This window comes from Polypterus senegalus, chromosome 3 (assembly GCF_016835505.1).
Source record: "Polypterus senegalus isolate Bchr_013 chromosome 3, ASM1683550v1, whole genome shotgun sequence".
NCBI classification, from domain to species: domain Eukaryota; kingdom Metazoa; phylum Chordata; class Cladistia; order Polypteriformes; family Polypteridae; genus Polypterus; species Polypterus senegalus.
This window is the reverse complement of record NC_053156.1, coordinates 41640215-41701162: the sequence shown is the minus strand read 5'-3', so window position 1 is coordinate 41701162 and position 60948 is coordinate 41640215. Positions and strand designations below refer to the sequence as shown.

The 60948-nt window shown below is 37.9% G+C and overlaps 1 protein-coding gene across 1 annotated transcript; it reads left to right on the top strand.

The window, feature by feature from the left end:
• The first annotated feature begins 23128 nt into the window (after window positions 1-23128).
• On the top strand, window positions 23129-30232 carry LOC120526465 (vomeronasal type-2 receptor 26-like). The gene is made up of 3 exons (XM_039749631.1): window positions 23129-23380; window positions 24727-24850; window positions 29157-30232. The coding sequence occupies exons 1-3, from the start codon at window positions 23129-23131 to the stop codon at window positions 30077-30079; spliced, it is 1299 nt and encodes a 432-aa protein (XP_039605565.1). The 3' UTR covers window positions 30080-30232.
• Window positions 30233-60948: the final 30716 nt, after the last annotated feature.

Genomic DNA, 60948 nt, shown 5'->3' with positions numbered 1-60948 from the left:
AAATGTCTCCCTCGCCGAGACATCACTCACCGCGGTCGGAGCATACACTGAGACAACAGACAAGGCACCCAGGGAGTGCCATAATCTGAGTCCCATAATACGCTAGTTGAAAGGAGTGACATCGGACACCATCGGAAGGCAATCCGCTACAGCAACAGCTACTCCCTATATATGCCAGCCATCAGACCAACCAGACCAATAAAAGGTGTATCCACCTACAGAGATCTGGTGTGCACACCTCAGAGAGTGCTGCCACTGAAATGTGTAATTTGCGCAGCTCCTCCGACAGCAGAGGAAGATGATCATCTTGCAGGACAGGCAAGACGTTCCATGCGTCCACCCATATGGGCCGCCTCAAATTGGTACCGAGTGCTTCCGTGCCGGATATGGTCCTTGCTAGGGTCGTCCTCATTAGGATCCGTGATCACTTGCTCACCTACCAGCAACCGGAACAGTCTGGTTTTACGCCAAAGAAGTCTACCATCGACCGCATCCTGACCCTGAGGGTTCTCATAGAGTGCAAATGCGAATATCGGCAGAGTTTCTTTGCGGCCTTTGTCGATTCTCACAAAGTGTTCGACTCAGTTGATCAAGCTGCCCTGTGGGACATCCTGAGGGATCGTGGGATGCCCTCGAGGTTGCTGGATATCATGGCTGGCCTGTACACTGGTACTGTGAGTGCTGTACAGAGTGAAGGCAGGACCTCTGCATTTTTCCCAGTTGATTCTGGGGTTCGTGAGGAGTGTGTTCTTGCTCCTACTCTGTTCAATGCTTGTATGGACTGGGTGTTGGGCAAGTCGTGGGGTCCAGCGGCTGTGGGGCATCTGTTGGTGAAGAAAGATTCATGTTTCTTGACTTTGCTGACGATGCTGTGATCTTCGCGGAGTCAATGGAGGCTCTGATCGTGGTTCTTGAGAGACTGAATGAGGAGTCTGAGTGTCTGGACTTGCGAGTGTCCTGGATAAAAACCAAGATCCAGGCCTTTAATGACCTCTTGGGCACAGCCATCAGCAGTGTGTCTGTTTGGGGAGAGAGTGTTGACCTTGTTGAGAGGCTTACTTACCTTCCTGTGAAGTCAGTAGATGGATTGGGAGAGCATGGGGGGGTCATGAGGTCACTGGAAAGGGGTGTGTGATGCTCCTGATATCTATGCAAAAGGATGAAGGTCCAAGTCTTAATAGAGTCCTGGTGCTTCCTGCCTTGCTATATGTTTGTGAGACATGGACGCTAACCAGTAACCTGAGACGAAGACTGGACTCCTTTGATACTGTGTCTCTCTGGAAAATCCTTGGGTACTGTTGGTTTGACTTTGTGTCGAATGAGCAGTTGCTCATGGAGTCCCGAATGAGGCACATTACCTGCATTGTGAGGGAGCGTCAGTAACCGCACTATGGCCATGTGGTGCGTTTCCCCGAGGGTGATCCAGCTCATAAGATCCTCATTGTTGGGGACCCAAATGGCTGGACCAGACTAAGGGCTCACCCATGTAACACCTGACTGCAGCAGATGTAGGGTCATTTCTGGAGGGTAGGACTGGACTGTGTGTCTGCCTGGGGGGTTGCCAACAGGGATCCCGAGTTGTTTTGCCGTGTAGTGGGTGCGGCAACACACTGTACCAGTGCATGCTCCCCAACTTGACTTGACTTGAATTTGTTAAACATTACATCATTATTTCAGTTTACTCACATTTTATGACCTGTTAAATAATTGATTTATATGCTGCACTTGGTAAAATGTGTTGTGACTATTTTTTTCACATGCAAACGGTAAATCTTTTAAAAATATTTATGTTCTTTATTTAAGAGGAACAAAGAAAATGGAACAATCTTGAGTTCTCTTGTCTCACCGATTCAGTATGATCAGAGTGGAGTTTGTAGATCCATTTCAGAAACAGAATCGGATTTAGTTTATTCACCAATACTTGGTGTACAAGAATTTAGTTTGATAGCTTTGGAGCAGCTTATAACAGAACACAAAATAACATAAACAACATAAGTTAAACATCATACATTATAAACGCTTGTGGAATAGTACAATTATAAAGGAGATGTGCAAATTAAAGCATGTATGTGTGTGCATAGAGTGTATGCACACACAGAAGTACATGTACATAAACATAGATATTCACACAAACCTTCATATATAAAAGAACACAAAAATAAAAAAGGATGAAACTCTCAATTATTGGTTTGCAAGGACTATGGCTCTGGGAAAGGCTCTGATTAGTTCCTGTTAGTATTAGTTTTATTTAATGTAAAGCATGCACCAGAAAAGTTTTTGGAACAAGTGATGACCTAGTTGAGATGAGTCCATGGTGATCCTTTTGACATGGTTTATGACACTAGATGTATACAGGTCTGTGACAGATGGAAGAGCACAGCCATTTATTTTTTTATCAGCAGACTTCACAACACGCTATCATTTAGTTTTGGAGTGAACCATTGATGAACCAAAGCAAACCACAATTGCTTTGTTGAATTGTACCAGAATGGGCTTGGAAATATAGTTTATTTGTTTAGTAGGCATAAAAATACATCCCTTGCTGAGTGTTCTTGGTGATGGAAGTTGAGTTAATTTCCAAGCTGAGAGAGTTTGTGATAGCTGTGCTCAAAAATCTCAAGGATTCCACCATATTGACTGTAGAATCATTAAATAGTAGAGGAAGTGCTTGTGTGGGTGTCAGTATCGGTTTTGCACATACATCCCAAATCTTAGGGTTATTGAGGATTCTAAACTGGCCCACTGTCGGTGTGTGGAAGAGTGGGTTATCTAGTAGAGTGATTTACTATCCAGGATTGGTTCCCATTTTACATCTGATGCTTCTAAATTAGGCTCTGGGCCCTACTAACCTGAACATGGTTTTAGACAGTTTGAGTATATTATGGTATGTTACGTCTTCTTTTCAAATTATTTGAAACTACATTATTTCAAAGTTTTTATGTCTTTTAAAAATCAAGATTTATAAGGGCATCCTAAATGGACAAAATCTTCCTAATAGAAAGTAGCAGCTTAAGGATCTAAGGAAGGACTTACTTCCACCATATCATCCTTAAAGGCTCAGTTACTTTTAGACAATAAAGTAAATATGGATGGGTTTCTATCCCTCGCCCCCAGCCTCTGATCTCTCCTACATGCCCAATTAAGAAGGTTAAAATACTTCTGATTCTCTCTTATAAATCTTAACAGGTTTAGGTTAGAAGGTAACCAAAATACTATCTGCTAATCTGTTTATTCCATGCATGCATGATTCTTTTTTTTTTTGAAGAAAGGAATTTGGGAAATTTAGCCTTATCCAACTTCATCCAGGAGTCCTGTTTTAAGGATAAAATTGTGATTTCCTGAATCCACCCAACTAATATCTGATCTGCTTTGTCCAGTTTAGTAACTGTCCTTCCTTCACCAGACATAATAAAAAATGGTCGATGTTTCTTATTTCCTGGTGTCAAGCTGTAGAATGGCCTTCCTATGGCCATCCAGTCTTCTTCCAGATTACTAATGTTCTTGTATTTCTTGAAGATGCAGCTCTTTATAAATCGTCAAGGCACCATTTAACTTTTCTATCCTTCTCCTTTTCTCTTGGATATCTACATCTATACTGACTCAGTCACCCATCTTTTTATGTTATATGATTTCCTATAACCTTGAGAGAAACAGAATTACAGCTATGACACTTTAATTTTTCTATTCTTTTTTTTAGTTTTTTTTTTTAATTCATTGTAATATATCCCAATTTCTGTAAAATCATATACAACCATGTAGACAAATAAACTATACAGTACATCTTGGGACTGTGCATCCCTTTTGTCATGGGAATAATCATGTGGTGTGAAATTATATATAAAAATTAGGTAGAGACCTGATGTTATTTTGAAGGATTTAAATGGATAGGACTGGTTGGCTTTGTTGGGCTGAATGGCCTGTTCTCATCAAAATGTTCTCTAATGTTCTAATATACAGTGGTGTGAAAAACTATTTGCCCCCTTCCTGATTTCTTGTTCTTTTGCATGTTTGTCACACAAAATGTTTCTGATCATCAAACACATTTAACCATTAGTCAAATATAACACAAGTAAACACAAAATGCAGTTTTTAAATGATGGTTTTTATTATTTAGGGAGGAAAAAATCCAAACCTACATGGCCCTGTGTGAAAAAGTAATTGCCCCTTGTTAAAAATAACCTAACTGTGGTGTATCACACCTGAGTTCAATTTCCGTAGCCACCCCCAGGCCTGATTACTGCCACACCTGTTTCAATCAAGAAATCACTTAAATAGGAGCTGCCTGACACAGAGAAGTAGACCAAAAGCACCTCAAAAGCTAGACATCATGCCAAGATCCAAAGAAATTCAGGAACAAATGAGAACAGAAGTAATTGAGATCTATCAGTCTGGTAAAGGTTATAAAGCCATTTCTAAAGCTTTGGGACTCCAGCGAACCACAGTGAGAGCCATTATCCACAAATGGCAAAAACATGGAACAGTGGTGAACCTTCCCAGGAGTGGCCGGCCGACCAAAATTACCCCAAGAGCGCAGAGACGACTCATCCGAGAGGTCACAAAGACCCCAGGACAACGTCTAAAGAACTGCAGGCCTCACTTGCCTCAATTAAGGTCAGTGTTCACGACTCCACCATAAGAAAGAGACTGGGCAAAACAGCCTGCATGGCAGATTTCCAAGACGCAAACCACTGTTAAGCAAAAAGAACATTAGGGCTCGTCTCAATTTTGCTAAGAAACATCTCAATGATTGCCAAGACTTTTGGGAAAATACCTTGTGGACTGATGAGACAAAAGTTGAACTTTTGGAAGGCAAATGTCCCGTTACATCTGGTGTAAAAGGAACACAGCATTTCAGAAAAAGAACATCATACCAACAGTAAAATATGGTGGTGGTAGTGTGATGGTCTGGGTTTGTTTTGCTGCTTCAGGACCTGGAAGGCTTGCTGTGATAGATGGAACCATGAATTCTACTGTCTACCAAAAATCCTGAAGGAGAATGTCCGCCATCTGTTCGTCAACTCAAGCTGAAGCGATCTTGGGTGCTGCAACAGGACAATGACCCAAAACACACCAGCAAATCCACCTCTGAATGGCTGAAGAAAAACAAAATGAAGACTTTGGAGTAGCCTAGTCAAAGTCCTGACCTGAATCCAATTGAGATGCTATGGCATGACCTTAAAAAGGCGGTTCATGCTAGAAAACCCTCAAATAAAGCTGAATTACAACAATTCTGCAAAGATGAGTGGGCCAAAATTCCTCCAGAGCGCTGTAAAAGACTCATTGCAAGTTAGCAGCAATAACTGCAATCAAGTGTTTGCGATAAGGGTGGCCCAACCAGTTATTAGGTTCAGGGGGCAATTACTTTTTCACACAGGGCCATGTAGGTTTGGAATTTTTTCTCCCTAAATAATAAAATCATTTAAAAACTGCATTTTGTGTTTACTTGTGTTATATTTGACTAATGGTTAAATGTGTTTGATGATCAGAAACATTTTGTGTGACAAACATGCAAAAGAATAAGAAATCAGGAAGGGGGCAAATAGTTTTTCACACCACTGTATCTCTGTATAAAGTATGTATTAGATGCATTTAAGAAGACATAAATGATGCCATTTTTTGACTACAGAACCAGAAAAGACAAGAGAAAAGAGTAACTTGAGGCCTTATAAGCAGCTACATTAACACAGGCTGCAGATGCAGAAAAGGCAAGAGACACATTTGCTTTACCCCAGGATTGGTCCAGGGGCATATTAAAAGGAGATAACTCATAAACTATAATACTCTATTGGTTCAAGGGGTACAGCAAGGAAGGAAGGAAGACCAAACCCACTTACATATGAGACCAAACTAGCTGTTGCTTGCCTCTGCCCTTGCATCAATATCGATTGATATCCATCCAGAGACCATCAAGAATGAACCACCTAATAAAAAAAAATAAAACTGCCCATCCAGGTTTTTTGGCTAAATCATTGCTTTGGTTCTGCTTTTGGCACGTTAATGACTATAGTTTAGTAAATGTTATTCTATAATAAGTGAATAAACTTTTGGACCAGTTTCTCTGATTAGCTGTGAACCCATTCCAAGCCATTGAGGGTCTAGAGTCAGAAAAGGTCTGAAGCATTTTAACTATAGGTGCAGACAACCTTTGTTCATTTTAATGATGACCACAAGTAGAGGTGCAGATTAAGTGTGACTTAAAACAGCAGAAGCCAAAGATCTGGAATACTCACATCTACATGGAGGGTCCTAATGTGAGGCCAGTGTCACCATCTGACCTTTCCATGACAAAACACCTTATCACTACCACCATCTGGTACAATCCCAGGAACACTGCTGTTTTTGCCTATTTCATCTGTTCACTCTCATAATCCATTCTTCTTAAATACTACAAGGTTTGCCCATAAGTAATTTTGTGATACATTTATGAATAACGAACAATGTTGTGTGATTCTATAATAACAAGTATTAAGAATCTTTTTGGTCATTATGTCCATGTTTATTTTGAACAACACCACACTAAATGGCTAAAAATATTAAAACTGTTCTACAGGAAAGTGTACCACTTACAGTATAAACCATCCAACATTGGCAACAATAGCAACACTTATCTATATAGCACATTTTCATACAAAGATATTGTTCAAAGTGCTTTACAAGATGTTAATGAAATAGTTACTTACAAAGAAAAAAATGAAACAAAATCAGATAAGAATAGTAATGAATAAATAGTGTAAAACAGTAAATATTGCCCACTTACATAAGAGAGCTATGTAATAAAGAGAAGTAGAGTCTTTGAGTTAAACTTTAGATGAGGTGTATAAAAAATCGGAGACAAAAGAGGGAGGCAGAATGATATTTAGAATAGTGAAGACTACTAAGGCTGGAAAGGATATTAATCAGAAAAAGGAGATTAAATAGAAGCAATGTGTGGACTTGAGTGAGCATGATAGGATCAGGATAGATGGAAGGGGTAATTTGAAAAGAGTTGAATATAGAAAATTCAGGGGTAGATTTTAGGGAGGGAGTCCCAAATGAAGGGCTAGTACCAACAATAAGGAGGGAGGAAGTAAAAGATGTACTGGAAAGAATGAAGAATGAAAAATAGAAAGGAAACAGGGCCAGATGAAATGCCACCAGAAGTGTGGAAGAGTTTAGGAAAAGAGGGAGTATATGTGCTGTAGGATCAAATCCAGAAAATCTATGAACACGAGACAGTACCAGAGGAGTGGAAGAACAGTGTGATTGTAATCATTTATAAGGAGAAGGACGATATTCAAGATTTTGGAAACTATAAAGTTATAAAGCTGATGCCACACACAATGAAAATTGGGAAAGGGATATAGAGAGAAGACTAGAGAAGAGACAACCATAGAGGAGGGGCAGTTTAGTTTTATGCAAGAGAGAGGAATAACTGATGTATTCTTTGCATTGAGGCAGCTCACAGAAAAGTATCAAGAAAAAGAAAGGTTTACATTTGATGTTTATTGAAGAAAAGAGTTTAGAGAAGAGTGTCACCTCAAGAGGTCTGGAGGTGCCTGAGAGAAGAAAGGAGTACCAGAGAAGTATGTGAGGATTGACCACGATATGTATGAGAGAGTGAGGACTCGAGTTAAAAGCCCTGTAGGGGTAACAGACAAGATCCCAGTTAGAGTAGGTCTGCACCTAGGATCTTCCTTTGATCCTTGATCTGGTTTTGGATATGTTGGGTGATGGGATAAAGACCAATCCTCCTGGTGCATGCTTTTTCCTGATGATATTATATTGTGTAGCACCAGAAAAGAGGAAGTGGAGAGGCCATTGGAAGTATAGGGAAGGTGTTTGCAAGATAGAGCTTGATGATAAATAGGAAGAAGACAGAATATTTGAGTTTCAATGATGATTAGAATTCAAACATTAGCCTGCAGGGAAAGCTGTTAATGAGAGTGGGTAAATTTAAATATGTAGGACCAATGGTGGCCTGAGATGAAAAGATAGATGCAAAGATAACCCATTGAGTGCAGTGTGGATGGTAAAATTGGAAGAAGGTATCAGGAGTATTGTGTGATAGAAGAATTAAGGCATAGGTTAAAGGTAAGGCTTTTAAGACTGTGGTAAGACGAGCAATGATGTATAGAGCTGAAACATGAGAAGTAAGGAAGGGCAGGAGAAATGAGAATGTTGAGATGGATGTGTGGAGTTACAAAACAGGACAGAATATGAAATGAGACATTCAGAGGTATAACAAAGGTTGGGGAGATATCTAAGAAAGTACAAGAAAGTGCTTTGAAATTGCATGGATATGTGATGATGAGAGACAACAAATTTGTAGGCAAAAGAGTGATGGGAATGGAAGTACAGAGGAAGAGAAAATGTGGGAGGCCAAAGTAGAGGTGAATGGATAAAGTTAAAGAAGATCCAAAGAAAAAGAGCTTTACTGACAAGGAGGTGCAGGGCCAAACTGTTTGGAGAAGGCTGATTAAGCACTTTGGCTCCACATAGAATTGGGAAAAGATGAAGAGGAACAAGAAGAAGAAGAGTCTATAAAACATAAGTCTGATGATATGGTTAGATGACCAGGGTGAATAGAAAAAAAAAATCCTCCAGTTAAGCTGGAGGATCTATAGGGCCTAAAAGACCACCTAGCCCCCACTGGGCTACCTTACATAAATGTTCTTAAATAGTTGTTTATTTCATAAAATGTTTTATGCTTCATCTTAGAATATCTGATGTGGTGAGTCTTGTGGCAAGTTCATTCCTCAATTAAAGACACTACCAGCCTGGACCCTTGAACCAGAATGACTGCTTAAAACTAGCACCTCCTGATCAAGTCCTTGATAACTGTCTACATTTGAATACAGTATACTGTTCAGTCTCAAGGTACACTGACCTTAGATAGGGAAGTCTGTTATTTTAAAATTGACATAAAGATAAGGTTTTGAAAATAATACAGAAATAATATGCATTCGCTGACTCATATAACATAATCTTTAAAAGTAAGGGGAAATTTGACTGTATTTAAGAAGTGCAACTGGAAAAGCTCCATTGGAAAATGCAAGCTAAAATTTTTTAATTTGTTTACGAGACATTAGTCCAAAGAGATCATTGAACTGCTGCTCATAGCTGCACTGAAATTAGACAAGGTGCAGGTGTGGCTGTCAGTGGACATTATTCATACTCAGTAAGGATGCAGGACTATCATTAGAGCAAGGTGTCCTCTGGGAAACGCACAAGACTTGTTTTTTTTAAAAGTGTTCGAGAACTTTTGAGCCTATCATTCTTGAAAATTGGAGTTCACGCTGACATGTAACTGCAAGCCATTGGGCTGGACAATCCATCTGAACCATTGGGAGTTGAGGGTAAGGCATAAAACCTTAATCTTCTGTTAAAATCTTGTCACTGGCACCCCACTGCAGTGAGAGTTCTGTGAACAGGTTCGAGCTCTTTATGATCGTGCCAGCCTTATTATTTTTTTTTTAAACTGTTCCTAATATATATTTAATTTGTCTTAAGTAAAAGCAAAACGTTCTAGGACAACAACCAAAATAATTTTCTTTTTCATCAGTTTCAGATGAGCATTTTCTTAATGACTTGCATTTATTCTTACTTTTACTTTGTTTGGCAGCTAAGAAACCTTCTTAATCCATTTTTCTTTTCAGTAATGAAATATTTAAAAGCAACTGAAGGTAAGCTTTTTAATAATAATGTTTAAAGTAAATGTGACATGTACAATAAGCCAAAGAAAATAATTAGAAAATAAGGAAAAATGAAAAAAAGTGTAAAATATAACATTAAAATTCATTTATGCTAAAATCTAAAATTAAGAAAAATATATATGTATAAATTTTATGTAAATAAATTATATAATATATGTTATATACTGTGAATTCAACACAATACATTAAATACACCAACACACAAGCAGTTGCCAGCTTGAGTTGCTTGTTGTTAAAAAGGTTTCCTGACTCTCATCATACAAAGTCTAATTGTCTTAAGTGCAAGGGGCAAAAAAGTGACAGTGCAGGATGGCTAGCAACTTTAATAATACCACTCACCTTTCTTAGCATATCTAAATCTACGTTTGATATGTACAGAATGTGCTGGATGGAAGGCAGCTGTGTAACACTTATTAAAATTGTTTTCTGAATCTGTTCTCTTGTTACACATAACAGATGATTACATTCTGCTACTGTATTAAATAATAAAACACTGAAAAGTAATATAATATAAAAATGCAAAAATGTGCAATGTGACTTTGGATGACTAAATGTAAATGGATAGCATCTACTGTATTCAGGTTGCTCCAGATGTTCAACGGCTGATTACATCTGTAGGCTCATTAATTTAGGCATTTTACAAAGCAAATAATAATAAAAGTCAACAAATGAATGCAGGTTGAGTACACCATTAAAAAGGCAATTACCAAAAGAACAAATTAAACAATAGACACTTTTTATTCAATTTTAAATAGATTAATTGACTATTTTTATAAATAGTCCCAAGGTAAACTGGAGGGTACAGTGTTGAAATTCAAACTAAAATGTCCTTGGATTAGTCATTACCTTGGACTTATTGTGTCTCTCTGACAAATGTCATACTTCATAAAAATATGTCATATACTGTACACATATCTATCTATCTATCTATCTATCTATCTATCTATCTATTATTGATTTCCTTTCTATATCTATCTATCTATCTATCTATCTATCTATCTATCTATCTATCTATCTATCTATCATGCCCTAACTGGACAAGTGTGTAGAATTGTGTACAGGAAAACTTAATCAGAGATATGTGCAATTTGTGCAATTTGGGTGCATGTAGATAGATAGATAGATAGATAGATAGATAGATAGATAGATAGATAGATAGATAGATAGATAAGATAGTAATTCTAATAAGTATAAAAGACAGCAGCAATTATGTATTTTCCTGAACGAAATTTTTGGGTTAGGACTCGGCTTCAAGGCAGAAGACTTAAAATACACAATACTGTATAAATAATAAAATAAACATAATAAGTATAAAAGACAGCAGCAATAAAACATCATCATGTCCAGACTTTTCCTGAGGTAGTATGCCTGCAGAGACGGTTTTAGGATCCTCCAGGATCGAGGTGCGCACTTCCATGTTTGATTAATGGTTCAATATGGTGAAGCAAACTGCCCACATACAAATGTATTCATGTTGCTTTGATATTCAAGCTTCGCATATTCCCCAAAGTAATAACAACATACATTTTAAGAGTCTCACATACCATCTTCTGTGCCGTCTTTTTTTTTTTTTTTTGCACCTTTACAATACTATCAGAATGTCCGGCGGCGTATCTGAGCCACAGAAAAAAAAATAACGACATAATGAAAATGTCTATTTTGTGATTACAGTAAAAATTTCGGCTTTAGCCTCTAATGTCCACTTTAACATCGTAGTTTACTTTATCATTAAAGCAGACCGTCATAAACCTCACCCAGTTGTTAAATCGCTACGCGCTTCTGGGGCTTCCTCCTGACCTGACTGCAGCAATAGATCGCCGCAGAACACATTAAATTTATGATATTCTAGCTCTCTGCATATTTGCATTTCTTAGCTTTATACTTGATATCACTTTCATGATGAAATGCATTAAAATATATATGTTACGTTTTACAGATAAATCGTTAACTTTGTTTAAATAATGAATGCTGTTAATAGGTACACAGATGGGGTGGCTTGGTGGCTTGTGCTCTTCCCCTTCTTTTAAAGATTTTGCATGTGCATTTAAAGTTAATAAAGGTAGATTTTGATAATGTACTGTTTTCAGTGCCTCATGTGTATTCTGGTTTAGTAGCAATACAGAACGTAGTATTTAGAGTCTGTAACTCTAACAATAATGTTTTATGTAACTGATTTTAAGTTTGTTTTTTTTTTAGTTCAAAGGCTATATATACAGTACAGATAGGTTTAGATATACTAAATATATGAGTTGGCATAACTTGAACAAAAATTAAGATTAAAACATATTTTTATAAGTTTGACCAACTTTTAAAACCTGGTGAGGTAAACATATATATATATATATATATATATATATATATATATATATATATATATATATATATATATATATATATAATCATTAATTTCATCAAACGGGTCCTCTGCAACTGCAATTCAGTAGCTACACTGGACAACCAATTGGACTGAAGGTGCACCCTAAACCCTAATCTTAACCAGATTGTAACCAGGTTGTTATCAGTGATACATAATATAAAGCAACATCCTGCTCAATGGAGTGCAGCTCTGGGGGTCCACAGCTAGAGTGTATTGTCCACATCCCTGCAGATGAAGTGACAATTTTAAATTTTTAATTAATCCCATATAGTGTTGGTTCCCACTATGCCCCTATACAAATGGGTTAGTGAAAGTGTCTTTAACAGGCTTACAACTAGTATTTGAAACTCATAATTACTTTTCTGAGCACTGTTCAGCCTTATAAGCTTCCAGATCGTATTCAACTAAATTCTCCAAAGCAAAATCACTAGAACTATATATTAACAACGTCACAGTAGATAAAGAAGGCAACTAAATGTCACAGTTTAAAGATATAAATGTCATGCTAAGTACTTCACTGTTCCTAGACCAGCATGACACATGTCATGTCGTCAAGTTTTCTTTTCGTTTGCACGAGACTCCAATATTTCTCTCACATCTTATAGAAATACAGGTTAGTTTAACTGGTCCTTCTAAAGTGAGCATGTATGAGTGTGCAAGCGACAGACCCCATGCATGACTTGGTAAGGTTTGGTTTCCAGCTGCCATAAATTGGATAAATTGAATAGAAAATGAATTGGTGAAATAATTATCAATTTTAACCTTCCATATTATTAGAAGATGTAATGTTTTTCTGAAATTTGAACTCTAAAAAGCATTGGAATTAGACAGACAAAATAGACTTGTATAGAGTATTGTGGTCGCTTGTTGCAGAATTTTTTTTTATATATTTAATTTTAAAATCTACAACTTTAAGTAAGGTCTTTAATCAACCTGTAGCTGCTGGTTTTTGTTTCAAGTGACTTTTTATTTGCGAGCCATGTCCTACTGCTAACTTTCTCTCACAGACTTATTTTCCGTATACTTATTAGTTTCATTATCGTTTGTTAATAGTAATTACACATTACCTCACTACATTCTGACATTGTATCATATGAATATTTTTCATACTAACTCGTTTTTGATTGTTGAGTTCTGGCTGCTCACTCCATAATAATCTAGTTGGTACACCAATTTAACTTTTAGGACAATGAAACACTGCACAAGTTTAAATTTCATCTTAGGAAATGTTGGCAGATATCTAATATGGACAATTTCCAAAAGAAAATGATACGCTTGTTTAGAAAGCCAAAGGCAATTGTGGTGGGCCTCTAAATTGTTAGATGTTTATCTTTTTTTTATATATATAATTTACCTTGTGCTATTGGAATAGACACTAAACTATGTGATTCTAAATTGGATTGTAAAATCTGAGAATGTTGCATTATGTTATACTAGCCGTCTCCTGTGGCTCCGCCCACGTAGTAGTGAGGATGGCCCCGCCCAGCTCCCTACTCCTGACATCACGCTTTCTCCTCCCCTCGGCCCGCAGCCTCTGTCTTGGATTAGTGCGAATATATCTCTTCTGCAAGCAAACTATGATTCTTAGCGCAGTGAGAGAAGTCGCAAAATCAACCGGAAGGTTCAAGCAAATTCTAGAAAAAAGCCAGATCTATATCCGTTAAGTAGTTCTCTTGTTCGCTAGCTAAGCAGATGTATGGTACGCCCTGAGGCTGGTCCCCTCACTTTCCCGCAGCATCTCTCTTGGATTCGTGCAAATAAATCGGTACCGCCAGCGAACTATGATATTTAGTTCAAGGAGAGAAGTCACAATATCAACCAGAATGTTCAAGCAAATTATATAAAAAAAACCCGATCTAAGTCCGTTAAGTATTTCTCTCATGAAAAGCGGACAGACATATATACAAACAGACAGTCGTTGGATTTTATATAGAGAGAGATTAAGAAAGGAGAAAAAAACATTTACAGTATGTGACCAGTAACTAAATATATATATCAATGCCAGTATAGGTCGAATTACTGAGGATGAACACAAAACTGATGGACCTTATGGACAATGTTGCACATCCTCTCTATGACAAACTACCATTAAGTGGTTTGAGGCGGCTTATTATTTGGAAAAACTTAAGAAGCGCCAGCTTTATACCAGCAGCAATACACATTTTTAGTGCCTCTCTGTTACTGCACTCTTATCTTGAGTGAGTTTAAAAGGTTTTTCTTCTTTATACATTTCTTTTGTGTGTTTGAGAGGGGATGATATTACTTGTTCAAATATTTCTGTAAAAAGCTATATTTCCCTCTTTCAACAAAAAAAAGTACTATCTATGATTTATTAGATATTTTATACTAACAATCAACTCCTCAAATAACTCAACTATCAAGTTTTATTTCGCTTTTTCATTTAGTGTACAAATCCGAAATCCATACAAAGTGTATTGTGTTTTAAAATATCTCAGTCACCTGCTCTAAAAGAGACAATATATATTGAAGGAATATTGTTTAATCTAAATAAAAGAAAGGCTGAAGGAAAATATAAAGTTTTTGTTTGCACTTTTCCATTATTGTGAGTATCTGAAATCTGAAAGTGTGTTGTTTGCTTGTGTCTGGGTTTTTTAGGTTTTTAGGTATAGCTTGAATGATACAGCCATCCATTTTGTAAATCTCAGTTACTTAATTAATACTTTAATTTAAAATATTTGATAAGAATACTGTTGAATCTAAAAAGAATATAGTTAAAGGGAATTGTAAAACCCTCTAGTAAGCTTTTTACTGTAATGACTTTTTCATTTTATTTTCAGTCATTCTGGCTTGTCCTGTGATGGCACTCCTCCTGCTGCTCTTCTTGCCATGTTCAGGTTCCCAAAGTCCTGGCTGTCAAAGCAGCCCCTCAATCTATGGATTGGAGATGGAAGGAGATGTTATTATTGCTGGAATGTTTCCTCTTGGTAAAAGCAATGCTGTCACTGACAGACGTTTTACTGAAGCTCCCACGCCCGTTCGATGCCAAGGGTAAACGTTTTCCTCCTCTTTGTTATCACACACATTACTAATTTTGGGCTTCATTATATGGGGGTACACATGTTTATTATAAAACTAATTCAAATGTCCTTTATTTTTTTAATTTTGATTCCCATTAGGGTCTGGCACAATGCTTAGCACTGTTACATCACAACCCTACAATTGTGCAGACAAATTACTACTTCCATGGATTTTGCACTTACATCATTTTTTTTTCTGTTCTTCTACCCAATTCACAAGGCCATGCATGTTGGTTTCATTGTTAATATTATGCGGTGATTGAGTGTTGGTATGGGCATGCAAGTAAATTTGCTTAGTGAAAGACTTGCTCCCAATTCTGCCTCCTGCCTGACACAGCCAAGATAGGCAACATGAAGGCTTTCAAAATGAATGGAGTGAACAGATAGAGAACTCAACACCGCTGGGATAGACTCCAGCTTTCATATCAAATAAATTTTATTTGTCACAGTACAACATGTAGTGAAATGCTTAGTTGTTAAACTGAAAGACTATTTATTAAAAAAACTATAAGGAGACAGTAAACTATTAACTATATTACACAACTTAACAAATATCAGTAATAATTGTGCTAAATGACAGCAGTAGTATGAATTATATAAAAATTTAAACAAAATGTAATAAATAAATACAGGAGAATTAAAAATAGAACATTGTATAGCTCTAGGAACTATCCTCATTTAGGATGCCGATGGACTGTGTACAGAAGCTCCTCCTCAGTCTCTCTGGATTTGTCTTCAGACAGCAGCAGCATTTATCTCACTGCAGCATAGAGAAAAAGTATCATTGTTGGGATATCTGGTATCCCTGATAATTTTCTGACATTGCTTGGTATAAATATTCGGAAAGTTAGAGACTACACACCAGGTGATGCTCTCAGTTGGCTGCAACAGTCTCTGCAGAGCTTTGCAGCTCTGCTGTGTGCTGTTTCCAGATCAGGTCAAGGTCAAGATACTTTCAGTGATGGATGTGTAGAACGTCATTAATTTCTGGGAGGGCAGCCTAAAATCCTTGAGGTATCTGATTTGGTAAAGTCATTGTTATTGCTTCTTCACCAAGATGACAGTGTGCTTGAACCAGATCAGGTCCTATGTGATGTAGATACAGATGTATCTAAAACTGTCCACCCTCTCCACTTGAGTGTTATTAATACTGAGTGGGCAGTAATGCCTTTGATGTTTTCTCCTAAATTCCACAATCAACTCCTTTGTTTTGATAACATTAAGGAGAAGACTGTTGTCCTGGCACCAGTGTGACACACTCTGTACTCCATCAAGATAAGTCTCCTAATTGTTTTTTGAGATCAGGCCCTCCACATCTATCTATGTCTTCTGTAAACATAACACTGATGTTAGAGTTAGTCACGCAAAGTATGGCTTCCCACCCCATCCCACCTGGGGTCTGCCTGTGAAGACGTTTAAAACCCAGCTGCACAGTGAAGTGTTCAGACGCAGGTCCTTGAGCTTGGCTATGAGCGTAGAGAGATTTGCTGAGTTAAATGCTGAACAATAGTTTATTATTAGCACTTGAACATAATAATCTCCTATTAAATCTCTATGAAGATACTCTGAGTACTCCAGTTTTCTCCCGCAGTCCAAAGACATGCAGGTTAGGTGCATTGGCGATTCCACATTGTCCCTCGTGTGTGCTTGGTGTGTGTGCGCGTGTGTGTGTGCACTCTGCGGTGGGCAGGCGTCCTGCTCGGGGTTTGTTTCCTGCCTTGCGCCCTGTGTTGGCTGGGATTGGCTCCAGCAGACCCCCGTGGCCCTGTAGTTAGGATATAGCGGGTTGGATAATGGATGAAAGGATAAACATAAAAACTTAAACTGATTTATTATATTTATATCTGATGTTTATTATCACTATAGGATCAACGTTCGAACATACCGCTGGTTAAACACTATGATTTTTGCCATTAAAGAAATCAACGCAGATCCATATGTTCTTCCCAACATCACTCTTGGATACAGAATTTATGACTCGTGTGTTGTCGTACCCCTTGGGATAGACGCTGTTCACTGGCTGGTGACTGGACATGACCAAATGGACCCGAGTTATATCTGCAATAATCACACACGATTGGCAGCTGTCATAACAGATGGAGCGCTGTCTACTTCTTTCCTGCTGGGAGTCTACAGCTATCCTCAGGTATTGTATCTACCATGAATTCTGGGCATTTTGTACCCTAAAGTCCTACTGTCTACCACACTACTTGGTAGCTGATTCCATGTGTCTGTGGTTTTCTGTGTAAAGAAAAACTTCCTTATGTTTGTGCAAAATTTACCTTTAACAAGATTCCAGTTGTGTCCCCATGTTCTTGATGACCTCATTTTAAAATAACAGTCTTGGTCCAATTAACTAATTTTCTTCATAATTTTAAACCTTTCAATCATGTCACCTCTTAATCTTCTTTTGCTTAAACTTTATAGGATCAGCTCTTTTAATCTTTCCTCATAATTCAACCCCTGTAGCCCTGCAATCAGCCTAGTCGCTCTTCTCTGGACCTTTTCTAGCACTGCTATGTCCTTTTTGTAGCCTGGAGATCAAACTGCACACATTACTCAAGATGAGGCCTCACCAGTGCATTATAAAGGTTGAGCATAACCTCCTTGGACTTGTACTCCACGGATCGTGCTATATACCCTAACACTCTGTTAGCCTTCTTAATGGCTTCTGAACACTCTCTGGAAGTCGATAGCTTAGAGTCTACTATGACTCCTAAATCCTTCTCATAAGGTGTACTCATGAATTTCCAAACCACCTATTGTGTATTCAAACCTAACATTTTTACTTCCTATGTGTAATACTTTACATTTACAAACATTAAATTTCATCTGCCACAAATCTGCCCAAGCCTGTATGCTATCCAAGTCCTTCTGTAATGATGTAACGGATTCCAAATTATCTGCTAATCCACCTATCTTGGTATCATCTGCAAACTTAACCAGCTTGTTATTTATATTCCTTATATCTAAATCATTTATGTATATTAAAAATAGCCCTAGCACTGACCCCTGTGTAACACCACTCTTAACATCGGCCAGTTCTGATGAGGTTCCTCGCACCATCACCCTCTGCTTCCTGTGTTTGAGCCAATTCTGCACCCATCTGAAAACATCACCCTGAACTCCCACTTCTTTTAACTTGATGCCCAACCTCTCATGTGGCACCTTATCAAATGCTTTCTGAAAGTCCAGATAAATAATATCATAAGCTCCACTTTGATCGTATCCTTTTGTTGCCTCCTCATAGAATTCCAACATGTTAGTAAAACACAACCTCCCTCTTCTGAACCCATGCTGACTGTTCAGAATAACTCCTGTCCTTGCCATGTGTTGCTCAATCTTATCCTTAATAATTCCTTCCATTAATTTTCCTGTGATGCATGTTAAGCTTACTGGCCTATAGTTGCTTGGATCTGCCCTGTCACCCTTTTTATATAATGGGATGATATTTGCCATTTTCCAGTCCTTCGGAATCTCTCAAGTGCACAGTGACTTCCTAAAAATATGTGTCAAGGGTTTATATATTTTATATATTATTTATATGTACTCACTAGCCTCCTTAAGAACACGAGGATAAATATTATCTGGTCCTGGCAAAGTTCAACTTAACAATTTTAGTCTTTGCATCTGTACTCTTACAAAATACTGAGAATTGTATTACATTATGGTCACTTGACCCTAGTGGTTCAATCACCTCTACACCCTCAATTCTATCCTGATTATTACAGAATACTAAATCCAGACAGGCTTCACCCCTTGTTGGTGCTTTAACATGCTGTGTTAAAAAACAGTCACTGATTACTTCTAAAAACTCCTGCTCTTGTGCTTCTCCATCTGCAAGGTTATCCTGGTTAATATTTGGATAATTAAAGTCCCCCATGACAATAATATCTCCCTGTAAACTTGCCTTTTTGATATTACTAAAAAGATGTGTGTTGAAATTACTTTCTGAATTGGGTGGTCTATAACACACTCCTAAAATAAGACCTCTTTCCCTATAATTTTCCATGCGAAGCCACATGTGCTCACTAAGACTGATGGATGCAGGGTCTGCTCTTGTGTATATCCACACTTACTTAGTGCTAATTTCAAATACCCTGTAGCACTCGCTGAATGGTATAGTTAAAATGCAAGGAGTGCTGGTGCTAGGTTATTTTGTGAACCCCTGCCTCCATGATCTGCGCCCTAGGCAAATGCTTAATTCACTTTAATGATGGTGCCAGCACTGGATGTAAGTCCATTGCAGAGCCCACCAATGCATGAGGAGAAACTTTACAATCATCAATGTATGTAACTCCATAATCTATGGAGAGTTGGAAGAAAAAACAGAGAATGTGACAGAAAAAACCCAAATGGGAAGAATGTGCAAACTCCACACAGATATCAACAATGACCCACAGACACACAATGATGGATTCATGAATCAGCAGTGCCAATCATTGCAATATTGTGCCATACAGTGGAAAAAATTTACAGTTCTGAAATAGATACAGCATTTTTATATAACTGCCATCTGGCCATAATGATGTCTAGCCATTCCTGATGTCAGTTGTATGGATTTGTCTTTTTAAACTATCATTCATGTCAGTTTGACTGACTGCCTTATATGTTTTTGTTACAGATCAACTATTTTACAAAAACCCAATCTCTGAATAAAAAACGTGAATTTCCATCATTCTTTACAATTCTGCCATCGGTCATGTCTCAAGGGCTAGGACTGGCACGACTTGTCAAATTTTTCAACTGGACCTGGGTGGGGATACTGGCTGATGATGATGACTATGGCCAAGGCATTTCCACAGTCTTCGTACAGGAAGCAAAAGCCTTGGGAATCTGCATTGAATTTATAGAACGAATCCCAATTCCTTACTCTGAAGACCTCGTCCTCCATATTGTGGAAAACATTAAGGCTTCCACTGTGAAGGTCATTGCTGTTTTCTCCTGGGAAGCCAACTTGTATCCTGTCATGAAAGAGATCGAACGACAAAACATCACTGGGAAGGTTTGGATAGGAAGTGAAGGGTGGTCTAATTCCAGAGTTATGTCTACCAATGAGACCTTTAAGATACTGACTGGAACCATAGGCTTCACCATTCATATACGGGAAATGCCAGTGTTTATTAAGTACCTACTGAGCCTTCATCCCTCAAAGGCTCCACAAGATCAGTTTCTCAGGCAATTTTGGGAACAGGAATTTAAGTGTAAATTACCAGAGACAAATTCATCAAGTCACTCTGTGGAAGAGACACTATATTGTAAAGGTAATGAAGAAGTAGCCATGATGAATAATATTTTCCTTGATATGACCAATCTGAGATTCACCTACAACACCTACAATGCCATCTATGCTGTGGCTTATGCCCTACACAATCTCAGTACCTGCAAACCGGGTAAAGGGCCTTTTGAAGGAGGAAGTTGTGCAAGCATTAAGGATTTTCATGCCCAGCAGGTAAATAGAAAATTGTTTGAGATTAGATTAGATTATGCTTTATTTTTCCCCAAGGGGAAATTAAAATAATTGTAAAGTAAAACCAAATTTGACTGAAATAATTTTTCATTTATTTTTAATTAGTCTGATGGAAAAATCACTAGTTTAAATTTCTTGCATTGAGTTAGCAACAGTTCTATCACTGCATTTACGACAAGTACCCCACATCTCCCAGCAGATAGCACTGTTTCACAAAAATAAACTAAATACTAACCTTGTGTCTATAATGTAACGTATTACAAAGATCCACAGGGAGAACATGCAAACTCCACGCAGGGAGGTAGCTAAATCATATTGAAAATTTTAGTTTTCTTTGATATCCACAATGAAGTATTTATTTTTGTAATGTGTGATATTTTCTTTCTGCATAATGCCACTAGCCTGTTTCTGGGTTGCTTTGGCACACCCTTACACCCTGATGTCTTCTTACCATACCTTTGCTCATTTAGGTGCATGTGCAGCCTCAACTTTTCTTTTGAAGAATGCAGTGCCTTTAAGCAACCTACTGGTTATTTATTTTTTTTTTTTTTGACACAATTTAAGGATACATGAGCTGGAAATGGATTGAAATGTATTTGTCCTCAGGGGGAAAATTTTACTTTTTACAGAAGCTCTTTAAATAAATTCATACATAATAAATAAATACATACACACACTTTTGTTTGAACACACACCAAAATGACTTTAAAGCAAGAAAATTAAAAAGAAAGAAAAGTTCTGACTTGACTGTTACAGTCCCAATGAGACATTATGCAGACGTATTGCTGTTGGTATAAAGCGGCCCTATAGTGTTTCTTGACCCAGTTCTGCTGAGTAATTTGTTAAAATCCATAGTGTTACTGTGTCAGATAGAGGATGCGCTGCTTTGTTCATAATGGCACTTAGTTTTATTTTCATTCTTTCCTCCGCTACGACCTCCAGGGGATCTATAGTGTGTCCTGTAACTGAGCTTGCACTTTTAATTAGCCTGTTGATTTGGTTGGCCTTTCTTGAAGTGATGTTACCAGCCCAGTACACCACAGCATAGAACATCACACTGGCCATCACAGAGTTATAAAAGATGTGAAGGATGTCACTTCCTACTTTTAAGGAACACAGTCCCCTTAAGAAAAAAAGTCTGTTCTTCCCTTTCTTATATAGTTCTTCTGTGTTCTGGGACCATTCCAATCTGTCATTAATGTGGACTCCTAAGTACTTGTAGACATGGAGCACCTCTACAACCACTCCTTGAATAGTGACCTGACATAGATGCTCTTTGGTGTGGCCACAGTCAATAACCAGTTGTTTTGGTTTTTCTGATGTTAAGATGCAGAAAATATTCTTTGCACTAAAAACCAAAGTTCTCCACTCCTATATCTCTCATTCCCCTTACCAAAAAATCCCAAAAGTGCAGAATCATCTGAGAATTTCTACAAGTGACATGACCTGGTGTTATATTTATAGTGAGGTGTATAGAGTAAAGAGAAAATGAGACAGAACTGTTCCTTGTGGTGCTCCAGTTTTGCTCACATCCATATTAGAGACACAGTTTTTGAGCATCACAAACTGTGGTCTACCTGACAGATTGTCAATATCCAGGACACCACAGGCTCACTTGCCTTCATATCTCTGAGTTTACCCATTAACAGGGATGGCTGAATGTTATTGAAGGAGCTGGAGAAATCAAATAAACATAATCCTCATAGAGCTGCCAGCTTTGTCCAGGTGAGAATAAGCCTTGTGGAGCAGATTGATGCTTGCATCCTCCACTCCACTCTTTGTCCAATAGGCAAACTGCAGTGGTTCCAGGTGGTCTATCACAAGAGGAATCATATTATGTGAGACGTAAACCCGGTCCTCAAGGTTTTCCTGTATGTAACTTTCTCAGTTTTCACAGTTTTTCTCCTTACATTTGTGGACAGTACTCACTGATGGTCAGAGCTGAACTTCTCATTGGCCATTCCAGTTGATGTGGCAGGAGCTATTGATGTAGTAGGGATGGTGTGGGGAGACATGCATTGTGCCCTATTTTGTCAAATTAGTAATGTTCCCTCTGGGAACCCATTAACACTACAAGAAATAATGAATCATACCATAAAAAAAACAGAACTTTATAGTTGAAGTTGAAGTATAAGTAATTTTTGAGCAATTTTTTATCTTTTAGAAGAAAGACAAAAATTGTTAATTTTGTGAAATGTTCAGATAAGAGATTCACCTCCGTCTGTATATAAGATGCAAGTGGATATGTCATGAACTAACATATCCAGTGAAACCCTTGGTAACAGCAAGGTACTCGGACCGAAAATTTAAACTGATAAAAAACATCAACCAAAATTAATTTGTTCATAACTTAACTGAAAAGAAGTCCAAAAATGAAGCCAATGAAGGCCCTATGAATGATCAGAATCTGACATAAAGACATACAGTATGTAAATATATAAACAAATTGAAGATGAATGGGTTAAAAAGCTATAGCCTCATGATTCATAGTAATTTAGAAAGGATATCATTTCTTTTATTTAGCGGTAGACCATGATGTGCAATGTTAAAAATGTTCTTCATTTCCATTCAAAAGATTCTTCACTATGTTGAGAATTTGAATGCCCATAGCAAAGATGGAGAAGACATATATTTTGATGAAAATGGAAACCTCCCCTCCATCTATGATGTTGTCAACTGGCAGCTGACCACAGAGGGAGATATTCAGTATGTCAAAGTGGGGAGCTTTGACTACAGCATGGGTCTGGGGGAAGATCTCATTGTTAATGAGAGTGCCATCAAATGGCCAGGGGGAAAAAGAGAGGTGAGAGCCTACCAGGTGGCCACATTTTCATTCTCTTTCCAAAATGTGTTCTCTTTTAGACTCGCTTCAGAGCTTGCTATGCAAATTTGTAACAGTAAAAGTAAAATCTTTGAACCATAATTCATACCACTATGTGTGACACATTAAATCATCAGGTTGGAACAAACAATGAATGAAGCCACTGAGTGAAAGTGTTTGCATTTTAGCTGATTTCCTTGAGGAAATGAAACAAACCTTTAAATATGGTGTCATCCACTGCGATGTTTCTTATTAGCCACACAGTTAAAATATAATTAAGAAGTTAACAGACGCCTGGATGGATGGTAGATTTGTGGAGTTTATTATTATTATTATTATTATTATTATTATTATTATTATTATTATTATTGCTGTTGTTGTTATTATGAGAGACATTCAAAATGTTTCCACAGAAAATGGTGAAGGCGGGAGGAGTAATAAATTGTGCATTAAAAAGTTGGTACAATTTTGGGAAAATTGCATCACAAACGAAGGTGTGACTATGCAGAAAAGTGATATAATTTTTTTTGAAATTCTTAATAAATAGATTTATAAGAAGTGTGGAAACTTTTTGAACGTCCCTCATATTATTATTATTATTATTATTATTATTATTATTATTATTATTATTATTATTCATCATGAGAATATAAAAGGTCTCACTAATGAACTAAGACCATTCAGTCTGTCAGAATTTGGTTAGCTGGTAGTATTTGGATGGTATATTGAGACAACTTAGCTATGCAGGCACTGTGCTGGAATTTTCAGTGTGTATTTTAAGTAGAAATTCTGTATTACACATGTATAAATACACAAAAAGATAAATAAATACTAATAATTTATAGGTTGAAAACGTCATTATTATCAAGTGTACAGAGTGCCGTGAATTTCTTGTAACACTGTTCAGTGCTCTGAATCAGAATCGGTGACAAAGGGCAGCCCTGGCAGAGTCCAACTCTCACTGGAAACACATTTAAATAACTTGTAAATATACATGCAGAGTTTCTTTCTTTCTTTCTTTCTTTCTTTCTTTCTTTCTTTCTTTCTTTCTTTCTTTCGTTAAAGCCAAAGGGAACCTGAAAATGACAGATTAACTGCTGTCTTTCAAATCCAAATGGGTGTACCGTGTCCATGACACCATCTTTAATTAAGCTCTTCTACTAATCCATTGCAAGCTACTAGATCTCTAGGACATGACTGAGGTATGATGCGGCATAAATAAGACATTCAGATTCTGAAACTGCAAAAAATTGAAATGAATAGTATAAGTCAGTCCCCTGCCGATATGCTCTTCTTGTAACACCTTCCCTCTTTGTTCACATTTTCAGCGCCCCATCTCAATATGTACAACCAGCTGCCTGCCAGGTTCCAGAAAAGCTCCAATCCGTGGGAGACCAGTGTGCTGCTTTGACTGCATTCCTTGTTCAGATGGGGAGATAAGTAATGAAACAGGTAAATATTAGTTACTGAGAGCTTTCATAAGTGTAGTAATGAAACATTCAAAAATACTTAATCAATTGACCAAACCATTGATAATAAAAATATTCTGACAGTTTAAAGTGAGATTACTTGCCTATAGAGATAATGACCAACTGGACAACAATTCTGACTAATTATTTTGTTTAATTTAATTTAATCCTCTTCATGTGTTATATTTTTATGTTGTCGAAAACTCTTTATAACCTTAACCATACTGAAATGCATTGACTTTTAAAGGGGTGGCATATAGTGCAACATGACTTGTGTTCTTGTGTCATTGTGGTCCCAGAAGATTGAGCAGAAGAATATTTTTTGACGCTTGGGTGTTTGACTTCCATAACAAAGTGTACATACAGTAGACTAGGACTGTCCGTGAAGTTGAAAAAATAAAATAAAAATTCAACTGCTCAAGTGCAAAGTGAAGTTTGAGTTTATTGTCATTAGTGGTGAATGATCCTAGCTGAATTCACTCCACCTTAACAATGGCCAAATTGCAGAAATGTTAATCGGAAAGGAAAAGTCAAATCAGGTTTGAGTGCATTATCATGGTGTAATAGTCTTTTAAATGTGTCCACAATGATTTCTGAAATGTCTGTCAAAAATTCTCAAAATGATTATTGTGGTCACAAATATGACCTGAGCTATGAGGCAGCAGGGTTAACCATACCTCCCCAAGTTAAAATGAATATATTTAACAAAATAGTAATCTTTCTTGTAGACAATGGCCACAGGAGCAGGATATACCATACCATACCATTTTCTAAGACAACTTAATCCAGAGCACGGTTATGAGGAGAAAAGAGGCAGAACATGGCAAAATGTTAAAGTGTTGTGGTCCCAGCAAGATCCCTCTTTAATAGTGACAGTACTATGTTAAAACAAAGAGGAAAACAAGAAAAGATGAATGCCAAATGTTTAGTGATCATTAACTATCGTAATTTTAATGCTTGAGAGAGTAATCACGGAGCACACTGCCTTTTTTCCTATGTATTGTGCGTACATGAATACCCAAACTATTTTGAAGCAACGTTTGCACTATTTTGTATTTTTTTTGTATCTCACACCCTTTATCGTATAAGCAACCCTTATCTACAATGGAGCGTTCAATCAGAAGAAAATATGAAGCTGGTTTTAAATTAAAAGTTATTGAAGTGGCGAAAGAAATTGGTAACTGTGCTGCTGCCACAAAACTCGATGTGTCTGAGAAACTGTTGACAGATTGAAGGAAGCAAGAAGATGTAAAAAAAAAAAAATCTAAGAATCGTATTTTTGAACGGGCGTACAAGTCGGGGTCTGATTTTAAGGCCGAAATTTCCACTTTAATCACAAAATACACGGTTTCACCGCGTCAAATATAACGCTATACATTATGTTGCTGTTGTTAAGTTGCAAAAATAAAAAAATAAAAAAGACGACACAAAAGATGGTATGTGAGACTTTTAAAATGTATTGTGTCATTACATTCGGGACATGTGACAGAAAGCCTCTATGCCGATCCTACGGGATGGATGCTTCAATGTTGTGAAGCAAAATGCCGACATACAAATGCATTCGTGGTGCTTTTATATTCAAGCGTCGCATATTCCCGATCGTAATGACACGATACATTTTAAAAGTGTCAGTGCCGTCTATTTTTTTGCAACTTCACATCGGCAACATAATGTATAGCGCTGTATTTGAGCCACTGAGAAAAAAATAAAAGACACGGTGAAAACGTGTATTTTGTGATTAAAGTGGAAATTTCGGCTTTAATCTCGAAATGTCCACTTTAACCTCGTAGTTTATATTATTAATAAAGCAGACCGTCGTAAACGTCATCCCAGTTTTCATCGCTACGAGCTTCTTGTACCTGACAGCAGGTAAAGTACAAAAATAAAAAATAGACGGCACAAAAGATGGTATGTGAGACTTTTAAAATGTATCGTGTCATTACGATCGGGAATATGCGACGCTTGAATATAAAAGCACCACGAATGCATCTGTATGTCGGCATTTTGCTTCGACACTTTGAACCATTCATCAAACAGCAAAGCGCGCACATCGATCCCCGAAGGATCTCCATAGAGGCTTGCTGTCACATGTAGATAGTAAACAGAGACTCTGACGTCACGTTCCGACTTTTAGCACACTGCGCCCCCCGACTTTTTGCTGGTACTGCAACTCGCGCACGCGTCGCGTTAATTTCTGAGGACCTGCTCAGAGGACGCGTGAAATGAACGCTGGGAACGCGTGGCAGCCATGATGCGGGCGCGTACGCGTTCTGAGCGTGAAGTATAAATGAGCCCTAAGGAGAAGCACAGAGAGCACTAAAAGAAGAAATATTTGAGACAGCTGTAGGATGTTTAAAGAATGAAAAGATTAAATGGCATACATGATTCTGAAAGGAAAAGACAGGAGGACATGTGGAGAAAAGTGCCAGGTAAACCAAGGGGGGCATAATTGACAAACAGAATGGACAGTAAGGCCCATCATATGGCACATACGGGGAGTAGAAAAAAGCCTATGTAGAATTCTGAACTGGGTATGTTAATATTTTGCATTTCTAGAGCAAAACCTTACCTTGGAAAAAATTCCCATGTGAAAAATGATTGGAGAAGCCTCGCAGTTAGGAGAACTGGGTTCACTTCCCGGGTCTTCCCTGCGTGGAGTTTGCATGTTCTCAATGTGTCTGCATGGGTTTCCTCCGGGCACTCCGGTTTCCTCCCACAATCCAAAGACATGCAGGTTAGGTGGATTGGCGATTCTGAATTGGCCCTAGTGTGTGTTTGTGTGTGTCCTGCGGTGGGTTGGCACCCTGCCGAGGATTGGTTCCTGCCTTGTGCCCTGTGTTGGCTGGGATTGGCTCCGGCAGACCCCTGTGACCCTATTCGGATTCAGCGGGTTAGAGAATGGATGGATGGATGGATAATTGGAGAAATTCCAAATGTTTGAAGTTTTTTTTTAATTATATACTGTGAATGCTCATTATAACTATTTCACTACACAAGTAGTTCATTGTAGGTCAAAGGGTACTTCATTATGTTGAAAAACATTGAAGTAAGATAAACACAGAGATAACATCTTTATGTCAAGCCAAATCCTAGGCAACACAGAGGCCCCTCATTAGGAAGAAGTTAAAAATAGTAGTGATGAGTAAAACAGGCAGGTTTTGATTATTATACATTTTTGCAAAACTAACACAGAAATTCATTCTTCAGCCAATTTCAAAATTGCAAAATCTAAAACTTTAAAAAAGAGTTTTTTGTGGTTGATTTTTAAAAAAACGTTTTTGCACAGAAAACTAAGAATACTGTTCCCTAAACCCTCTTTCATGCTTCTGCATGTACATTTCTTCTTTTCTACAGCTGCTGAGCGCGTGTAATCTGTAACACACCAGTAAAATCCGTTCTTACAGGCCTATCATTCATAGTGCAGTATGTCTTTAAGAACTGTAACATTTTGCATATATTCCACAGTACTAGGGTGTTGTACCGTGTTAGCCATTATGAATGTAGAGAAAAGCCAAGCAAAATGACACCTTTTATTGGCTAACTAAAAAGATTACAATATGCAAGCTTTCGAGGCAACTCAGGCCCCTTCTTCAGGCATCTTTTTAGTTAGCCAATAAAAGGTGTCATTTTGCTTGGCTTTTCTCTACATCTATTCCACACAAAGTCACCATAACTCACCATTCTGCATATTACTGAATTTTCTCCTTGCCACATCATTACCTAACAACTGTTTTGTCCTAGTTGAGGATATGCACAATAACTTAGATTTTTTATTTTTTGCTAAGGATTTTTATTTAAATACTAAGTGACAAACAGACCCAAGTGGAATTAATGCATGAAAATGCTTCCAGACAGGAACTAAACGTCTTTCTTGTGTGAAGGGCATGAATTTTACAGGAAGCTAAACCCAATTTGTTTTCTAAAGTGAAAAACTGACTTTCTCTGCAAATTCCATTTTATGAAAATCATTTTGGTCATCACTAAAGATGATTAAAGATGGTTAAGCTGGTTAAACGATAAACATACTGAAATTAAAGGGCATCTTATTATTTTGTGAGTTGTCGTTTTGTTCAAAATGGTATTCTTAGGTTAGTTTTTAAAAATTTTATACTATTTAACTTTTAAGTTTATTTTAATCAGTGGATTCAGGTCTCAGTTTTTTTTTATTCTGCATATTGCTTTCTTAGCTTTGTTTTCTTACTTATATACATAATAGAGCCATTCTGAAGACTGAAAACTGTAAAATCTGAAACTCAGAAATGATTCATGGCATTTTTTTCCTTCCTCAGATGCTACATCATGCCTGAGATGTCCAGATGATCACTGGTCTAACAAAAGACGTGATGCATGTATTCCCAAGGTGGTTGAATTTCTGAGTTATGAAGAACCACTGGGCACCACTCTGGCATCTCTGTCTGTGTTGACTTCCATGATTCCATCTTTAATACTTTGTGTTTTCATGTGGCATGGTGATACACCCATTGTGAAGGCCAATAACCGACAGCTCAGCTATGTCTTGCTCTGTGCTCTAACACTTTGCCCACTCTGCTCTCTTATCTTCATTGGGAAACCATCACCTGCCTCTTGCTTACTCCGTCAGACCACATTTGGCATTATATTTACCTTAAGTGTTTCCTGTGTTCTGGCCAAAACCATCATCGTGGTCATTGCATTCAAGGCCTCCAAACCTGGCAGTGAATTACACAAATGGGTGGGCTCCAAGCTGCCAATTACAATTATAGTTTTCAATACCCTCATCCAGGTAGGCATCTGCTCAGTCTGGCTACTGTGTGCTCCCCCTTTTCCTGAAACCAACATGAAAGCTCAGGTTGGAAAAATAATTTTGGAATGCAATGAAGGTTCAACTTTAGCATTGTGGTGCATGATGGGATACATGGGCATCCTTGCCAGTATTAGCTTTTTGGTTGCCTTTCTTGCACGAAAGCTTCCTGATAGTTTTAACGAGACAAAGTATATCACGTTCAGCATGCTGCTTTTCGTCAGTGTGTGGCTTTCCTTTGTCCCTGCCTATCTCAGCACACGAGGCAAGTACATGGTAGCTGTTGAAATATTTGCCATTCTTTCGTCCAGCGCAGGGCTTCTGGGCTGCTTTTTCTTCCCCAAGTGCTACATCATCTTGATCAAACCTGAGAAGAATACTCGAGAGTTTATCAAGGGCAAAAGATCATCTTCTGCTAATAGAGAACTATAGAATGTAGATCGAATTTATCACAATGACCTAGATCCCATACAAATTCTGTTAAACTGATTATTGTACTTCTTGTTTATTTCAAATAAATGTGTTATACATGGCCTAGAAAAGTATTTCCTTATGTATATAATAACATCCATATAAGTAATGTTCTGAAACCTGCTTAATTAATCCAGTTCAGTGACAGAACCAGTCCTAGCAACATCAGTGATGGAAAGGGAATCAATCCTGAGCATCAGTCCATCACATCTAACCATCCACACTCAAAAAGGGTCAATTTTGAGTTTCACGTTAATCTAACATGCACATTTAGGAATGTGGGAGGAAATCTGAGGTGAAAGTTGGGAGAAAAAGAAAACCCCAGACAGAAAACAATCAGTCACAGGATTCAAACCATGGACGAAGGATCCATCAGGCAGTAGCGCCACCTTGCCACTGCTAGTTTTATAATAGCTAAGGTTGAAATGTAATGGAAAACTAGAAGGTTCCAAGAAACTATGAATGAGCCAGACAGTTAATAGAAAATGATTATACAGTAAAACACAAATGGACTCGTGTGTGCCATGTGACTCTGAAGAACAGCCATAATTGAAAGTTGTGAAAGTTGACAGGGACATTTCAGATTTTCTTATTTAAAAGAACAAATGGCAACCCCACTAAGATTCATTTTTCACAGGAACCTTGTTAGGTGGAGTTTTGTTTTCCTCTCTTTTACAGACTGAATTTTCTGTTAACAGGGATTTTATTGCATTTTATTTAATATTTATGAGTCTCTCTGTATTTTTATACAAAGATGATATGTTTCCACTTTAACATTAAAGAGTCTTAAGGAACTGTTGATCAGTGTAAAAGAGGTCAGGTTAAATCCACTGTGATTTAGTATTATATCTCTCTATTATAATGAAAAAATCCTGGGACGAGACTAGACATGACTATTTTAGATAGATACTTTCTTGCCCCCCGAGACGAGACTTTGTGCCAAGAGATTTAACCATTTTTATACAAAAGATGTAGAGACAAGGCAGTGAGACATCTCAAAGTGCTTTGTAGGATGTCAAAATATAGTGTGGTCGAGGAAAGTATTGCAAGTTCCACAAAGAAATGCTAAAGTGCCAAGCAGGTCATCCCTAATTTAATTTTCCTAAAAAAGTAGCAATAAAGGACCATTAGGAGTGCCAATCCAAAACCCAAATGATCAAAACACAAGAAGCTGTCAGGCTAGGCAATTGCATGATTCGGGTCAGGGTGAAAGGAGTCTTGTGGTGCAATCCGTTCAAGAATGAACGCCTCCTTCAAAGAGCTGCAGGTTTTATAGGTGGGAGATCAGAAGGGAAGATAAGAGGAGAAGATTAGTATGAGCACCCCCTCTTGACAGTACCTTTGATAGTTTGATAGTACCTACTTCAAATGAGATCAGAGTGTGATCCACAGTGTGTGACATTAGTTACATGCAAAAGAAATTAAAATCAGACAAGAATAATAATTAAAAAATAGAATACAAACATTTAATAATGGACACATACATAAGAGAGATATTTCATTAAAAGAAATACAGTCCTTAAATATAGATTTCTTATTTTAAGTCTCTAAATAATAATTCAATGATAGGGTCAGTTGGCCACGATGGTCAGTGAATGCTTCGTGCATTGAAGCTCAAGTCTGGTGCTCTGAGTTTCCATGCTAAACTGAAGTATACAAAAAAAAAGTCCTGCTTTGTGTCTCAACTTCCCCAGCATGCACTACACTTCTGTGCAGCTTGACAGAAGGAACATTGTAGAACAGCTCATTGACAGAGAAGCAGTAAAAGCTAAAGTACAGAAAGAAAGAAAAGTAAGATGTACCATGAAGTGTTTTTATAAAGGCCATCCCAATTGGAGGGAAATTCATGAGTTCAGCTTGGCCCAGTGGGACAGAAAGCATTATTACACCCCTTTCATGATACAATGTGGTGCCCCCGCTTATAATTCTTGGTTTTCTTTTTAAATCTTTTAGCAGATTAGAGATTTCTCCCACTTTAGTGTTACACCTGTAGATGGTGCTATATACCAATAATGAGAGATACTTTAATGCAAGAAACATCAGCATCCATGAAAGAACTACTAGCAGACTGCCAGAAATATCAGACTCAACTAATTCAGAATTTATGTTTCACGTTCACTAGCTTCACAAATATTGGACCTTGGTATGTGTCAACTCTTTAAACCTTGAAAGTATGTAAAATAGCCGTTAGTAGTTAAAGTAGCACAGTACTCATCATCTTAATCACTCTTGATTTTTCATATATTGTTTTTTCACAATATGGAATTTTAATACTTCAGCTTGGAATCTGTCGAAATCTTTCAAAATGAAAAATTGTAATATTAAAGTGCATTCTACACACTCTACATATTTTGCTAAATTAAGTAGAAATTAATTTATATAAAAGCTAAACATTTGTTCTAGACATGGAAATGTGGACTGAATTTCACAGAAACAACAAGCTGGAAAAGCTCTTTTCAAATGTTACTGATTTCCTCGTAATGTCACTTACAAACCTGTTTATTCACAGTGGCAGCTCTCTATTATCCAAGCAAGAAGTTCTTATGTGTGTTTTGGGATGCTGTTGTTTGTGTTTATTTAATACTGTATACTGAGCTTCTGTAAAACAATTTGTCCTTGGGGGCAAATAAAGTATCATCTACTGTACTGTATATCTCTATATATTGTAGCAGTAGGGGCGCTACCGCTCCCTTGAACCCTCAGGTACCACGCTAAACACCAGGTAAAAGTGCAATAATAACTATTTTTATTATTATAATAAACTGCACCAAGCACCCTCTCCTCCACTATATTCATAAATCAACAATAAACACAATCAATAATCCAATCCTCCAGCTCCCAGACGCGTTGCCCTCCTACCACCCAGCTCAGCTTGTCGTCTGGGAGCTCCCACAGTCCTTTTATACTCCCTGACCCGGAAATGTTCCTGCCCAACAGTCCACAAGTCCTTATTCCTTCCGGGTCAGGGTAAATAGTATTTTTCTTCACCCCGGAAGCCCGTCGCTCCTCTTGTGACGAACTTCCAGGTCATAGGGTATAAATGAGTCCACTGGCCTCCAAACAGCGACTCCCAGTGGTCTCCAAGGTATCCAGCAGGGCTGTGCATAAAAACTACATAGTCCATGAGGCCCTGCTGGAATTCGGGGCCCGTCCACGCTGTCGGAAGAGCTCCTTCTGGTGGCCTGGGGGTGAGGGCCGGAATATGAAGCTGGCCATCCATCACAATATGTATATTTATTGTCATGCATGTGTGTCAGAGGGTCACCCTCTGAGTTTCTTCCAGGTATGAAGTTACAAACCTGGACAGAATCGGGGTGCTGCTGCTAACTGTGTTGTCTTGCTTTTCCTTCACAGTACAGAGAAATCACCCAGTGAGGGCAACTGACTCTGGCCTTTCCATTCTCTGGGCCATAACAGCACGACCTGGAAGGAAGGAATCATCAATTCATGACCAAGCCATCAGAGAGACAGAACTCCTCCATAATTTGGGATTTTTTTTTTTTTTTCATTTTTGGCATTTGGAGTTAACTGAAGGCCATTGTTTTGTTCTATTCTGAAGCCGTTGAGTGCTTGTTTTTTGTTTTGGCATTTGAAGTAAAAGGGGCATGGCCAGGTTGGCACCCCAACATTTATTTTGTTGAGGCTGTCATTTCCTCAGACGACCGCAGTATATTATGCATTATATATTTACAGACATTGGGCAAATTATTAGGAACATGTGCACATCCTCTCATCCATGTAGCCAATCATATGACAGCAGTGCAATATATACAATCATGCAGATACAGGCCAAGAGCAGATCTCCTGGAATTTTCACAAACAAAAATCTATAGAGTTTACTCAGAATGGTGCGAAAGAAAACAAAAACATCCAGTGAGTGGCACACCTTGTTGATGAGAAAGGTTAGAGGAGAAGCATCTCATAAGGCACAACATGTCAAACCTTGAGGTGGATGGGCTACAACATCAGAGCACAACTCCAGTCAGACAAGATCAGAAAGCTGAGGCTGTAGTTGAGGACTGGAAATGCTGAAACTCGACAGTTGGACTAGAAAAACATCGCCTGGTCTGATGAATTTCAATTTCTGCTGAGACACACACTATCTTCCCTCTAAGCTGTGTGCATGTGTGATTGTATGCTTTTTTTTTCTTTTGAACTGCCATGCAGCTGCTTACTGCCCCTTTGTGCATCAGTTTTTAAGTTGTGCTTGGTTGCAATTCCAGAACCTCCAAGGGGGACCAACCCCCTCAGTCATTGTTTGTGTGTTGCTAATTCTTGATGCTTAATACTCCACGGGAGATGTCTAAGATCATTGTTTACATTTACTTATTTGGCTGACACCTTTATCCAAAATGACTTACAACATTTATGATACGATTGGCTACATTTCTTTTGGTTTTCCAATTGGAGCACAGACAGGTCAAGTGACTTGCTCAGAGTCACACAGTGTCAGTAGGGGGATTTAACCCATAACCTCAGCATATGAAGGCCTTAACCACTACATCACACTGCCTGCCACTACACTTGTTGGGGTTTTGTTGGTTTATGAGACTTGATGCTCCATGGGGGACACAAAAAAATTATAGTAAACTTTGGCCACAAAAATGGAAAAATGTTATGGTCGGAATTTGGCACCAACAGCGTGAATCCTTGCACCCAATCTACCTTGTGTCAACAGTCCAGGCTGGTGGTAATGGTGTAATGATGTGGGGAACGTTTTCTTGGTACAATTTGAGCCCTTTAATACTAATCAATCATTGCTTGAATTTCACAACGTATTTTAGAACTGTTGCTCACCATATGCATCCCTTCACAGCCACAGTTTACCTATCTTCTGATGGCTGATTCCCTCATTGTAATGCACAATGTCACAAAACCAAAAGTCATCTCAAACTGGTTTCAAGATAATTACAATGAGTTCAATTCTCATCAGTGTCCTTCCCAGTCACCTGATCTGAATTCAATAGAACATCTTTGGAATGGGACAGAATGAGAAATTCACAGCATGAATGGATGCAAAAAAGTTAAGTAATCATTGTAGTTGAATTAATATTTATATTAGTAGAGATGTCATTGTTAGATTTCATGGTCTTCGGCTTACTGTCTGTGCCCCTGACCAGACAGAGTCTGCATGATCTCCCGGTGTGTGACTAGTTTTCTTTCCAGATACTCTGATTTTCCAATCACGTTCCAAAGCAGTGTCTGCTATGTTCATAGGATGCTTTAAATGGATTTCAGGAGAGTGGGTGTGAACAGTATGCCTGTGTGTGCCCTGTGATGCACTTGTGCCCTATGTGGAGTTGCACCCTGTTGTATTGAAATAGGCACTGACTCCCACCTAACCAGAGATGAATAAGCAAGAAAATGAGAAATGAAAGAATAGAACCCAGTGAGAAACGACAGTACGTCAATAAGTCAATAATAAGTCTCTACTTGTTTTTGTACAAGCATTTACACAAAACTATTGGTAGCCAGTCCAGGATTCATTCTTATTGTACCTCGATGGTGGTGTGGCATCCTTGAATATATAATTGTATTAAAACATTTCTGTAAATTTAATAATGGGGATCTTTTGAAGTCTGATGGTGAACAGAGCTGAACTGAGAACTTCCTTCCAACTATTTTCAGGTCTGTTCCAAAGAGTTTACTTGTGCCAAAGGTTGTGAATGCCAATGTTGAGGTTACACCCAGAATGTGGACTTTTTTGCTAAATGTGAACAGTAACAAATGCTACCACCTATGGCTTCAAGACACAACGTAGCCTTCCTATTCAGATATACCATTTCCAGCACAAGCTAATAAGTATAACCTTCTGCATCCAGCCCTGTATTTTACACATTAGAGTACAAGTTAATCAGGTCTAGATTTTCCACATGCAGCCTTTAGGGAATTGAAATCAGCAATTGTTCTAAATAAAAAGCAAACATCTCTTATTATGGTGAATTCAATTTACATTTTGGGGTGTTAGTTATATGTATTAAATGAGTGACCTCATAGTTCCCCCCTTGCAGCTAATACTGGCTTGTTGTGGAGCTCTTTACTGGTTAATGTGAATTGTCAAAAGGATTTTTCCAGCCCTTTTGTCAATGGGATTTGACAAACTCACACTCAGGGTATTAAGTTAGTTTATTTTTATGAGTCACTCTTATAAGGACACACAATCAGAATATGTCAACTTGGGTACAAATATAAATCAATGACATAAAATAAAATGCCATGCAACATTTGCACTCACTCTGTAAACATAAAGAGAGTGAAATAATGAGAAACTTCTCAGCTTCCATTCCCAAAGGATTGGATTACTAAGTTAATAAGTTGAAACAAACAAAAGATACAGATAAGGAAAAGCCAAACATCTTTATTTTATGCAAGGCAGTTAGAATTGACTAACCTGAATTAGTGTGGCTGCCTGTCATACTGTTCACTAGAAAACAAAGAAGAACTAAAACTTTCTATCCATCCATCCATCCATTATCCAACCCGCTATATCCTAACTACAGGGTCACGGGGGTCTGCTGGAGCCAATCCCAGCCAACACAGGGTGCAAGGCAGGAAACAAACCCCGGGCAGGGTGCCAGCCCACCGCAGGGCACACACCAAGCACACACTAGGGACAATTTACGATTGCCAATCCACCTAACCTGCATTAATTTCATTCATTGTTTTATTTTTTATGATTACAGAGTGCTCTAAAATATATCCAGATTAAAATTACATACATGATACTTTTTATCCTTCTGTTATTTAATTATGTGGCATTTGCATGTTCTCCTTGTGTCCATATAGGTTTTCCTTGGGGTACTCCAGTGTCCTCCTGCATTGCCAAAGTCATTCTGGTTAGGATATTTGGTAATTATGAGCTCTCCCAGTATGACTGTGAGGGTCCCTTCCTGCCTTACAGCTGATACTATGGGGTAAGCACTGGTTTGCAGTAAATATATAGTGGATAAAACAGTACTTGGACAGATGGTTCATGCAAGTCTTTAACATTCATTTTTTTTGATCTGCTCCATTTATATGCAAGTATTAATCCACAGAGTGTGGATGTTGCTGCTCATTTTTTTAATGTCATTCATTCCTAAATCATTGAAAAGACATTTGGATCTCTAACACAGTGTTGTATTGCACTGACTCGAAACACATTTCAACATTGACTAATCCCTAGATTTTTACTTTACAACTTTATAATCTCACGTTTCATTAGAGTGAACCCTTTATTTAAAGGATATTAGATTTACTGGTAATTACTTATTCTGATATTGTTAAATTTATATTTGTAATTGGGGATATTGTAGTCAAAAAGTTTTCTAGATGGCTAACCACAGCTATGAAAGTTAATGAAGATAAAGTTCTAAGTTACTTAAAGAGTGTAATACAATATTTATATCCACATTCACAATTTTCCTAGCCAAAAATACAAATATTTTGCTCATACTTGGGAATTTCACACTTTACCAGGAAACAGAAATATTTGAAACTGAGTCAAAATTTAGGATATTTTCTAATGAAACAGGCTTCATTGTGAGCCGTACCCAAAAGGATCTTGCAAGAAACAGAAGTTCCAAGAGTGCAGAAAGTAAAATGCAATGGGCCAAGGCATGATATATTATAATAGAGCAGACATAGACATTAACTATTGAGAGGCAGAGATCAAAATATAAGTAAAAGTTAAAAATATTGACTACCAAACCAAAAAATGAGTATCAAAAATCAGTCAAACGTCACAGCAAAATGTTCTAACCCCATCTATAAGTCTTTCCTAATCTGAATTGCTAGTGAAAGCCAAAAGTTGAATGCATGTCTTATTAAATACCATCTGCTGATGTCAGATGTAGCAATCATGGACATCACAACAAAAAACAACATGGCCACCATCATTAAAGCACCAATCAAAAATGGTTAAATTGATCAGAAAGATCAGCAAAACATACATTACAATAATAAAGTTAAAGTTAAATAACAATAGGAAAATGCTATGAGATTTGAGAAAACCAAATTGAATCCATAGATATTAAAGATCAGATTCACAACATTAACACAAAAATTTTCCATGTTACTTATTTAACAAGAGTAAGCGGCGCACACATTTGCTATCTGAAACTGGAGATGATTGGTAGAAAGAAGGGATGATAGATAGAAAGAAAGAAAGAAAGAAAAAGAAAATCATCAATATCAGTTAAAAATAGTGACAGTGATGAGAGAAATAATTAATGTGAAATTGAATTCACTGCAAAAAAACAATTTGATAAACAAATTTTGTTTTGCTCCCACCAAAATCTTTGCCATTGACATAAGAAGTAAGGGGTTTAGTCCTGTTCAGAAGCGTTTACATGTTTCAGTTCCTCGTGTGTCAGCTTGTCGAGAAAGCTTTTTGTGTGACTTTAGTGAAACAAAGACAGTAACCTGCAAGATTTGTCTTCATGTGAAAAATATGAAGCATGTTCTATTTTTAAAAAAATGCACTTCACTGCTCCGCGGTGATGTGAATGACAGGCATAAATAAAATTGATTTTACTGGGGTGCGACAGACTATATAAATTACACAACTGCAGAAAAGAACATACTGTAGGTAAACAAAGCATTATGATTTTGTATCGTTCTTGATTTTTTATAGCCTTCTCTAAAAAATGTTAAATCTTTAATCATCTCTTAGTGTTTGAACTATGTGGTTTCCAAATATTGGGCTGTTTGTTGCATTAAAAATGTATTAAATATTACTGAGAATATTTAGTGCTATTTTGACACAATTTTGTTTAGTTATGAGCACCATTTTGTGATCCTGTTATCAAAAAAATGGCTTCCCGGTAGCTGGGGGGTTTGGTTTCACAGGTCATGACCTGTCACCAATTACTGCCAGGTTAAAAGGTTGATACAAGTGGCCATTTTCTTTCCTGGTTTGCAGATAATCTCCTAAAATGTTAGTGCAATTATTTATTTCTTTTTAGCAATGTTTTTTTACCATGATTTTTGTGTTTTGTTTTATTTATTTTTTTTTTTTGGCTTGTTAAAAGTGCAATTTGACCTTTGGTTTTGATCTTTGCATTTATCTATGTCTCATTTCCTTGTCCTCCTCTTCAAAAAACTACTGTCTGTCCATTTGAGACATTGCCCACAGAAGTGTGATCAAGGATATAAGGATCAACATTCAAAAAATCTTTGAAATCCCCAAAAAAGATGGAATCACATGATGAGTGGTAGTTCCACATGAGCTCTGCATCCATTCTAAACACCCACTGCCAGTGAAGGAAGCCCATAGGCATCACTGCAGGGTGGCATAGTGGCAGATAACAATGGAGCAGTTTTGATTGTCGATCAATTGAAACCATCTTGGAGCAGAAAACACTTTTAAGTGCGAACTTGAACACAACAATAAAAAGAAGTTTTTCAGACCTTGATGCAGACATTTTTGAAATCAGAAACAAGCAACAGAAATTATCATCCTTCTTTATACAGATTTGTAATCAAATTGAGCAGCATGCTGCTGAGATTTGCTCCCTACACACGGAAACTCAAGCTCTCTGGGAGAAACTCTCTGAACAAGAAGGAAGAACTAGGAGAGACATTACAATAATTGGAGTCCTGGAAAATGCTGAGGAAGGGAATATGTCTGCTTTGCTGGGAATACAATGGTCTTTATGGTTTCTATCTATCCCAAATTTTAGACCTGAAGTGATACGGGCACACAGGATATATTCAAGGGACAGTGACACTATGGGTCCACATTCAATTATAGTGAAGCTGCTCCATTATTCAGACAGAGTTATCATCCTGATGGAGACATGAGAACTTCATAATGTAACCTATGAATATCGGAAGGCCTGTATTCGGATTCAGCGGGTTAGAAAATGGATGGATGGATGGATGCTTCTATGTTTATTATTCGATCCAGACTGAACAATAATGCAAGGCCATGTCTCTGGTGATCAAGAAGGCTTGACAATTCAGACGCTCCATTTTTCTGATTTCCAGATCTCCTTTCCAGGAATGCACTAGATATACAACGACCCTCAGCAAACACTTAATGTTCCCTGGTCTTATTTTCTTCCACTAGCACCTTGCCGCTTTGTCTGCTGCACAGTATGTACACTATTCTAGTTCTGTTTAAGCATCCCTTAAACATTGATCAATAATGGCTAACTATATTGACTATATCATTCTGTTATATACTAGGCTGACCCGCCTTTTAAGGCGACCGACTTTTAAGTTGACCACTTCTTAAGGCAATTCAATATGTAGATCAATTTGATATTTTATACAAACTCATTAATTTGGTTATATTGCATTTGAGCGGTATTACTTTAATACTCGTAGGTTCTGTTATTTTTGTGATGAAATTTAAACTTTTTTTCTATATTGAAGTTGCCCTTTTGAACCCCCCTGATATTTACTATGTGGTGTGGCATTTGTACTCCATCACCATTAATTATTTCCAGAGACATAATTTTGTCTATTTTTCCAGCGCGCGCACAAAAACAAGGAAACGATGGGAGCACCAGAACTCTGCTCACATCATGTCGCTTCGTACCGCAAGCTGCAAGTAGTGAGTCTGTGATAAGCGGAATACCGCTACGCTTTCCACTCACGGGACGGAAGGACAATCCCGACCGCTTTTATATAGTAAGAAAGAAGAAGAAGATATCGCACAGTCTGGAGTAGAAAATCATCTTTTACCTGGAAAAACGAAACTACAAATCCCATTGCATTGCAAAATGGACGGGGCATGTGTGAAACTCCGCGCCTGCGTAGCACTCACAGGATGGAAGGACAATCCCGACTGCTTTTATATAGAAGGATATCATTTATATATAATTGACAAATAACTCTGTGTTTTCATTGAGGATTTAAAAATTCATTTGTCAAGGATAAGAGTTGCTAGGGTTTTGAAGGGATCAGGGCTACTATGATCCAGTGACAGTTAGTCATGTGCTGAGGGTTTCTCTCACTCCACAGTTGTGTAATATCTACAGTATTTGTGTGTTAAATTCATCCTCATCCTTCATGTAGGGGATTAGGGTGGGGTTGTTCACTGAGCTCTCTCCATGCATGGTTATTTATGAGCAAAATTTGATGGTTACTTCCTATCTTTTGTTTAAGAGACCTCCGTTCAGTTTTTGTGTTGTTTCTGTTAAGTTTATACTAGGGGGTATGGGGGTGGGATTCCACAGCTATTGTCTACATTATACACAGTCAATGGCGTGGCCACAGAACAAACACATTTGATACTTTTTACTATGTTTCTCTACAACTCTCCTTTGCTGCTTTTTTTTCCTTCTCCTCCTTGATGGCTAAACAGTCATTTCCTAAAATGTAAGGTCGCTCTCTTCCACTTGCAAGTGCTTGAATATTGCTGATTTATTATCTTGCAATAAGGGAGATATAGCCTCTTTGAAAAATTTCCATTTCTTGACTAAAGACATTCACAAGGCTGCTTCTAAGTGCTATTGCATGGCAGCATCCTCCTCTGCCATGAGTAAGAAATGCAGAGTTTTGGTATTTGTTTCCTGTGCTTTGCATCCAAAATTTCTCGCTTCTGCAGGTGAGCCAAAATGCAGGTTTTGCTGTGCTTTAAAGGAGATTGATGGAAGGAAATTTGCCTGCATTTCAGCTTATTCTTCAACTCCATACAACAATACATTCTTCACTGACATTATGAAACACATCTTTTCTTTTTCTGAATTCCAACTGATCACTGGCATGGATGCAAATGCATTTATCAGCCCTCTGCTTCATAAATCTCCCTCACTGATTGTAGCACTAAACCAGGACTCTGTTCAGGGCTCAATTTATGTTTGGCTGGCTATTAAGGGACATATTCCAGACCTGACTATTGCCTTTGCAGGCAATCTATCTCATACGGCACACAGGAGTATTGACGATCTTGAGAAACGTCTGAATAATTTGGAAAATGCCCATCCGCGTATTTCTGATCCACTACATGGATGGGGATAATTCATTGCACGTGCACCCATTGCTATCTCTCCAGTGCTAAGCCGAGCAAGCTGTTAGCACTTTCATTATGCAGACATTTAGCCTTTATTTCCCAAGTTAAGTTGAAATCTGGTAATATTACTAACCAGGCCTTAATTAATTAATTAAACTTTCCTTCAGTTTTATTATGAAATATTCACTTCCGCTGAGCTTCCGTCATCAGATACAATGGATGTTTTTTTTTTGTTTCAAATCTATTATTTTGTCAAAACTCTCACAAACTGATGTTTCCCATTTGGCTGCCCAGATCTCAATTGAAGAAATCAAAAGTGCCTTAAATTAATTGGCAAAAAACAAAGCCCCAGGTCCTGACGTTATACAGCCAGATGTATATTCCACATTTTGTATCAAGCTCACTGTTTCAAATGATCAAAGAGTCTCTCTCCTCGTCTAACTTACACTCAAATATAAATTTCTCCATTATACCGCTCCTCCTCAAACAAAGCAAAGATCCCACACTGTACTCCAGCTACTGTTCATTGTCACATATGAACTCAGACACTATGCTATTAGCCAAAGTTTTGGCTCTCTGGCTCAGAACTAATTAACTTTGACCAGACCAGCTTTGTGGCATCTCATTATGCAGCTGACATCATACATTGGTGCTCCAAAGCTGTTCTGCGAATGCACATTATACATTTGACCTCAGACCTTGGAAGACCTTAAAAGAAAATGTTGGTTCATGTAGTACCATAAAAATCATATGTACATTTTGATGTTTTGACTTAAATAAATATTCTCTACGGCAGCATATTTCGACACAACAGCACGAATCTTTGCTTTTACACATTCTAAGTGTGGCTACTTCGGTCTCAGCCCTGGAATCACTCTTCTCACTTGATGCAGAAAAGGCCTTTGACAGGATGGACTGGAAGTTTTTGTGGAGAGTCATGAGTAAAATGACCTTTAATACTTTATTTGCATGATTAAATTGTTGTCCGCTTGTCCTATGGCTTTTGTTTTAACAAACTCATATCTGACATACTCCTTTCCTGTGTTCATTGGCACTAGACAAGTCTGTTCATTATCTCCGCTGCTTTTTATTATCTCACTTGAGCCTCTAGCCATTGCCCTGCATGCATTGAATGCCTTAACGCCTATTCTGGCTCATAACATGGTCCACAAGGTATCTTTAAATGTTGATGGCATTCTTCTGTTTCTAGGAAACATTCTTCTGTTCCAAAGAAACGCCCCTTCTGACATTTCTCACATACTAACATTATTTTGTACATACAAATCCTTATCGGACTATAAAATCAACTGGAGCAAATCTGTGCTGCTCCCTATAAATCATGCCTGTCAAGCTCTCTCTTTTCCTTCCTTCATTCCAGTTGTTAATTTTAATTTATAAAGCATGTTTTCATACAAACAATGTAGCTTTAAGTGCTTTACAAAATTAAATAAAAGGAAATTAATATATAAAACATAAACAAACAAGATTAGGAAATAATATTGTACAGTATGAAACAAAGAAAAAGGTAAGAGTCAGTGGCCAGGAGGATAGAAAAAACAAAAAGAAAACACTTAAGAAAAAAAAAAAAATCTCCGGGGGGTTTCCAAGGCCAAAAGACCACCCGGCCCCCACTGGACATTCTGCCTAACATAGATGTTCTAAGTCAGTCCTTATGGTTTTCAGGCTTCACATAGAAGAAATTAATGATGATGATCATGTGGACATCTGGGACACCCGCCATTCAATCCTTACATGCAGGAGGCAGCGTGGAGCCATGATCAGGTGGTGGTGGTGGCACAGATTGGCACCACAGAAGAACCGGAAAACACAGCAGAGAATAGTACAGATAAGTAGGGAATTGCAGAAAATAATAATTCATTGCCCATATAGTGTAATAGGGATACAACTTAAATGTAGATACGAAAAAAACATTTTAAAATAATGTGTTTTTAGCAGTTTTTTTAAATTGTTCTACAATATTTGCCTGGTGAATTTCTATTGGTAACATGTTCCAAATTTTAGGTGCATAACTGCAAAAAACTGCCTTACCACTTCTTTTGAGGATGGCTTTTGGAATTATAAGCAGACATTCATTTGAAGAGCTGAGGTTACAACCTGGAGAGTAGGGGGCAGACATTACAAAATATAGGACAGGGTGAGATTATTTAAGGCTTTGTAAACCATTAGTTGTACAATATTTTAAAGTCAATTCTAAATGACACAAGTAACCATTGTAATGACGGTAAAATTGGTGAAATGTGCTCAGATTTTCTTTTTCTGGTTAAGATTCTTGCTGCTGTATGCTGCACTAACTGTAACTGACTGATGTCTTTCTTAGGTAGTAGTCCTGTAAAGGAGTGCGTTACAGTAATCTAGTCTACTGAAAACAAAAGCATGAACTAATTTTTCAGCATCTTGCAAAGTTATGAGAAGTCTAACTTTAGCTATATTCCTTAAGTGAAAAAATGCAGTCCCAGTAATCTGATTAATACGTGATTTAAAATTTAGGTCAGAGTCGATAGTTACCCCTAAATTCTTTACCTCCGACTTGACTTTTAAACCTAAGGGATCAAGTTTTTTTTCTAATACCCTCACCATATCCATTTTTGCCAATCACTAAGATTTCAGTTTTTTCCTTATTATTTGGAGAAAGTTACAGCTCATCCATTCGGGAATAAAAGTAAGGAACTGATTCAGAGAGTGAAGAGCATCAGGCTCATCAGGCACTTTCAATAAATACAGCGGTATGTCATCTGCATAGCTGTAGTAGCTGTAGTGCGCTTTGAGATAATCTGACTTAATAGAAGTAGATAGATCGAAAAGAGCAGTGGACTCAGAATAAATCCCTGTGGTTACACCATATAAAATATCATGGGTCTCCGAGGTATAAACATCACAGCTAATAAAGAATATTTTACCTGTTAAGTATCCAATTTAAGACGTTAGCAGAGAGGCCCACCCATTGACTGAGGTGATTTATAAGAATGGTCAATGGTGTCAAATACTGTCCTCAAGTCTAAGAGAACAAGAACAGATATACAGCCTTTGTTTCCATTAACCAGCAAGTCATTTATTACTTTAATCAGTGCAGTTTCTATACTGTGATATGTTCTAAAATATGACTGAAACTTATCAAAAATACAATGTTTATTCAAGTAATCATTTAAGTATGTATTAACTGGCTTTTTTTTAGAACTTTACTTAAAAAGGTAGGTTAGATATTGGTCTACAATTGTCAAAAACAGAGGAGTTGAGACTATTTTTCTTGAGCAGAGGTTTGACAACTGCAGTCTTAACACAGTCAGGAAAGATCCCCATATCTAATTATAAGCTCACTATGTCAAAAACACTATCAGAAACTTTGAAAAATCCAATTGGTATTGGGGTCAAGGACACAGGTGGAGAGTTTCATTTGAGAAATTATTCTATGTAGTTTGGGTAGATCTATTCTGGTGAAATGATCTAACTCATTTAAAATGGAATACTGGGGTTCAATTGGATTAACTTTGTGTGACTGTATTATATTATTTCTTTTGTATTGCCATTTTGTATTAAAAAATATAGTGAAAGCCTCAAAAGTTTTGTAAGTAGTTTTTAGGAGGTATTCAATTGGGTGAGCTTGGTTTAGAAGACGATCAATAGTTGAGAATAAAACTCTTGGATTACCAGCATTCTCATTTATAATTTTAGAGAAACTAGCGGGCTTCGCCCCCTGCTCGCTTCACTCGCCAACCCCTGGTCCTGCGCTACGCACCAGCCACTTTGTGTCTGTGCCGCTCACGTATGTGGATTTCACTTTCAGCAAACAATTCTCACAGATACGCCTATTCATTGGGAAGAAACACTACTTTTCCCTGATTGCAACAGACGATCTAAAAGTCTCTGACTAAAAGTTTAAATCCAAACAATATATTCGATCTGTTTTCGCTGTTCCATTATTTTAGTACTTTCATTATCTCTAACCACCTCTGCATGTATTACTGAAATCTTAGTAATTGGCAATAATGGATTCAATGAGGTTATCAGAAATAAACTTGATGCACTAGGATTAGAAGTTAAGACGGAAGTAAAAAAACTTAGGGGTAACCGTTGACTGTAATCTGAATTTTAAATCGCATATTCATCAGACCACTAGGACAGCATTTTTTCACTTAAAAAACAGAGCAAAAGTTAGACCTCTTATATCATTGAAAGATGCTGAGAAATTAATTCAGGCTTTTGTTTTCAGTCGACTGTAACTGTAACAGACTGTAACTGTAACGCACTCCTCTCAGGACTACCCAAAAAAGACATAAATCACTTGCAACGAGTGCAAAATGCAGCTGCTAGAATCCTAACTGGGAAAAGAAAATCCGAACACATTTCTCCAGTTTTGATGTCACTACACTGGTTACCTGTGTCATTCAGGATTGACTTTAAAATACTGCTTATGGTTTATAAAGCCTTAAATAATCTCGCTCCATCTTATATATCGGAATGCCTGATGCGTTATATTCCAAATCGTAACCTTAGATCTTCAAATGAGTGTCTCCTTATAATTCCAAAAGCTAAACTTAAAAGAAGTGGTGAGGCGGCCTTCTGCTGTTATGCACCCAAAATCTGGAATAGCCTGCCAATAGGAATTTGCCAGGCAAATACAGTGGAGCACTTTAAAACACTGCTGAAAACACATTACTTTAACATGGCCTTCTCATAACTTCACTTTAACTTAATCCTGATACTCTGTATGTTCAATTCATCATAATAACTATTCATAGTGGCTCCAAAATCTGTACTGACCCCAACTCTCTCTTCTGTTTCTTTTTCCGGTTTCTTTGTGGTGGCGGCTTGCGCCACCACCTACTCAAAGTATCATGATGCACCAACATTGATGGACTGAAAGCCAGAAGTCTATGTGACCATCATCTTTAAGTCCTTCCATGAAAACCCTAAATACAAAGAGGACTGTTTGACTTATGTTAGGTAGATTGCCTAGAGGGGACTGGGCGGTCTCTTGGTCTGGAATCCCTACAGATTTTATTTTTTTTCTCCAGCTTTTGGAGTTTTTTTTTGTTTTTTCTGTCCACCCTGGCCATCGGACCTTACTTATTGTATGTTAATTAATGTTGACTTATGTTTATTTTTTATTGTGTCTTCTATTTTTCTATTCTTCATTTTGTAAAGCACTTTGAGCTACATTTTTTTGTGTGAATATGTGCTATATAAATAAATGTTGATTGATTGATTGATGTGTATCGCACCAACGTTTTTGAACCTCTTGACGATGTTCTACTTTGTCATCTGCTCTTTGTTATTTATTTCCAGCCCCGGGCAGGGATAAATCTCTTGGCACCAAGTCTCGTCTCGCGGGACTTGAAAGTATATATGTGAAAAAGTCACGCCTTGTCCCAGTCTAAAAAGTCTCATCTTGTCCCAGGATTTTTTTGTATAATAGAGAGACAGGACTGCCTCTCAAGGCAGACTACATTGTTATATTCAGTTATTTTAGCCTTCAATATTTCATAGTGGACTATCAGTTTAGTTTTCCTCCATTTATGCTCAGCTCTCCGACATGTTCTCTTTTAATCAGACACTCTTTGGGTTTTCCATGGGCTAATACTACTGGAAGATTTCTTAACTGTTGTTTCAGATGTGACTGTGTCAGCCATAGCTCTCATCTTAGTATAAACATTTCTCACATTGCTATTAACAGTGTTAGGGTTGTTGAGGTAATCACTACAAATGGACTTATTGTTTAGAATATTAGCAAACTTTGAAGCTGCAGATATATCAAAGTAACATTTTTTAATAATATACCCCTCATTTGTTGTAGATATTAGTATTTTAATCAACATTTCTACATTAAATAATATGAAAAAGTGGTCTGATATGCTGATATCCACAACCTGTTTCACTTCACTTTTTAATTCTTTTGCAAAGATTAAATTCTGTGTGTGTCCTCCCTTAAGTGTGAGCTATTTGACGTGCTGAATGAGATTAAACGAGTGGAGGAGGTTCATGAAATCTCTTGCCTTTGGGTCAAACAGGTTATTGACATTAAAGTTAAATATAATTTAATCAATAATATAAGGAACATCTTAATCTTAGAGACTGGGTACGTGAACATGAGTGCTGACTCAGGAATGCTACATCTGGTGTCACAACCAGGTTCTTAGATTTATTGAGTTAGCTGCCACTTTTAAAGATGCAAGAGAGTAAGCATATGAGAGAGAGAAACTAAAATATACAGATTTGGCTGTTGAGGCACAGGGTCGCAGTTGGCAAACTCATAAGAGACCAATTGACATAGGGATCAGAGTTTTTTTTTGCCAAGTCAACAAACGTGTTTCTTTTGTAATTTTGCATGCATGGCTGCTTATTGAGGAAAATGCTGAAAGAGGTTTCTGAAGCAGCTGAAAGGGCAAGTCAGTGGTTATGGATGAAGAGAGGACAGGTTATCTGGGGTTGGGATCTTAATTATATTATATTACCTATAGTATTGTGTTATCTGCTGATATGTGTTTAAAAGCCACTACAGAACCATTGGCACTGAATGTGCTTTGATGGTGCAATTACAGTTTTTGTCGTCAGAAAAGAAGTTCAGGTGTTTAGTTTTTTTTTTTGTTAGAAAACCATACAGAGTCAGTGAAGCATGCATTAATGGTACCAGTGGGGTTAGTTACCACTTTAGTCTTTGGGTATAGTTGGTATAATGTAGAGGGTGTCATTTGCAGGTAAGGAGGGAATGTGTCTGGGGCGCCAGAGTGTACTGTTGAGCCTGAAAGAGGTGTTGTGGGCACAACTCAATGAAACACAGAGAAAGGAAGGAAGGAAGGAAAGCAGGAAGGAAGGAACACACTTGATAACCCCCTAAAAATACTCACATTGTCACCATGTGAATTACTGGAGAGGACCATAATAATTCCTTAAAAACTGTGCTTAGGGAGACCTGTAATAGCATTGCCTAGGATTTTCCCCTTGGGAAAGGATTTGAGTGAAATTAAGCAAGTTGGGATTTATTCATAAGGAATTAATTTTAAACCTTGTGTGATATAAAAATGTATGAATTTTTGTCTTTCAATTATTTTTGGGTAATTCCAATGTGATAATTATTTTTGATACAACTAATTTCATTATCATTATTATTGTAATAATAATAGGCTGGCATAATGATCACATCCATTTATTGCCTGTGTGAGGGTTACATACACTGCATCCGGAAAGCATTCACAGCGCATCACTTTTTCCACATTTTGTTATGTTACAGCCTTATTGCAAAATGGATTAAATTCATTTTTTTCCTCAAAATTCTACACACAACACCCCATAATGACAACATGAAAAAAGTTTACTTGAGGTTTTTGCAAATTTATTAAAAATAAAAAAAACTGAGAAATCACATTTACATAAGTATTCATAGCCTTTGCTCAATACTTTGTCGATGCACCTTTGGCAGCAATTCCAGCCTCAAGTCTTTTTGAATATGATGCCACAAGCTTGGCATACCTAACGTTGGCCAGTTTCGCCCATTCCTTTTTGCAGCATCTCTCAAGCTTCATCAGGTTGGATGGGAAGCGTCGTGCACAGCCATTTTAAGATCTCTCCAGAGATGTTGAATCGAATTCAAGTCTGGGCTCTGGCTGGGCCACTCAAGGACATTTACAGAGTTGTCCTGAAGCCACTCCTTTGATATCTTGGCTGTGTGCTTAGGGTCGTTTTCCTGCTGAAAGATGAACCATCACCCCAGTCTGAGGTCAAGAGCACTCTAGAGCAGGTTTTCATTCAGGATGGCTCTGTACATTGCTGCAGTCATCTTTCCCTTTATCCTGAGTAGTCTCCCAGTTCCTGACACTGAAAAGCATCCCCACAGCATGATGCTGCCACCACCATGCTTCACTGTAGGGATGGTATTGGCCTGGTGATGAGTGGTGCCTGGTTTCCTTCAAACGTGATGCCTGGCATTCACACCAAAGAGTTCAATCTTTGTCTTATCAGACCAGAGAATTTTGTTTCTCATGGTCTGAGAGGCGCCTTAAGGTGCCTTTTGACAAACTCCAGGCAGGCTGCCATATGCCTTTTACTAAGGAGTGGCTTCCGTCTGGCCACTATACCATACAGGCCTGATTGGTGGATTGCTGCAGAGATGGTTGTCCTTCTGGAAGGTTCTCCTTTCCCCACAGAGGGCCTCTGGAGCTCTGACAGAGTGATCATCGGGTTCTTAGTCACCTCCCTGACTAAGGCCCTTCTCCCCCGATCGCTCAGTTTAGATGGCCGGCCAGCTCTAGGAAGAGTCCTGGTGGTTTTGAACTTCTTCCACTTACGGATGATGGAGGCCACTGTGCTCATTGGGACCTTCAAAGCAGCAGACAATTTTCTGTAACCTTCCCCAGATTTGTGCCTCAAGACAATCCTGTCTCAGAGGTCTACAGACAATTCCTTTGACTTCATGCTTCGTTTGTGCTCTGACATGAACTGTCAACTGTGGGACCTTATATAGACAGGTGTGTGCCTTTCCAAATCCTGTCCAATCAACTGAATTTACCACAGGTGGACTCCAATTAAGCTGCAGAAACATCTCAAGCATGATCAGGGGAAACAGGATGCACCTGAGATCAATCTTGAGCTTCATGGCAAAGGCTGTGAATATTTATGTACATGTGATTTCTCAGTTTTTTTTTATTTTTAATACATTTTCAAAAATCTCAAGTAAACCTTTTTCACAGTGTCATTATGGGGTGTTGTGTGTAGAATTCTGAGGAAAAAAAATAATTTAATCCATTTTGGAATAAGGCTGTAACATAACAAAATGTGGAAAAAGTGATGCGCTGTGAATTCTTTCTGGATACACTGTATGTTCCTTGTATGTTTTTTTTTTTTTTTTAATGGATACCCCAATTTAGTTTTCACATCCCAAAGAAATGCCAGATTGACCGGCGATTCTAAATTGGCCCTGTGACTGTTTGCATATGTGGATGCTGCTATGGATTGTTGCCTTGTCCATAGATCGTTCCAGTTTTGCTCCAGCCTCATGCAACCGTGAACTGGATTAGGCCCAAGAGAATAATAATAATATGATAACAACATCCTAAGGAAGAAGGAAGAGAAGATCATCAAATTTAAAGACCTAGGGCCTCATGTATAAACGGTGCATACGGACAGAAATGTTGCGTGAGAACGTTTCCACGTTCAAATCGCGATGTATAAAACCTACACTTGGTGTAAAGCCACGCACTTTTCCACGGTACCTCATACCCTGTTGTACGTAAGTTCTCCGCTCTGTTTTGCAGACTGGCGGCACCCAGCGTCAAAGCAGTGCTACTGTTCCTGTGTGATTACCCTTTATTTCTGACGCGGCTTTATAAATACACTGAAACTAACCGCATATTGTTTATTAGTGTAATGCATCTGATTGTAATTAACTTGTAACAATATAATGGTCCAGGGAATAGCCATAGTATTCCAAATACCATAACTGCTTTAACGTTGTTACTCTCACTGCACCATCTTCTTCTTCTTGTTTTTCTTTCAGTTGCTCTTTCATTGGCTTTAAGGGTTGCCACAGCGGATCATCTTTTTCCATATTACTCTCACTGCACCACTCGGAGTATTTATATCACTGTATCTGAGTGTGAATCACAGCAGCAGCTGATTGGAAAGAGAATTATCGGTATACAGCTTCAAGAATACGCTGTCTCAGCCACTGCAAAACGTTTTAAAGCCTTTCCTGTACGGACCTCGCGATTCAGAAACAGTTTCATCCCAAGAACTTTAAATGCACTCAATCAGTTGCTCCTTGTAGAACTGTTTGAACTTATAAGTACAATCACCCCACTGTAAACTTGCACTATAGTTATAATATCGTACAACCTGAGCCACTTTATAAAGTGCGTATTTACATATGATGACGATATCAGTTTTAAGGTGAAATGCAGCAAAATATGTTTATTAAATTATACAGATAAAACTTTAACTTCATTTAAATAATCTGCATTGTTAATAATTAAACATGTGAGGACACGGTGCCGCAGCGCTGGCAAGTTCACATATTGTTCCTGCCTTGCGCGCTGTATGTTTGCTGAAGCTGGTGCGACACTGGAAGGATAGATGGATAGAATAATTAAAAACATACTATGAAGATAATTCAATGTTCCTTAAAAGTTTTGAAGAATCGTAATTGTAAGCTTACAGATGGCTTAATGTCTATTACGGAGCAGATTGTGTGGCGATTGGGTATTTGGGGAAAGAAAAGTAAGGACAGGAATTGCAGGTTAGTACGTTTGAAAGAGACAGTACTGCTACAATAAATTATTTCATCGAAGGTCACGCATGGCACAGCAGCATCTTGTGTGAGACATGAACAATCACTGTGCCATCGTGTTTCCATGTTTAATAACATGCTTTCATTCCAATCATCATGAAAATGATATCACGTATACATCTCAGTATTTTAATTATTCAGAGAGCTGTAATATCACAAATGTAATGGATTCTGTGTCCTGTCGGAGGAAGAGAAAGAACGGAAGCACATAGTGATTCACACACATAGAGCACATTGAAGATCAAATACAAAACAAAGCATTTAACATGCAACTTTAGTTAAGATGGGATTTGAGAAACTAGTAAATTAAATGAATTTAAGATGAAGTTTATGATGATCTAATTTAATGACAAAATAAACTAAGTGGTTAAAGCGGAAATTTCGAGATTAAAGTTGACATTTCGTTCTCTTTTCCCACTGTGTGCCTATTTTTTTGTCTGTACCCTAATAAGCTCAGACGGTGGGCTACAACTCGCCTTTTCACGGCGACTTTGATATGTGACTTCTTTTTTATTTTGCCACTGTGTGACTTTGTGAACGTGAGCTTTCGAGTTTCTCCGACACGCTATGTCACGCGATCAACTTCCTTTTGTTGTTTATACCACTGTTTAAATCAACAAATAGTATGTTTTTCCTTTGCCTCCACTTCGTATTCGTTGAAATTCTTATATTTTCCCCCATGCTTTTCCCATTGTCTTTTCACAGAACGCTGAGCTTAAGTGCTATTTATATTGATTTGCATATTCATAGAGGCATAATTCTGGGATGAATTGGGTTGGGACAGCACGTGATTGCATGTGCGTTACTTTTCACACTGACCGGGATTTATGGAGCGGAAGAACGCGGAAGTTGGAGTACGCACAGATTCCTGCATCTGGATTTTTCTGTGTGTAAGCACATTTCGGCTTTTGTGCTTATGTCATGTTATAGTGCGAATTCTACGCACGGTGTTATGCATGAGGCCCCTAGAGATTGAAGTCAGATGCATGTGGAACATGAGGACAAGCATGGCTGCAGTAGTCGTAGGTGCATCAAGACCGGATTTCAAGAGCAGCTGGACAAGATCGTGTGTAGAGTCAGATCCAGAAGATCGCACTCCTCAGTATGGCCCACATTCTTCGACGTGTCCTCAGCTGAACAACAAGCTGAATTTAAAGCCTGAGAGGTTTGGCTGACCTCTGACAAATGCACCAGCATACCATACAGTGCTGAGAGAAGGGTATAATAATAATAATAATAATAATAATAATAATAATAATAATAATAATAGTGGTGCTACACAGAGCAGTAATGCATATTTTTGTAATGTATCCATCCTTCCATTCATTAAACCAGCTTTCAGGGTCACAAGGCACCAGAGGAAATTGGACATAGCACAGAAACCAGTTTGGCTCAGGAAACACTCCATCATATGAAGCCAAATACCAGTTACACAAAACTGGACATCTTTGGGATACAGGCATAAATCCGGAGTACAAAATGGGCTTGTGAGGCAGCACCATTGTTTCACCCTTCTACTTTTCTAATTTCTTTAAAATTCTAACTAAACCTAGCCTTGCTTATGAGCACAAATGTTCCATTTCTCTTGACTGACTTTTTATTCTACAATAACAGTTTTAGCAGATTTGTGTCAACTGCCCTACCACCCAGCACTATTCCTCTCCAGTTGCAACATACTGCCCAAAAATACACATTGATTCCAAAACACTGTTGACAACACAAGAATGTTTGCATATTGTGAAAAACAATGAAGACAAGGTTTGCTTACATTTTGTTTTTTATTTTTGTAAACCATGGCTTCATTTCTGAAGAACCTGTCTAATCAAATGGCTGTCGACAATATCACTGCCTTATTTCGTCATCCTGACCTGGAGCAACATGGCCTGAGATTCTGTATCTGGATATGGAAAGATAAGCTTTGCCCTTTGTCACCAAAGGAATTGACAAAAGACTTGCAAAGTGGTGCACTGTGCTTAATACTGTGTAAGGATTTAGTGAGAATGATGTATGTGAATCCTAATAATAAATTAGCTAACTGAAGCCATTGGCAAACAATCATTTTGTTATGTTTACCATATATTTTACTAACTGATCCTTTTACCCAAGGAGACTTAATTGTTCAGGTTACAATATAACTGCTTATATACATTTTTGTACAACTAATAGCACAACTGGGTTAAATGATTTACCAGGGTTATGGATGGGAACTGAATCCACAGTCTTATCATTTAATGTCTAAAACCCTAACCATTACACCACAAGGCCTGAATTAAAACACCCTAACCATGGTAATGCTCAAGCACAGAGCTGGGGGAACCATACTCTATCGTCTTAAAATGTGTACATAAAAATGTAAAAACATCTCACACGATGAAAAGCTGATGATGCAGGATCAGAGCTCCAGTGGTCCATTTCTATCACTTTTTATGAAGAGCTAGAATGATCTCTCCTTGTCCCTGTGGCTTTTCTGTATATTTAGGTTGCCTGATACACCCTAAAAATAAGTTAAGATGATTAGCAAGTATATTTTTATACACGAGTCTATATGTGAGTGTGCACTGGTATGTAACGGCATATCTTATACAGATGGGTTTTTTTTGCTGTTTTACCTCAACTGTTATGATTTGGAAGACATCATTTATTATTGTTTCTGAATTTTTTATGTTTTTTTTTTTCAAAAGGATTTCAAATTTAGTATTACTTATTTCAAATTTCAAACTTGGTTTACTTTTTTCATCATTACGTTTTACATTTTCTCATTCCACCATTTTGTTCTCTTTGGATGACACAATTTTGTGACTCTGTTACAAAGATCGAAAGTTCCATAACATGACGTCACTTATGTGATGGTTTATAAGTTGGCACCATGCATTGAGGATACTCTCTCTAAAATTCTAGCAAGTGCTTTATTGAAAAGGTTTTATGGCAACAACTTTTGGAAAGGTTTATTTTTGACTACACATTTTTCTCATGTTTTGGTTTATACAATAATTATTCTGTTCTTTGGTTTTAACCCAGGCTTGATTTCTGACTGATGTTCATCTTCTGATAATTCCCAACCAACCCTAGTAGCTTGCCTTTTCTTCCAGCTTGAGGCAGAACAACAACAACAATTTGTATTCCAGAAACAGAAAATCATTATTAAGAAAATCAATTTATTGATGCACCTCCGTTTGTTTTCTACTTTGTCTGAGTCTTCTTCAGCATTCAGAAATTGTCAAAAGGAACCTCAAAGTGAGTACTCACTTAATGTTTTTAGAGATCATGGTACTAGTTTGTTTTATGAAAACACTTTATTTCTGGTTTGAACAGCAGAGTGGTTAAGTGCAATGGCAGTCAGCTTCTGCCTTGTGTCCAACACTTATGGAAGAATTAGGCTTCCTTTGACCCTGATCTGTAGAAAAGTAGGTTAGGAAATGAATGGAGGAATAAACATCTTGATGAAGTCTTTTACTAAAAAACTAAATTTTTCCTGTGAGTAGTTTTTAAACTTTACGCCAGATTGTTGACTCTATACCATTTTGTATATATAGTACCATAATGTTGAATAATTGGAAATAAAAATGCCTTAAACTTGGCTGAACACATTTTACACTTCTGAAATACTTGGCTTAAAATTTCTACAATATAATGCTATAAATCAGCCTAACTTGTCGTTCATGCTCAAGAAGTAGACCAAATCCTCCAAATTGTAACTCATAGTCCAAACCTGACTACACTGAGCATGAGGCTTGGTTAAATAAAGTTATGAGGAAATTAAAAAGTTATAAGTGCTAGATTTTTTATTCTCTATATTTGCTCATTCATGGTATTGATATACTGTATAAGTAGTAGGTAGTCTTTAGTGCCATGGTGGTTACTACTGCTACTGGTGCACTATTTAAAACATCTGGGCTCAGTTTCATGCCTGTAATTCTCTGTGTGAAGCTGGCAGGGGTCTCTTTGGGTTTTCTCTTGGAGCTCTGATTTTGAGTTAAAATTGTGACTACTCTGAGTATGATGCTGTTTAGATAGGTTTTAATTCTCATTGATCCTGCAATGGAAAACGTGAAGTAAAACAATGGAGGAATGGATATTCATTGCATCTATTTTATATATGACAGTGTTCCAAAAAAAAAGGATCAATTAATTCCTGTGCTTACAGGTCCTGAGTTGACCTCAAGACACCAACATATTGTTCTTTATCTTCCATGATTGACACCCCCCAAAGATTCAAACGTCTTATCTTGTCCTCACAACCAATCGTGCACCAGAGTTATTGTCGAAAACTACATGCTGAGGGGTGCTACAGTACTACATTCAATAGTGCAAGTTACTGTGACTTGATGGAGACTCGAAGCCTGCTATTTGATCCAAGCAGTGTAGACTGCTGTCTCAAGGAGTCCATTGGCTGCAAGACAATACCCACTCGCCCACACACTGCTAAGAACACCAGGGCTTGTCTGGAGAAACAGAAGTTTGAAGTATTGCCACATCTTACTTACTGACCAGATTTGGCACTGTGTGATTTCCACCTTTTTGGACCATTGAAAAAAACATCTGGATGGTTGTCAATTAAAGACAGATGACGATGTGAAAAAGCAGTGCACGATTGGTTCTGAGGACAAGATAAAACTTTTTATTCTGCTGGAATCCAAGCACTTCTAGGCAGGTGGTGCAAGTGCATTGAGAAGGGTGGAAACTACACTGAGAAATGATAGTATCAGTTTTGTTAAAGTTTGTTCCATTTTCTAATAAATCCCACTTTGTAACTTTAACTTGACTCACCTTCGTGTATATATATATATATATTGTAACAATAGCGCTATATAGCACCCGAATCAGCACAGACTACACACGGAGGCACGTATAAAATAACACCGAAGTTTATTTTTCTTCCCCTGTGGGCGCACGTAGTATTTGGCTGGCATGAAATAATGGATGTATCAGCAGAAGCTGAGATTCAGGAGCTGTTTCATTATCCATATGCGAGGTGGCAGTGGTCCTCATATGGTAACCCAGTTGGGACACTAACAGTGGTGCTTTAAAATTGGACTCCGGAAGAACAGCCCTGTCAGTGTCCCTGGGTCTTGTTAGTAGTCAGCAGAGGACTTACCTACTTTTTATATGGCTCGGAAATGCTTTTCAGAAGACATTAAGTGACAACGGAAGCATTCCTGGGTCTGACATAAAACAGCCCACTGCCTCACATTAGGGACTCAGTGTTGGGAGGCAGCAGGCAACACTAAGGGGAGGAGAAAAGGAGGAAGAATTGCTTTGTTTTTGCTTTGTTTTGCTTGTAATTGTAGTGGTGACAGATTACTGGTAAAGAGAGGTGACTTTTAGAGTAAAAATCCTTTGTTTTATTCATACGTGTCCTGTATTTCTGTGTCTGTTATTTGGGGCTCTCTGGCTCCCCCTTGAGATCACTACATATTCACGCTCTTTATATATACACTGCATGTATACAGTACCAGCTCTGTTACCCGACTTTGCCTGGGCCTTGGATATGGTGTTTTTTGTTTTATTTTGCTTTGTTTTTTTATCAGGGCTAACATTATTTTTAAGTTGACTGGAGCTCCTTGCTCTTAAATATGCTGTACACTGTAGACCATGAGTAAAACATTCCTGCTGTAGATCTATTTCTATTTTTCTTGACCTTAGCTTTTGTTGATGCTCAGTAGAAAACACAGTTTTACAAGCAACTGTATTTTTCTGAATTGAATTAGATACTATAAGGAATAGTGGAGATTTTGGACATAAATATCACTACACAACAAAGTTTTTGCTTCTTGAACACTGTTAGATGTTTCTTATAGAATTTTGGCTACTGATCACGAATATCACATTAAAATGTACCCATCACGTATTGTTTCAGTTTTGTCATGATTTTTTCTTATATTTATATCCAAACATTTTCGCTCCTGTAAGTGACTTATCAACAACGGTTTGTGCAGCCTAGGCATGTCCAGGCATGGAATCAGGCCAGGTTGGAAGCTGTTCTGTGGAAGCTGACATCCTGGGCATGTGAACGAGATTGACGCTGTCTCAGCATGCTATAAAGGTGGCTTGCATACACCGATCCTGCTCATTTGGTTTATATAGATAGTCAGTGTGTATGTATAGTATCAGTATAGTAAAGTATAGTATCTGTTGCAATATAACAGTAAGTAAGCCTGATGCTATAGACGTTTTGGTGTTGGGTAATATGTCTTGTCAATGTAGTAACAGCTGCGATACATTCTGCTATATCTATGGCGAATATACACTTGCACCTCAGAGACGTTGGATGGCTCCTCTTGTGAAGAAAGCTTATCATCTGTATTTCAGCTGCAAAATTGGTGATCAAGACAAGGAATGGGCACCTCACATTTGCTGTGCAACATGTGCTGTCAGTCTCAGAGCCTGGCTCAGAGGCACTCGAAAGACGATGCCATTTGCTGTTCCAATGATATGGCAAGAACAGAAAGACCATGTGATGAACTGTTACTTCTGTTTGACTAATGTGTCTGGTTTCTCTACCAAAAACAAGAAGTCAATTGAATATCCTAATCTGGCTTCAGCAATGAGACCCATGCCACATGACAACAGTCTTCTAATTCCAAAACCACCAGAGGACTAGACCTTAGATGAACCAGATAAAGAAACTGCAATGCAGGGTACTGACAGAGACATTGACCCAGATTTTGAACCGTGCTCATCAGGCGATCCACATCTGATAACACAGTTCCGAATTGAACAATTTGGTCAGATATTTGGGTCTGTCAAAAGCAAAAGCCGAGTTGCTGGGTTCGAGATGGCAGGAATGGTGTTTGCTGTCACCAGGTACGAAAAGTTCTGTATTTACTGCAGCTCGGCTATACAAAGTACTGTTGATTCATCTGTGAATGGGACAGCTGTGCCAAAGAGTCGCACTATTCTTGACAGAACTGGCCACTTCGTAAAACGTTAGTTCCAGGACAGAAAAATGTGGTACATGAATCACTTGTCGACCTAGCAAAGATATTTTTGCCTCCTCTTCACATAAAACTGGGACTCATGAAGAATTTTGTGAAAGCACTGAACAAGGAAGGCAAAGGTTTTCATTATTTAAGACAGATGATCCCAAGAATAACTGACGCCAAGATCAAAGAGGGCATTTTTGTTGGCACCCAGATCAGACATGTTATGAGTGACAAGCAGTTTGAAGATCTGTTAGTTGGGCTTGAAAAAAATGCCTGGAAAGCCTTCAAAGGCATTGTTGACAATTTTCTGGGAAATTACACAGCCCCAAACTACATTCAGCTGGTAGACAAACTTCTCAAAGCCTACAAGACAATGAAGTGCAACATGTCACTGAAGGTTCATTTCCTCCACTCAAACTTGGACTTCTTCCCCGCAAATCTCGGTGTTGTCAGTGACGAATATGGTGAAAGGTTTCACCAGGACATTGCTACGATGGAAAAACGATACCAGGGCAACTGGAATCCGTCAATGCTTGCTGACTATTGTTGGACACAGCAACATGATGCACCAGACATTGAATACAAAAGAAAATCAGGAGCAAAACACTTTTAATTCTGTTGAATTTAATAGCTTATGTGAAATATAAATGTGACTAAATACGTTATTGTCAGTAAACATAATGTCTATGTCTCAGAGTTCCTACGTGATGCAGTAAAACCAAAACTATATTTGTGCATACCAAGTAGGTACCTGTCACAATCAGCAAAAACAAGGAAGCAAGACTTTTCAAGAAAATTGGTGTGCTGTGATATGCTTTCTCTTGTAAGACATGGTGTACAAATAGTAGATTCAATGATTTTTATTCTGTAATCTTGCACCATTACAAAGTTTTGGAAGGTAAGCAATACAACAATAAGCAATACACACTGAATTGTGGTTTACTTTAACTTAATACATACAGCATTGATGTTTACAGGATGCACATTTATGTGACCAATGCAATGAAATAAACATAAGGAATGCTTTGTTTTTTGAGTCACCTACTTGAAATGTGGACTCCTCGTCACGTCTTATTTTTGAGATAAAACATTTAACGGATGCAGCTAGGAGTCCAACAAAGAAAGGTTGTGATGGCAGGGCGATGGTTTCAAGAAACACGTTTGGAGTTGATTACCACCTATTATGTTTTCTTTAATCAAGCATTTCTCAGACTATTTTTGTCCAAGATGGGCCATATTGTCACTAGTGTTGGAATTTAGAGTTCTTTGCAACAGAAGGAACATCCAAGAATATTGTCCAAAAAGATGTTTTCCAGTACTAATAATATTTACATACTAAATGCAACAAATTTAAGGATATTAAAGTTTAACACTATTTTATTTGCAATTACTTTGCATCCTTCCACTTTCTCACTCAGGCAGTGAGAGAGTGATGCAGATATATATATATAGAAACAGATATTCTTCTGATATATCTCTTTACTAACCAAGGGTTAATAAATATGCCTGCTTATACATTTCTGTCAGAAATTCACAAAAGAATATCCTGGAAGCTGACAGGACTGAAGGTTTCCAAATTAAACTGAAACCAGTTGGAAACTGCTAAGAATATAAGCAAGTCTCAAAGGTTCACGAAATGATTTGCCATCCCATTGACAACTATCCATCC

Coding starts and splice junctions, on each gene's coding strand:
- LOC120526465 (XM_039749631.1), top strand. CDS start 23,129: ATGTTCTTCATTTCCATTCAAAAGATTCTTCACTATGTTGAGAATTTG. Junction 23,381..24,726: donor GGCCAGGGGGAAAAAGAGAG/GTGAGAGCCTAC, acceptor TCACATTTTCAG/CGCCCCATCTCAATATGTAC. Junction 24,851..29,156: donor GGAGATAAGTAATGAAACAG/GTAAATATTAGT, acceptor TTCCTTCCTCAG/ATGCTACATCATGCCTGAGA.